Here is a 72089-nt window from a genome sequence, read left to right on the forward strand (position 1 = left end):
TGGAAACAGGACTATCTAGTAACACTCTGGCCCAGGAGAATCCAGTTAGCCGTGTGGACCCTCTCTCCAAACCTAGCTTGTCTACAAAATGCTCAGACCTGCCTATGCGCTGCACCACCCACACAGGGAAGAACAGAAAATCACACAGGGGCACGTAGAAGCCCTTCTTTGTGACCAGTAACTGTGAGCCCACCTGTTCCAGTATCAATACTTATTAATAACAATGAAGATAAAGTGACTTTCAAGTCTGAAAGACCCTTCTGATCATTGCTTTTTGCTACATTCTAAATATTTTCACCAAAAGCCTTTCTGTAGAAGGACCTCAGGTGAATTTGGAAATTGGTTTCACACTCCAGGAGAGTTGGTGCAGCTCACAGCAAACTGTGAGGCAGCGCCGGGCTTTCATGTGGGCCGGCCTCGGGGCAGGCAGGGGGACTCCTGTAGGTGGTTTTCCTGCACCAAGCAAACAGATCTTTGGTCCAATCTTGTTAGTCCAGAGCTGACTGAAGGCGGAGATTGTTCACAAAAAGGTGAGAAAAAAATAAAACTGAAATGAGGCAAGACTTTAACATGAAAAGGAAAAGTGCCACTGGAAATTAAATCTAAAATGAATGTAAGGCAATTGCTTTAACAATTTGTCAACAGGCAGGACAATGAAGCGTAGACAGCCCTGCTTTGGAGAAATGACAGTGGAGAAAATGAAAGAAAAATAGAAAGTAAGAGTGGAATGGGGCCAGCCCCTCTTAGGTTCACGCACCTATCTGCGGACCCAGTGCGTATAGTTTTACACTTTTTGCCGGTGCAGTTTCATGGTTTCTGTCTAAAACCATGCAGCAGCCCAAGGCTGTGGCTTCTGTCACTGATGCGATTGAAGTTAATGGGACTTCAGCCGCTGTCGTGAGGTGCTGGATGAAATTTAACCAATAAGCCTTGGATCTGTGGAATTACTTGAACTTCAAAAATTCCTGGAGAGAATGCCCTTGAGATGCGGAAGCCAGATTTCGTGGACTGTGAGCATCCTGGCCGGGGCAGCGTGGGTCCCACTGGAGTGGCCATGTTTCACCTTCCAGAAACTCATGCATTTCAGGTGCACTGCCAGTGGAGAACATGAGATGTGGTTGGGCACAAGAAAACCAAACACCTGTCCACTGTGGAAATGCCTCCTTCAAAATCAAACTTTGGGCTCTTAGTCGAACTATATTGGAAGGCACTTTTGATGGTTCTCTAAATACTTAGGATTATCTTATTGATACTTCTGTATGGCCAAATAAAGTGTAGGCATAGATCTGCCTTTCAGAGACAGAATGGTTCTGCTCTTACCTGTTTGGGAACTGCTCTGAAAGTCTGAGAGGAGATTGCTGGTATTTTTGCTGTAAAGTGAAGCTTTGCGCTTTCTGCGAGGTGGGGGCAGTTGCCGTCAGAGCAGCTCCTCTGCGTCTTGGTCTCCACTCACCTGTCTTCGTGGAGAGCATGTGGCCTCACACACAGAGAGATGACACATGGATAATTGTGTTCGCAGATGTGCTAGTATGAGAAAATTTGAGGTTTCTTAAGTGTTTTGGGCCAGATTATTCACCATAATCAGGGACAATAATCTATCGGTCCTGTGTGATACACTAATCCAGGACCAGCAGAAGCCCCTGAAACTTGCTAGAAGTGCACATTTCCAGGCCCACTCCAGACCTACTGAACCAGAAACTCTGGGGCTAGGGCCCAGCAGTCTGCTTTTTAACAAGCTCTCAGGGTTATTCCGACGCAGCCTGAAGTTTGAGCACTTCAGGCACTAGTCCAGCTCAGGGGGTTAAATATCAGGATTTCATTAATCACCAGGAGCTCCCCCTTTGGATCTGCTAATGGTAGGCTGCCTGACTTTAAGTAATTCACATGAGGGCTTGTTTCTAAAAGCAATCCTTCTTCATGTTGCACAGCAGCCTGGGCGGCCCCTCCTAGACCCTCTGGTTGCCCTCCCCTTCCCGTGTCCTCGATGCCGTGGACGGCAGAACACCCCTGCCAGTCAGCTGCGGGGTTGGGGGGAGGGACTGGCTTTGAGATGCTTGTTCACCAGTGGAAAATGATTTGACCTGTCCAGGCACTGAGTGACCAATGGCCACTGAAAAATTCATCTGAAATTAAGCTGCTCTACCTGCACTAGGGCTGACCCTGGCTACCTCGGCATCAACTCTAAGCCTGTGGGCTACGGGGTGAAACTGCTCAGGAGCGTCTCTTATGGATCCAGTGTGGGGAGGATGAGGGAGGGGACTCATCTTTACGGGTGTGTGAATCACCCTCTCAGCTCTTCCGTGTAATAGAGGCCCCTGGGTTCCTGAGTCCTCTATAGGTCTTTTCAGTCTTAAATTCCTTTATTAGTAACAACAGTGGCTAATGTTTGGAGGACACTTGGACACCTTGCGGAGGACTTCTCTGGCCTTCTCTGCAGATGTTGTGCTCTACTCCCAATCAGCTGAGACACCTCTTCTCACTCTTTGCAGCATGTGCTTCAGAATTGGCACCAGACACGCGCAGTATGAACACTGCTGCCGGAGAGCAAAGGACAGTGAGGAGAGGAGAAAGAGAAAGGTGGGCAGGAGGGGAGGAAGGAGGATTGGAAAGGAAAATAAAGTACTTTAAAATTTCTTTTCTTTTTTTGAGACAGAGTCTCACTCTGTTGCCCAGGCTGGAGTGCAGTGGCACAGTCTCGGCTCACTGCAACCTCTGCCTCTTGGCTCAAGCCATTCTCCTGCCTCGGCCTCCTGAGTAGCTGGGATTACAGGTGCCCGCCACCACACCCAGCTAATTTTCGTAATTTTAGTAGAGACAGGGTTTCGGCATGTTAGCCAGGCTGGTCTTGAACTCCAGACCTCAAGTGATCCACCCCCCTCAGCCTCCTAAAGTGCTGGGATTACAGGCACAAGCCACGGCACCCAGCTAAAAATCATTTTATAAATCATAGAAGAGAAGAAACGTCTTAAAAGGGAGGTTATGAGAGGCTCAGGGACCTCTCAGGGTGGTTTTGGGATGAACACAGCATGCTGGATAATTTTACAGACTTGCTCATGTGATAGCCAGGGTTTGACTGCAGTTTTCCAACTCTTCATACAGACAAACTCTTTTCAGATATTGAGTGAGCAGAGCATTGCTGGGCACGTAGGAGGCGCTCAATAAAGATTCCTTGAATGAAAGAAGGATTCGGGGTGAATGACCGATGCTCCCCCAGAGAGGCAGCTGGAGTTCCCTGGAAGTGTGCACTGTGGTTCTGGGGCCCCAGAGTTTGACCAAGAGATGTGAGGAGGGGGGCAGCAGGGGCTTGCTGGGAAAAGTCTCTCTTCTTCTGACAGCTCCCTCTGACGTGAGCAAACCTGGCCACCTGCCCGAGCAGGAGCAGGAGCCATCCCAGTAGGAGAGCCCAGGACAGTCAGGAGTGGGTCTGGGATTTGGCAGCTGTTCACAGATTGAAGTTCCTAACACACCCACCTAAGGGCCCCTCCCTTCTCGTGCTAAGGCTTCTCTGTGGGCAGAAGGAGCAAGCCCATAGAACTTGTCTCTTGAGCATGGGAGGAAGAAACTGAACCCACTACCAGTTTTGTAAAAAGAAACTGAGACCAGCATTCATTTCCAAGAGACTGCTGGATGACTCTGGCAGTGTCGAGAAGAATGGCCTTTCCTTTCTGCCATGGGGAACCTCCTTCCTGCCTGCCCTAGGATTTCAGGCCCTGTGCATGGGGTCGTAAGGAATTCCTAATTACCTGTGAGCTCTCAGGTGACAGGTGACACCTCACAGTTCCCAAGAGAACAAGTCTCCTGCTGACTCTGAGTGCTGTGCACCTGCTGACAGTCTGGTCTGAGCCACATTTGTGCCGCTTCTTTCGAGGAAGTCAAGTTGAGCCGTCAAGTTGTAGGGCTGGCTTTGTCCCTGGCTCGTCTTCTTTTGTCAGGCCATTTGTCAGCAACTCATGTGGGCCCTCCTTGCAGAGACACCCAGGGAAAGCCATGGATTGGCTCTGCACATTTCTTTATGGACATGAACCACACCGCCATACCTGCCTGCACCTCTCTCCCACTCTCCTCCCACTTCTCACCACATCTATGCCTACCCAGGCCCAGGCCAGGCTCGCCTCTTGTGGGATTCATTGTCTCTGCCGCCCCTTCTCCCCAACGCACACCAAGTAGTCTTGTCCTAGGACAAGGGCTGGAGCAATTGCAGGCTTCAGCTGTCTCCTGCTGTGTAACAACAGGCCCGGAAGCCTGGTGGCCACAGACAGCAGCGCTGTGTATTGAAGGGGAGGCTGGGGCTCAAGGGGAGGGTCTTTTCTCCAAGGGCTCAATCATAGGGCACACTTTGCTGTGAGCTGGGTGGACTCAACTATGTCAAGATGGCTTCTGAAGGCCTCCGGCCGCTTCCCTCCCTCCCTCCTTGCCTTTCACCTTCCTCTCCTTCTCTTTCTCTCTCTCTCCCTCTCTCCACCTCCCCACTCTGTCTCTCTCTTTCAGTCTGTGCATCTCTCTCCCTTTCCTTCTGTCTTTCTCCATCTCTCCCTGTCTCTGATCGTCCGTCTGTCTGTCCCTCCCCATCCCTCTCTGACTTTCTCCAGTAACAAGGTCCTTAATTTGGAGGGAGGAGTCCTTCCTCTTTCCTATGGAAGGGATATCTACGAATGTTTTCAGTAAGGATGGGAGGAAAAAAACAAGCTATGGTAACACCGGGTCTAGGATGCCAGGAATAAGAATTTCTGCCTGCTTTCAAAACATCCCTCCCATGGTAGGAATGTGAGAATGCTCTCCATTGTCCGGCCCCTATGACCCACGGCTCAGCAACCCACGAATCGGCCCAGCCGTCACGTGCACCGTGTCCACTTTCTCGGGTGTCGCCGCTATAAAGAAAGTGGTTCAACAGCTCCGGCTGGATGCTGGGTTCAACCAAGTAAAAGCTTCCCAGGCAGCTGCAGACCTTAAAGAATTCTGTCTGAAGAATGCTCAACATGACCCTCTGCTGACTGGAACATCTCCAAATACAAATCCCTTCAGACCTCAGAAATTCTGTTCCTTTTTGTAGTAAAATGAAAGGTTTCCCAAACCACTTCTTAGGATCCAGTGAATATTCGAAAGAGAGCTAAATTTGAAGCCTGTACAAAAGCTGACCCCTGTAACACCTGTGCCATAATACACAAAATTCTCTTTTGGTCAGTCCTTAACACCTACCTCTCTGAATTTCCATGAACTTCTATTTCACAAGGGTAATTGTTTTATATACACTGGCAGCAGCATACAATAAAACTTAGTCTAAATAAAAAGAAATGGTAGGAAGATTCTTTTGGAAGATTCTTTTATCTGGCCATTCGTCACTTCTTTTTATTTTTCACATCTTTAAAATTTTCATTTTTATTTATTTTTCACAGTTTTGAAGCCTTTAGAGTTTAGCAGTGAAGTTTTGGTCATTCAACTCAGTTACACCACACATTTGTTTTTGGTGGATAGTTAATGCTGAAATCTTCATTTTCCTTAAATGTAAGTGGAAATAATAAGTTATTAATCTACTGGGAATCAGAACTTTTTGAACTTCAAAAATGAAAAGACAAAACAATTACAGTTGTATTAAATATAGACTAATTTGGCTTTGCCTAGTTTTGAATGCAACTGAAATTGCACATATTAGTTCAACTTTTCCAGTACGTTTCTAATCTATTGACAGCCTGTCCCTTCCTATTTTGACAAGTCAGCTGTTCTGAAGCACACCTAGATATTAAGAAGCAATAAATAATATGGTTTTTGTTTACTTAACCATTTGTTTTACAAATATTGTCAATCACTAATATCCATGTATAAGGAACTTTTCAAGAACCTAAGATAACTTTTCTCTAAAATCGATACAAAATAACAGCACCTTTTGGGTATCTATTATTTGTAGGCATTTGTTATATGCTGAGACTCTGTATTTATTCAATTGGCAAAAAGTTGTATCAATTACCAAATATATATGTAAAAATACCTTTTTAATTCCAGACATGTTGAAATACATAATAGTACCTCCAAATAAGAGGTGTTTTATGTTTGTGAATTGCAGTGAGGTGCATCCCAGCCAGGATCTGGAAGCTCGTCTATCCTCAGAATGGAGCATTTGATCTTGTTGTTTACAGGCGCAGGGGTCCTGTCCAGAACCAATCTTCTGTCCGCCTCCAACAAGAAGAACCTTTGCAGCCACTGCTCAGGGGCAGGGACGCAGACTCTGCACTGTGGCTTTGAGTTCCTAAGGGTATTTATCAACTCGATGATTCAACTGGGACTGAATGTGGTGAAAAATAGCTTCTTCTCCTAAGACGTTAATTGTACATTTGTGTACAATTAACTTACACCACGTATATTAGCCTCTGTGATACTGAGTTTGTGTATGGGAATATCTTTTCTCTATGAAGATGAAACCACTTGTGTATTATTGATGTCTTTTCCATTAGGAGGGGATATTGTTCTATATGTGAGAGTACGTGTCTCTAAAATCCAGGTGCTTACTTCTAAACTTATTCACACATCACCCATCCACCCATCCTCCCATCCATCCATCCATCCATTAAAAAACACTCCTTTGTGTTTTTTACAACAGACACCTAAAGAGATTCTGTGAGAGAGAAACAGATAAGGCAGCTTCTCAAGTGACTAAATGTTGGTAATTTTTCAGCGTCTATTGTATGAAAACTTGATTTGAATTTCAGAAGGAGCGGTGGATCAGTTTTTAAATGTGATAACGTGTGGGCGTTTGATTTCACTGTTTTTCAACAACACATTCCAATATGAGAAAGTATCTAAAGGGATCAGAAATAAGAGCTAATGAGAACATTTCCATCAAAATACGTTCTCTCTGTTTATTTCCTCTCTGGCTGACTACCAGCAATTCTGTTTCTATTTTCCTTCATTTCACTGTAGGCGTCCTTCAACCTGTACTAACACTTTTCACTAAATGTATGAGAAAGGTTAGAACTATTTCTGCGAAGATGTCCTGCAAGGTAAACAACGCAGCACTCTGTCTGGGGCTCCTACAATTGGATCTTTAAAGAAATTTGTGTAGCCACAAGGTCCCTGACGGTTTAGGTAAACTCCCGGGAAGAGAGAGGAGAGAGGCGGCCCTCTTCACATTTTCCTTGTGATTTCAGCAGGCGAACCATCAGTTGTTTATAGCTTCCTCTCTTTCTCATTCTATTTTAAAAAGGTGGAAAGGGTCTGACTGGTGTAAAAGATAGAGGTGAGGTCTTCATGAAAAATAGGATTCCCTGGGGAGAGGACGTAACATCATCCCTTCCAGTCTGCAGTGACCATACTTCAAGCAAGTTTCTTCTGTCCCTGGAGCTTAAGGGGGTAGATTCCTGGGTGCTCAGGCCATAAACAGCCTTCAAGGCACTTACAAAATCTGCATTTTGTGGGTGTTGGCAAAATGCACTCTTCTCCGGCTTTCTCATCCGCCATCTGTTCTTTGTGTCTGAGCTTCCCTTTGAACATTTGCCTTGGCTTGTAAATACTTCGAGTTACTTCACTTCGGGTTTCCAGTTGATTCCATTTTGCCAAATGCACTTGCGGTTGGTTAGGCAATTCCTAAGACATTTTCATTTCTGTTAACCAGACTTGGCTTTTCTAGGTAAAAGCCAAAATGCAGGTTTTTTTTTTTTTTTTTGGAGACAGAGTCTCACTCTGTTGCCCAGGCTGGAGTGCAGTGGCACCATCTCAGCTCACTGCAACCTCCGCCTCCCAGGTTCAAGCGATTCTTCTGTCTCAGCCTCCTGAGTAGCCAAAATGCAGATTTTAGGGGACTTAAGGACACCCCCAACACCTGGCGATTCTGATGACGACAAGAACAGAGGCCACCTTTTCTGGCTCCTTTTATGATCTCCTCCAAGCCACGCTGCTCTTAGCTCCGACTCTCAAATCTCAGAGAGCCCATAAGAGCCACGTTGGGCCTCCCTTGGCTGAGAGAAGTGCTGTTAAGTGGCCTCCAATTCTGTTTTCCTCCTTCACCTCATCAGGGCCCAGCCAAGGCGCAGGAACTTGAGGGGTGTCTCCCGTCCCTACCCAGCATTTTCAGGGCCGGCTGCCCTGGGTACTGGTACCTGAGAAAATTCATTGTTTCAGAGTCTGTGTTTGGAGAAACCCCGCACCCTAGGCCGGCTAGGGCTGCTTGGGGGGACCCCCTCATGTGCTCCCGTCAGTGGTGGGGACCCCGGGGTCTCACTGTCCCTGTGGAATCCCCGCCCACACATTTCCTTCAGGAGTCTTCCCCCAGGGATGGAGGGCCTCAAGAGGGTTTCCCCACGTCTGTGACTTCCAAAACAAACTTGTTAAGTTCCTTTGTGACAAGGAAGGAACCCGATTTCCTTATTGCATAAGACAAGCAGAAGTAAGTCGACAGTGGTGCCGAGTTGCAGTTAGAAACACGGCGTTCGCCCCTCCTCAGGTGACCTGGCAACTCTCTCTGTGCCGGGACCCCAGCTTCTCATTTCCAGGCCGCACAGCCTTGTCCCCCTTAGCTCTCTTTCCTTGTTCTCTCTGCCCTGCCACAGCAGCCCCCTCGCACCTCGGAGTCCTGGGTGTGCTTCCAACCTGAGGCCTTTGCACCTGCGCCCCTTAGCTGGAGCCCCTTCCCCGGATGCCCCCTGCTAACCTCTCAATGCCTGGGGTCTTTGCAGACAAGGCTCAGCCTGCAGCTCCTCCATGCCACCTCCACACTCTCCCCAGCCTGCGGTGCCTTCTGCTGCCTCACTTTCCTTTCTTAGCACTTACCACTATCTAATGTAATTCACATTTTATTTATTTATCTTCTTTAGTGTTTATTTCTACCCATATATCCCCAGTCTAGACAAGGTCCTGACATTCAAGAAACATTCGACGAAGAAATGAAAAGATTAGGGAGTTTTCTGAGGAATCTTAATTTCCTTGGCAATGCTTCTCATTTTATTTTATTACATGCAGTTTCTGAATGACGAAGGTGACCTTACCCTGTTGTCATCTTCAGAATCATAAGCATCAGATAAATTAAGGCTGTTTAAGGACATAGTCAAACCTAGCATTCAAGACCTTCTGTCCTGTGGCCATGGAACAACTCTCCCAGCTCCACTGCGGTGGGGGGTGGGGGGGGTGGGGGGGCAGGGGCAGTGCTCCTCTAGCCACCCTGAGGAGTTCCTGCATTTCCCATGCAGTCTCTGCCTCTACTGTCCCCATTCCCATCGCTACCTGCCCAGGTCTCCCCTTCAGCTGGGCTCTGACCCCACCGCTTCCACACACCCTCCCGGGTGGATCCAGCAGTGAGATCCTTGCTCTTCTCTGAATTTCTCTCAGACACAACTGAGTCTTTGAACAGGACATGAGAACTGGCCCTATGGACTTCACCGATCTCCTTCCACAGCCACCCAGGCTGGTCGTCTGCAGCCAGGCACGCGCCCCTGGGTTCAGCCTGGCAGCTGGGACTCCTCTGCCCTAAGCACCCGTACTTCTTATGGTTGGCCCGGTGAAGGCCCCTCTCACCTGTCAATCCACATTATTTTACGTTCGTTCAGCTTTCCCTAAGCAGTGTCCTCCCTCTTTCTACCCACACACACTCTTCATCGTCAGCCCTGATCATCAGCTTCTAGATTTAAAACTTCTCAGGGACAAGGATTCTTCAGACTGGATCCCACTCCCGAGACACGTCACGGTGATCACCTGGGTGGAAAGGGGATTACTGGGACCCTCACCACTGGTTCCAACGTATGCACTGATCAGCTCCAAGGAGGGAGATGACCTCCTCCCCAACCCCAGCCTGATGCTTCTGTTCACATGACACGTTTTCTGAGCAGAGCTCGTGCCCAAAGAAAGAGCATGGGGTCACCCTACTGTGCTGGAGACACGGCGCATTTTCTGACTGTGGTCATTGCATACTAAAGATAATGCTCAATACAGCACCATCTACAGGTGTGTTTATCCCGGTTCTCTCGATTATTTGTTGCAAACCTCGGGGAAGTCTATCTCTCCACGTTTCAGTTTTCTCATCCTTAAAATGGGAGCAATAATTCCCGCCCCACAGGGTTACTGAAGAGTTCAGCTCATCAGACTAAGTTACATAGGCCGGGTGAGGTTCACGCCTGTAATCTCAGCACTTTGGGAGGCCGAGGCAGGTGGATCACAAGGTCAGGAGATCGAGACCATCCTGGCTAACACGGTGAAACCCCGTCTCTACTAAAAATACAAAAAATTAGCCAGCCGTGGTGGCGGGCGCCTGTAGTCCCAGCTACTCGGGAGGCTGAGGCAGGAGAATGGCATGAACCTGGGAGGCGGAGCTTGCAGTGAGCCGAGATCGCGCCACTGCACTCCAGCCTGGGCGACAGAGCGAGACTCCGTCACACACACGCACACACACACATATACACACACACACAAATAGTTACATGAAGCTCCTCTCACAAACTTCACACTCATTACATAGGATCTCTTCCTTTCTTATATCTCCAAATTATTTCAATTTAAAAAATGATAGTGATGTTCAATTTGGAATTTCTGGTAGGAATATGAAGTAAAGAAGTGGAAATAATAGAGAACATGACGCTGTGCCTCTGCTTATAATTTTGTCGTTCTTCAGAATAAACGCAGTATTCAGATGACACAGCCACTTTCTGTGAGGGTTCCATAATTTGAAAGATAGCTTCATATCCCCTGGATCCTGACGCAGTTTTATTCTTTCCTATGGGAGATGGATGAGAGCTTGGCTGGTGAGCCACAGAGAGATGCCATCAAGTCAGATCTCACGCAGAGCTTCAGCGTCTCAGCGTCTTCTTCCTGGAGCGGCTCGCAGCCCAGGCTCCACGGACAGAAAGCCCTTGCCGAGAGGGAGGTCAGCTGCTTGGCCCGTCAAGGTAGAAGGCACCATTCTCAAGCCCTTTTATTTTTAATGAAGGAAAGTTACATTCACGCACCTCAATATTTCTTTTTCCCAAATGGCTAGGAACACTGAAGGAAACCTGTAAACCTCCGTTGTCCTCAAATATTCCACTAATCTGTGAACGATTACCTATATCTATTTTGAAGCATGTCTGCCCCGGAATGTTGCAACTGGGCAGAATCCGCTGGGCTGTAGGGATTTGTCTTACTAAGTTCTATGCTGAGGGATTGGAAGACATATACTTTGGGAAATGTATAGTTGTAGCTGACAAAATTGCCTGCAGTTATGCAGATTTAGAAACAACAAGGGTTGTTATTGTTGTTGTGTAACTTGAGTTGGGGGTTTTACGTGCAGTTGCCTAATTGTAGCAGGAAAAATGCACTTAGTCAGATCCTACTGCTCCTGGAGGTAAGTTGTAATATACATCTCCTGCTTGTCTCTGTTGGATCCAGCCAGCTGGGAGATGAGGCTGCGGCCCTGTGTAGTACAAATGGCATTAATGACCTCAAATGGGCACAAGCCAAATGGAGTCATTGGTTTTAGGAACTAACTGTATCCTTTACTTAGATCAAGGATCAAACTTTTATTTTGCTTGGTTCCAAGAAAACATCTTTTTGTTATGTTTACGTTGAGCAAACATATCATCAATCAATAAAATGAGGAAAATACAAAATAAATTTTCTGGTGTGATTTTCTTTTTTTAGATTCTCTTGTATGCATTAAATAAATCCAGGCTGATTTGTTTTGCCTGAATTTCTCATGATATATACATTTCCATTCATTCTAAATATGCTTAAAAGTAATGTAGGATATATGAAATAAAAATTCTGAAAATTCCAATTTCAGCATATGAGTAGTTTACTGTATCCAAATAAGTGATCAAAAGACGAGTACGTAGATTGATCTGTGGACATCAAAGTGGCTGCATTGTTTATTCCTTCTAGAAATGGACATAATATGAAATTTTGCTTAACCATATATTTTATTAGAGTGCACAGGCATAATTTTATGGGCCAGGATTACAGTTTTGCTGATTACAGCTCTGTCTTCAATTGCACCAGAAAACTAGTCTTGTCTCCAATTGAAGCAATCATACTGACTTGACTGCAATTAGAAACCTTGATTCTTAAGAATGTGGATTACCCAATATATGTTATTTTAACCATGTAAAAATATTTGGCTAAGGAAGAGGTTAGCATTGGAACATGGTCACAGAGAGGTTTCAGAAATCAATAGAGTTTGAATACTGTTGAAATGTGTAATATACTGATTTCTTCATTAAGAAATACACTCCATAATAAATACTAAGCCAGGAATTCTGAAATAAGCTTAAAATTAATTTAAATTAAATAGAGAACCCCTAAATATCTGACACTCTGAAAACTTGGAGAATAAGAAGAGAAGAATGTGCTGAAGTGTCGCTTGGTTCTAGTTGTTCTCATAATCTAGGCAAACATTTCCCAGAAAGGGCTAGAGAACCATCGCTGTAGACTTTGAAGGCCACATTCGGTCTCTGTTGTTGATCCTCTTGATATATAAAGTCACAGATTTGGCCACTAGAATGTAGCTTTCATCCTCTAAGCTTTGTGGATACTAGCTTTGTGATTCTCTTTTCTGGACTTAAATTACAGGAAAATGAATTGAAACAAGTCATGTGTCTTTTGGAATCTTGAAATACCAAAGTCATCTTCTTTATAATCGTACATCCTTCTGTTTAAACTACATTCTATTTTGTGTTTAATCCTTATATGTCACAATCCTAGCCAATGCCTGACATATGGTGGATTCTCAGAAAATGTTTACCAAATGATAACATTTTAAAGTTTCATCTAATTCTACAGTATTGAAAGGGTTACTTCAATTCTGGATGGAGGGTTGTGTGTGTGTGTGTGTGTGTTTTTTTTTTCTATCAATCTTAATAGAAATGTTCTCAGGGGTCACTAAACCCCAACCCTCATCAGTTTTCCACAGATTTTCAAGTATGGAACCCAATAGAAACAATGATCAAAACCATGACCTCAATAAGCAGTATTATGTATCATGCACACATAATAGTAAAGAGTGTAAATAATTGAAGGCTATAAAATAAGTTATTGGCTGCAGATTTTTAAAATGTATTTAAGTCCATTTTGTGTTTATTTGTTGGGCATCTCCATTATAAAGTAATACCCTTGAGGGAAAAAACAAAACAAAACAGGACTTTTAATATTTCCTTCATGTTTTTTTTCCTTCACTGCTCTCACTCCTACCTCCCCTCCTGCCCCAATGCTGTGAAGCACCCACTGCTTGGCACACAGTGGGGCTTCATAAATGTTGCAGGCCTGATTCTCTTGCTCTCCAGACCTGGATGGTCCTTTCCTTCTTCCCTCTTTCTGGCTTTTGCAAAAAGGCCATTTCTGCTTGCTCTTCCATTTCTTTAAAGAAGTGTGTGTATTCCTCAATGAATGTAATTAAAAAAATTTTTTTTTCTAAGATTGCTTTAAGTAAATTGATTTTCTGTTTTTTCCCTTCTAAAATACTGACACAAAACAAGAAGCCATAATGAGCTGTGATTTGTAACTTTTCATTACAATCTACTAATAGGCATTCTACAACTATTGATTTGTTCTATCGCGTGAAGAAAAGCAAAAGGGCAAATGTATCGCATTCTTACTATTAAATGCCAGTTGATACCTGACATCTTTGAAAACACGTCTGATTTTGTATTTCTTTCTCTCAGTTTGAGCAGGAAAAGAATCCAGACTTGTAGATTGTAGAGGTGTTTTGTTCTAGTACTTGCTGCTGTTTCAGGCTTATAAAACAAACAACAAAACGCCAAAAATGTGAATTACCAAGTGTCTGAGTTCATTTGGCTTCTCTGGGGTCCTCTTTTGGGGGTCCAAGTCTTGGTGGGCTTGTGCTGAGGAGGCCTCAGCTCCCTCAGCAACTGGGTGGGCAACTACCCCAACACCCTGGAAAGGGAGGACCCCACAGGGAAGCCCCCACAAGCCTCCCTCCCCCCACCCACACAGCGTGGGGTGTCAGAGAGACCCTGAAGGGCGTCCTGCCCGCCCCACCCACACCTGCTCCGGTTCCCGCTGCAGTTTTATGGGCCCTGAGGAGGCAGGTTTGACGCCCAGAACAGCCTCTGCCAACAGCTGCAGACCCGTCAGCTCCCAGACAGTAAAATGTAAAGAGGGGGAGGGAGGGATCACCTTTGAAGTCTGCAAAAAGCATGACTTTGACCACTTCCTTTTTCCTTTTTAAATTGGTGTCCCAGGTATGTTGACAGCAGCTATGGGCCAACTTTACAAGGAAAGACGCACCTCCTCGGGACACTCAGGTCTGCCGGGTCCTCAGCATTTTAATACCATCTCTCGAAGGCTTTCCTGGTGTCAGCGTAACTCTGTGATGAGAAATGGGTTACTTTAACTGAGGGTGCTACGCTTAAGGCCAGTACAGATGTGTATCTGTAAATAACACGCACATACACAGAGTGCCCTCCATTCAAGTTGAAGGTAAAACTGTACAAAGCCATCACTGTGCGTCCTTCCTGCATCTTCCCCACACATTTTCTCCACGTTTGTCCTTCTTGCTTTTCTCTTAAAGACATCATAAGGACGTGAAGGGAAACTGTGGTGTTAACATTTTCCTCTCGATTTCACATCCGAATTTTAATCTCCAATGAATGCTTTTTCTTTCCACTTTGCTTTCAGGGTTTTTCTCTTTTAGTTTAAAAGAAGACTCCAAGATTTTTAGTTATTCTGCCACTTTTATGTAGTTTAGCATGCAATGTCCTGGAGGACTGCGTGTGCATCTGATACCGTTCATTCTCTAGGAGATCTTGCTGGATTATGGGGTTTGAGTCTTCAGTTTGAACTACGCACATGATCAAAGTTTGAAAGATTTCCTTCAAACTACTCGCACAAACTACACTGTCCTCATATTTGACAGCTTTGTGATTTCCAAACTTATTTTAACAATGGTCTTGACTTTCTGTTTAGTGAAATATAGACAATATGAATCAAATTTAAAATCTCTGATGCCCAATTCTAACACGGGAACTCAGAGCATTCTGAAAGGCCATTTCCAGGCTAGCATAAAGTTTAGAAAGAATCTTATAATCGTCTCATTTTTTTCTTCAAATGTATTAAAAGAAGCGTAAATACTTTGCATCTTTCCTTGTAGGGTACAAATTAACCCCATTAACCAACCCACAGATCCTCATAATATCATTATTGGAGTGTTTGATGGTCCCTGACTACTTAGTTGTAAAACTAAACCAATCATCTAACTGCCTGGGACCCAGTTTTCCCACTTGGAAAACAAAGCAATTAGTCTAGATCCCTTCTGCCCAAGGCTGTGGCCTCTAGTCACACGTGACTCTTTAAGTTTAAATTCAATACAGTTAGGTAAAATTAAATTTAATTCCTCAGTTGCACTAGCCACATTTCAAATGCTCCATAGCCACGTGCAGCTAGTGGCCACTGCATTGGAGAGAGTGGGTAAAGAAAGTCTGGATCCCTGCAGGAATTCCTACCGGATGGCACCAGCAGGTAAAACATGGATTATCCTTCCTGACTGTAAAACAGAACACGAGGGAACTCCAGGCTGCTGGACTCTAGTCCCAAGTTATTCTTATGATACTCCTCACAATAGTTATTCATAGTAATAGCTATGAATGGCAGGGCCATTCCTTACTTAAACATGTAATGAACACTGGCCTTGTGAAAGCAATTGTATGATAGGCTGGGAATAGCACAAAACATCGTGCCTGTGGGCTAGGTGCTTACTGCCTGACTGAGGAGGAGACTAGCAAACTCAGAACACAGGACCAGATAAGGAAAAGCCATGCAAGGGGTGCTGGGGATCCTAGGATGGGGTGGGGTGCAGAGATGGCCTCCCAGTGGAATGCTGATTCTTGTGCCAGGTAAAACCTTATGGAAATTATTCTGTCAGAGCGTAATGAGATGAAAATTTAGAACTAGAACTGTCGATATACCTGCCAATATACGCTTGTAACTGCCGAGTTGAAGAGTAGGGTGTCTTCTAAAGGTTTTAAGGATGTAAGAAAACCCACAAAACTCTAATCAGCAGACCCAAACTCAGTGGAAAAATCTTGGCCCTTCATGAAAAGCTTGTTGGATGAATGCCTGATCATAGAGTTAGCTTTAAACATGTTTACATGAAAGGCTTCCAGAATCAATCAATTTCTAATACTAACTGCCTCCTAACCAAGCCAGATGGCTCTATAGATTGTCCTGTTATAATTTGGACCATGAATCTATAGGTTCCCTCTACTTAATCAACCAAAATCGAAGAGTGCTATTTAAGATGTGAATTCCACATCTAGAAGAGCAACCAGGATGGATTTGCCCTATCAGATACTGTGGTACTACCACGGGATCGTGTGAACCAAACAGAAAGCACAAAACAAGACCCAAATGGACTTGGGAATGTAGAGTGCGATCCAGAGGAGCTGGGAAAGAGCAGACCCCAAGTGGACTGTCTGCAGTAGATTCTATGACATGATTACCTCCACTCCCCCACAACCCGGGCTGAGCAGAGAGTCCTTCTCAGGCTTTTTCAGTTCTCTCACCTCCACTCAATTTGTTGGTGGTCTGTTAGGTAACTTACCTTTATCACTTTTTCCCAAAACAGCATTTTTTTTGGTTTATTTTTTTAGAAATAACCCCCTTCCACAGTCATATTTTACCAGATTATAACATTGTATTACATTCCGAAATTACGATTATAAATATACTGGGCTTTAGCTGGGATCAGCACAGACGACCCCCAGTGAGTATCAGTTTGGAGGATGCTGAGCCGCAGAGTCACACGCAAAGCACAGGTCCTGCGGCTTAGCCTGCCTGGGCACTCATCTGTGTATTTCAAGGGCAGCCCTGCGGGTCCTGAGGGCCAGTGTGTCTTAGGTGAGAAACACAGCCTGCAGAGCGAGAGGAGCCCCTGGGGGCTGGGAGGTGGTCAGGGAGCATAGTGCCCCTTACTGTTTTGGCACGTGCTCCTCAAAGCTCAGAGGACAGGTTGGGGAGGATTAGACATGGTGCTACAAAGCGAATATCATGCAGGCGGTCACCTGGGAATGATCCCTTCCTTCATACTCTCCTCACTCCCTGATCCACTCCCGCACTTGCTGCTAATCTCCCCAACAGGCAATAGCTTTGGGTGCATGGGCGTCTGTCCCTCCCCACCCTCACTAGGTGGGGGGCAGCCCTCATCCTTCACCATGCGGACCTCTCCTGGCCTCACTGCCTCTGCTCTTTGTCTTCATACATTAGTTTTTTGTTAGGGTAATAATTTCTTTTTAAATCATTGTTATTATACTTTAAGTTCTAGGGTACATGTGCACAATGTGCAGGTTTGTTACATATGCATACATGTGTCATGTTGGTGTGCCGCACCCATTAGCTCGTCATTTACATTGGGTATATCTCCTAATGCTATCCCTCCCACCTCCCCCCATCCCATGACAGGCCCCGGTGTGTGATGTTCCCCTTTCTGTGTCCAAGTATTCTTATTGTTCAATTCCCACCTATAAGTAAGAACATGCAGTATTTGGTTTTCTGTCCTTGTGATAGTTTGCTCAGAATGATGGTTTCCAGCTTATCCATGTCCCTATAAAGTGCATGAACTCATCCTTTTTTATGGCTGCATAGTATTCCATGGTGTATATGTGTCACATTTTCTTAATCCAGTCTGTCACTGATGGACATTTGGGTTGGTTCCAAGTCTTTGCTATTGTGAATAGTGCTGCAATAAGCATACGTGTGCATGCGTCTTTAGAGCAGTATGATTTATAATCCTTTGGGCATATACCCAGTAATGGGATGTCTGGGTCAAATGGTATTTCTAGTTCTAGATCCGTGAGGAATCGCCACACTGTCTTCCACAATGATTGGACTAGCTAACAGCCCTACCAACAGTGTAAAAGTGTTCCTGTTTCTCCACATCCTCTCCAGCACCTGTTGTTTCCTGACTTTTTCATGATTGCCATTCTAACTGGTGTGAGATGGTATCTCATTGTGGTTTTGATTTGCGTTTCTCTGATGGCCAGTGATGATGAACGTTTTTTTCATGTGTCTGTTGGCTGCATAAATGTCTTCTTTTGAGAATTGTCTGTTCATATCCTTTGCCCACTTTTTGATGGGGTTGTTTGATTTTTTTCTTGTAAATTTGTTTAAGTTCTTTGTAGATTCTGGATATTAGCCCTTTGTCAGAGGGTAGATTGTAAACATTTTCTCCCATTCTGTAAGTGGCCTGTTCACTCTGATGGTAGTTTCTTTTGCTGTGCAGAAGCTCTTTAGTTTAATTAGATCCCGTTTGTCAGTTTTGGCTTTTGTTGCCATTGCTTTTGGTGTTTTAGTCAAGAAGTCCTTGCCCATGCCTATGTCCTGAATGGTATTGCCAAAGTTTTCTTCTAGGGTTTTTATGGTATTAGGTCTAACATTTAAGTCTTTAATCCATCTTGAATTAATTTTTGTATAAGGTGTAAGGAAGGGATCCAGCTTTAGCTTTCTACATATGGCTAGCCAGTTTTCCCAGCACCATTAATTAAATAGGGAATCCTTTCCCCATTTCTTGTTTTTGTCAGGTTTGTCAAAGATCAGATGGTTGTAGATGTATGGTATTATTTCTGAGGGCTCTGTTCTGTTCCATTGGTCTATATATCTGTTTTGGTACCAGTATCATGCTGTTTTGGTTACTGTAGCCTTGTAGTATAGTTTGAAGTCAGGTAGTATGATGCCTCCAGCTTTGTTCTTTTGGCTTAGGATTGTCTTGGCAAGGTGGGCTCTTTTTTGGTTCCATATGAACTTTAAAGTAGTTTTTTCCAATTCTGTCTAGAAAGTCATTGGTAGCTCGATGGGGATGGCATTGAATCTATAAATTACCTTGGACAGTATGGCCGTTTTCACGATATTGATTCTTTCTATCCATGAGCATGGACTGTTTTTCCATTTGTTTGTGTCCTCTTTTACTTTGTTGAGCAGTAGTTTGTAGTTCTCCTTGAAGAGGTCTTTCACATCTGTTAGGGTAATAATTTCAAAGCACATCTATGCTCATGTCAGTGTCCTTCTCAAGATATTTAGTGGCTTCTGAGTGCTCTTAAGACAAAAACCAAAACCCTGAGTGTGACAGACAGTCTACCCAGTGTGGTCTGCCTCTGCCGTGTCCCAGCTCTTATCCCACAGGCCCTGCCCCCTCTCATAAAGAGCCCCCTGCACCTCCCTGCCTGGACTCTTTCCAGACTCCCTCCTCTGTCTTCTACTCAGCAAACCCCTCCTCATCCTGCAGAGGTTGGCTCAAGCCTTATACTCCTGGAGAAGCATTTTCTACCTCCTGGTAAATGTTGAATCCTCCTCATATTATAGGTTCTCAGGGATGAGGTAAGTCCCTTTCCCCTGTAGCACTTGCCCAGTTGTAGCTACAGATGTATTTCTGTGGTCACTGGATCAACATCTGTCTCCCCGGTGGTGAATTGTGGGCTCTGCCAAGGTGGGAATCCTGCCCGGCAGTGCTCCCCACAGGTCCATCGTGGCTGGCACAGTCAGAGCCGAGGCTCAAGAAATAGTTTATGGAATGAATAAATGTGATCGAGGCATCTAACACATAGCCTGACACATAAGATTGGCCATCAATATGCATGTTTCCATATTTCTTTCCTTTTTCCTATTCTTTTCATTGATCAAATGGGATCACACTCTTTGTTGAGTGAAATTTTTCAGCGTTGGGCCAACGACATCTCATGTGGAAAGGAAATGCCTTGTCTTCCACCTTCAAAGTGGTTTCTGCATGCGGAAGTGAGTAGATCTGAGAAAATATTCCAGCAGACACCAGATAGTGAGTTCTCTACAGAGAAGTTTCAACATTCAGGATCTTCTAAATTGGTGGTGAGTCAACTGCTCTCCGTAAGCCTTAATCCTTGGTAACAAAATGTCACAACTTCAGATCATACCAAATTGCAGGGTATTTTTAATTACATTAGGCGTTTTTCTCCCCTGTGGAGAGCGTGCAGGAGAGCCAGGCTCTCTTTGATCCCTGGGGGGGTGGGGGGTGGGGAGGTGTGTTCCTGCTGGAACAGCAGGAGGCCCTGGGCTGGGGCTGCTTTCTTCACCTCCGCTCCTCCCCACTTATCTGTTTGGTTTGATTAAGGAAACCGACTTGAAAGGGCCCAGGCACTAGGTCACCAAGTCAGCTGTGTCCACTAGGAGGAAAAACATGCTTTAAAGAAATAAAATGTTTAAGTGATTCACTGGTTAATTTGAATCAGCTGTTACTATCAGATCTGGGACTTTGTACAGGTATTCTCCAGGGCGTTGCAAACATTTTCTGAAAAAGGCCAGATTGTATACATGTGAGGCTTGGATGGGGTTGGGGGTAGGGACATATCTTGCTTATTCTTTATGGTCTTCCTGACCCTGACGCCCATCCGCCTCGTAGATGTCACTAGAATCACTCCTAGCTCATCACCTTTCCCCCACAGCACCTTCACGCCACTAGGAGACGGATCTTCCTGTAACATTACCTGACAGTCTACACCTACTCAAAGGCCACCCAGTTTCCTGTTGGGCAAGGTCAAGTCCTGGGATGAGACATTCACTTTCGCCCCCTCTGCTCAGCCTTTCCAGTTGGTGGTCTCTTCCCCATCTTCGGACTAGGGCACTTGTACTTTAGGCTTTCATGATTTCTTCCCCCATCGTGTATCCCTTCTTTTTTTTTTTCCCCCTCAACTATTCAAAACATTTCTTCAAAGACCACCCAAAGTGTCTACCACCGTGTTCTGCTTTCCCTTAATCCCCAGAGGCCCTTCCTCTCTACTCCACGCCACTCTAGTTGGCTTTTGCTGCAGACGGCCTCCTGGTGCCTCGACCTGGGGCTTCATCTTCCTAGCCAACTGCAAACTGCTACAGGACAGATCATTGGTGTTCCTTTCATATCCCCCTCAAAACAGCCAGGTCCCACTTTGGGAGGTCGAGGCAGGCGGATCACGAGGTCAGGAGATTGAGACCATCCTAGCTAACACGGTGAAATCCCATCTCCACTAAAAATACAAAAATTAGCCGGGCGTGGTGGCACGTGCCTGTAATCCCAGCTACTGGGGAGACTGAGGCAGGAGAATCGCTGGAGCCCCGGAGGTGGAAGTTGCAGTGAGCCGAGATTGCACCATTGCACTCCAGCCTGGGTGACAGAGCGAGACTCTGTCTCAAACAACAAACAAAAAAACAAAACAAAACAAAAACCAAGCAGGTCCACCGAGACACCTGTCTGATGGCACCTCATCTGCAGGTGTTTATTGCTGCAGGAGTTACCTCGTTTCAGGGTTCAGAGCGGTCTGGCTGCCTGTTGTGATTGAGGTTTACATAGAACTTCTTCCCCTACCAAGGGCAATAAAATCCTGAAATTCAAGTCAGTGTCCTCCAAGATAGGGTGCACAAAATCACCCATGTGGGGAGAGAGAAAACCTCTCTTCCTTTTGTTTTCTAAGAATGAAAAAGAAGTTAAGCCTAACTAATATTTCATATGCAGGCCCACCTGGCAGCTCACCGTCCCATGCGTCAGGCAAAGCTGGGCTCTGTGGGGCCTGCGGCTTATACAACTTTGGGGATTCTCTTTAACAAAAATAATCCCAAATAAGTTATGAACGTGAATATTCACTAAGAGTATGAGAAAAGCTTATTTTGTAATTTTTTAAAACGGACATTCAGCACACACTGCTGCGACACTGTACATGTTGGCAGGGCCTCCTCAAGGCTGTCTGAAGCCCAGGCCTTATAGGCAAGTCGCGGTAAAGGGGGTACCCTGAGGGCGCTTGTGGGGCAATGGGTGCTCACATCTCTCACTTTAGCTTCCTGAGCCAAACCGCAGTTTACTGTAGATAACGTCTACCCATGGGCTGCTCATGATGCGAAAACAGCAGGCGACCTCGGCGAAATGGCAGAGGCGGATCCTGGAGGACCCCAAATGAGGTCTTGGAGAGCTGGCCTGAAATGCCCATCCCGTCAAGGCTAAGCCAGGAGGAAAAAGGAAATGGCAAAATTGCTGACTCCAAAAATGAATTTACATCCTGCTCTCCAAACTGGACAAAGCTTTCCAAGTATACCAGAGCCTGGAGAAACTAGCTCATGAGTGTGTGGCATGGCAAGGCATGCACAAATGAAGCGGCGATGCTCACTGCACCCAGCGTTCAGCTCCTACTTATAAGCAAGAGCCTGGGAACAATAGACACTGGGGTCCCCAACAGGGAGAAGGGCTGAACACCTTCCTATCTGGGTGATGGGATCAACAGGCGCCCAAACCTCAGCATCATACAATATACCCTTGTAACTAACCTGCACGCAGGCCCCCTGAACCTAAAACAAAAATAACAAAGAAAACAAAAGAAAAATGAAGCATTGGAAACTCAAACTAACGCCTACGCTTCTCAGTGACATTTCAGATCACGTGTTGCTGCATTGGATAATTTACAAAAATTTACTAAACTTAATAAGGATCATTTGGAGGCCTCTTTTGTGAAGTTTCTGTCTTAATAGAGAAAGGTTAAAAATCATATATCATTTGGAAAACATTGTCCTTCTGCTGAGACGAAAACTACCACATTCCTATGCAGAACATAACAAAGCAATAAGCTTAAATGTATTCCTGAAGCATATGTTGTTAGGTGACAATTAGGAAACCTTGCTGAAGGTTTGAAGAAATGAGTACTTCAACAAAATTTACGATGTGAGAATATTGTTTTATAATACACAAAAAGTTTAGATATTCGAATAGGTCTTGGTTCATGTATTCACCAGAATCAGTTTCAATATTGAAATCTGTATTTACCTAAGAGTGACCATTAGTCTGTGCGTGTGGGTGCCACTATGGCTGTGGCCCACACTTGAACAGGCTTCTGTGCAGGTCAGTGAGCAGCCGCTGCTCTGAGAAAGCCTCTTCCACCTCGACCACCCAACCCACTCCAAACCCACCTGTGAAGGGTGGCTCTTGCACCCCAGGGCTGCCAGCTTCTGGGCACTCAGGTGCCTGTGCAATGCCAGCTTTCAAGTATTTTGAATAGCACCCAGATGTGTATTCACTAAAGGTATATTCTCAAAAGTAAGTAACTTCTTTATTTTAAAAGCAATTTAAAGAAAATCAGTAAAAATTAATCATTAATGTAGCAACGGCTTTGGCAAAAATGAAAAACTGATGGTGGCTAAGGTTCTAGACACGACATCACATGTGACATTAATGCACCATGTCCTTCAAAGGTAAACTTGGCAAAATAAGTTGAACAGAGGAGTGGAGAAATGCTGTAGAATGCAGTTGATATGGGTAATTGAACAAAGAAAAGTCCTTTTAAATAGAGCAGCACTGGCCTAATGGCATGCTTCATAAAATGGACTGTGGCCGTGACAGTCTTGTACCATACAGAGGTGACCAGTTACCTCTACACAGACTTCTCAGAAGATTTCAAATTACACATGAATTCCACACTCTAGTATGAGAGCTGCTTCAAATATGCTGACCTTTTCTATGATAACAGATGACTACTGGTCTGCTACTTTGCAGGTAGTTTAAAATAAAATCCTAATTCAGACCCTTCAAGGTAAAGATAAAATGATCGCACTTTATTTTTACACACTTTTCATTTATTTATTTACTTTTTAAAGATGGGGTCTCACTATGTTGCCCAGGCTGGAGTGCAGCCTGGAGTGCAGTGATGTGATTTTAGCTTACTGCAGCCTCGAACTGCTGGCCTCAAATAATCCTCCCACCTCTGCTTCTCAGAAGTGAATCCTAGTGACAAGCTGGGATACCAAGTGTGAGTCACCACACCTGGCCTTGACACTTTATTATTAACTAAAGTCCGTAGTTTACATTAGGGTTCACTGTATTGTACATTCTGTGCGTTTTAAAAATACATAATGTAAGGTATCCAGTTTCCACTCCCCTAAAAATTATCTGTGCTCAATTAATTCCTCTCTCCCCATAAGCCCCCGGCAACCATAGTTTTACCTTTTCCAGAATGTCATATAGTTGCAGTCATACTGTATGTATGTAGCTTTTTTGGACTGGCTTTCTTCACTTAGTAATATGCATTTCAGTTTCCTCCACGTCTTTCTGAGACTTGATACCTCCTTTCTTTTACTGCTGCATAATATTCCATTGCACGGACGTTCCACAGTTTGCTTATTCATTTACCATTTGAAAGACATTATTCCAGTTTTTGGCAATTATGAAGAAAGCTGTTACAAACATTTGCATGCAGGTTTTTTGCGGGCATAAGGTTTCAACTCATTTGGCTAAATATCTAGAAGAGCAATTGCTGGATTTTATAGTAATACTATGTTTAACTTTATATGAAACCGTAAACTCCTCCAAAGTGTCTGAACCATTTTGCATTCCCATCATCAATGAATGAGAGTTCCTATTGCTCCACATCCTCACCAGCATTTGGTATTTTTAGGGTTTTTTGGGTTTGTTTTTGATTTTTGTTTTGGCCTTTCAATAGATGTGTAGTGGCATCTTGTTGATTTACTTTGAAATTCTCTAGTGACATATGATGTTGAACATCTTTTCATATGCTTATTTTCCATCTACATACCTTCTTTGGTGAGGTGTCTGTTCCTATCCTTTGCCCATTTCTTAGGTGGGTTGTTTGTTTTCTTATTGTTGAGTTTTAAGAGTTGAGTATATATTTTGTATATATGTTCTTTTATCAGATATGTGTTTTGCTAAGACTTTCCCCCAATCTGTGGCCTGTCTCTTCATTCTCTTAACAATGTCTTTCTCAGAGAAAAGGTTAATTTTAATGAAGTCAAACTTAACATTTTTTTTTCTCTCATGCTTCATGTGTTTGATGTAGTATCTAACAATTCATTGCCAAACCCAAACCCAAGGTCACCTAGAGTTTTCTGCTGTTATATTCTAGAAGTTTCATAATTTTGCATTTTACAGTGAGGTCTACAGTCAATTTGCAGTTACTCTTTTAAAAGATGTAAGGCCTAGATTACTCTGTGTGTGTGTGTGTGTGTGTGTGTGTGTGTGTGTGTGTGTGTTTAGCAGGTATTCAGTTGTTCTAGCACCATTTTTTGAAAAATCTGCTCTTTTCCCATTGAATTGTCTTCGCTCCTTTGTCAGAGATCAGTTGCCTGCTTTGTGTGGGTCTATTTGTGGGCTCATTATTCTGTGCCATTGATCTATTTGTCTATTCCTTCACAAATACCACATTACCTTAATTATTCTAGCTCTACTGTACACCTTCATATCAGGTGGTGTTGGTTCTTTCACTTTTGTTCTTCAGCATTGTGTTGGCTGTTCTGGGTCTTTTGCCTTTCTGTATACACTTTAGATTCAGTGTGTTGATATTCACAAAATAACTTGCTGGAGCTTTGATTGGGATTACATTGACTGTAGATATACTTGGGAAGAAATCACATCTTTGCAATGTTGAGTCTTCCTATCAATGAGTGTGGAATATCTTTCCATTTATTCAAATCTTCTTTGGTTTAATCAGAGTTTTGTAGTTTTCCTCATATAAATCTTGCACATATTTTGTAAGATTTATTTCTAAGTTGTTGCCGTCCTTCTCCTCCTATTCCCCCTCCCCTTTATCTTCCCACTTCCCCTCTTACTCCTCCTCCTTTTTTTGTGGGTGCTACTGTAAATGGCATCATCTTATAATTAATTATTATTACATTTTTAACTTCAAACTTCAATTGTTCATTGCTGGTACATAAAAAAGCAATTGACTTTTCTATATTAATCTTATATTCAGAAATCCTAATATAATCACTTATTATAGCAGTTCCAGGAATATTTTTGTCAGTTCTTTGGGATTTTCTACATAGACAATCATATCGTCTGTGAACAAAGACAGTTTTGTCTCTTCTTTCCCTATCTGTATAGCTTTTATTTCCTTTTCTTGCTTTGTTGCATCAGTTAGAATTTCTGTTACAATGCTGGTGAAGGGTGGTATGAGGGGACCTCCTTGTCTTTGGGGGGAAAGCATCTAGCTTCTCATCATTAAGTATGATATTAGCTGTAGCTCTTTTGTAGATATTCTTCATCAAGTTGAGGGAGTTCTCTTTTATTTGTAGTTTGCTGAGAGTGTTTTAAATGATCATAAATGGGTTTTGTATTTTGTCAGAATTATTTTTTCATCTATTTTTGTCTATGTTTACAAAAATTTGACTAGAATTTTGATATGGATCACATCATACATACGGATTAATGTGTGGAGAATTGACATCTTTAATAAGTTGACTATTATAATCCATGAATATAGTTAAGTCTTTCCAACTATTTAGGCCTTCTTTGATTTCTTGTATCAGCATTTGGTAATTTTCAGCATACAGAATCTGCATGTGTGTTTCTAGATTTATACATAAAGTTTCATTTTCTTTGGAACAATTGTAAATGATTTGTTTATATTTCTACCTGTTCATTTTTAGAATAGAAATGCAGTATATTTTTATGTGTTGATCTTGTGTCCGGCAATCTTACTGAGCTCTTTTGTTAGTTCTGAAAGGTTTTTATGTAGGTTGCTTGAGTTCTTCTATATAGACAATCATTTCATCTGTGGTGGAAACAGTCATATTTTCCTTTCCAGTCTCTAGGGGCTTTCTTTCCTCTTCTTCCTCTTCCTCCTCCTCCTCTACTTCTAAGTTGTCAAATTTATGATTTAAAAGTTGTAGTATTCCCTTACTATCATTTTCGTTTTTTCTGGCTTTATGAGGTACACTTGACAAGTAAAAGTTGCATATCTTTAAGGTGTACAACATGTTTTGATTTATGTATAATTGTGAAATGATGACGTTTAAGTTAACTTATTCATCACCTTAGTTATGATTTGTGTGTGAGTGCATGTGGTGAGAACACTTAAGATCAACTCTTTTTTTTCTTTTTTTTTTTTTGAGACAGAGTTTTGCTCTTGTTGTCCAGGCTGGAGTGCAGTGGTGCCATCTCAGCTCACTGCAACCTCCGCCTCCTGGGTTCAAGCAATTCTCCTGCCTCAGCCTCCTGAGTAGCTGGGATTACAGGCACCTGCCACCACACCCACCTAATTTTTTGTATTTTTAGTAGAGATGGGTTTTCCAGGCTAGTCTTGAACTCCTGACTTCAGGTGATCCACCTGCCTCAGCCTCCCAAAGTATTGGGATTACAGGCATGAGCCACTGCACCTGGCCAAGATCAACTCTTTTAGTAAATTTCAAGTATACAATACAGTATTGTTAACTGTAGTCACCATCCTGTACACTGGATCTTCAGAATATATTCATCCTGCATAACTGAACCTTTGAACCCTTTGACCAACATTTCCCCAGCCTTCCCCTCCAGCCTCTGTCAACCACCATCTTATTCTGTGCTTTCATGAGTTCCAATATTTCAGATTGCACATGTGAGATGATGCAGCATTTGTTTTTCTGTGTCTGACTTATTTTACTTAGCATAATGCCCTCCGGTTTCATGCACGTTGTCACAAATGGCAAGATTTCCTCCCTCTTTAAAGCTGAATAATATTCCACTGTACATTAATATACCCATGCTTTCTTTATGTATTCATTTATCAGTGGACAAATGATAAGATTTAAGATTTTTTCCATATTTTGGCTATTGAGAATAATGCTGTGATAAACATGGGAGTGCAATATCTCTTTGAGACACTGATTTCATTTCTTTTGGATAAATACCTAGTAATGTAATTGCTGGATCATATGCTAGTTCTTATTTATAATTTTTCTTTTTTTTGAGACGGAGTTTCGCTCTAATCACCCAGGCTGGAGTGCAGTGGCACGATCTCAGCTCACTGCAACCTCAGCCTCCAGGGTTCAAGTGATTCTCCTGCCTCAGCCTCCTGAGTAGCTGGGATTACAGGTGCTCACCACCATGCCTGGATAATTTTTTTTTGTAATTTTAGTAGAGACTTGGTTTCGCCATGTTGGCCAGGCTGGTCTTGAGCTCCTGACCTCAGGTGATCTGCCCATCTCGGCCTCCCAAAGTGCTGGGATTACAGGTGTGAGCCACCGCGCCTGGCCTTATTTATAATTTTTTAAGGAACTTCACACTGTTTTTCGTAGTGGCTATACCAATTTACATTACAAACTGTGCATAATGGTTCCCTTTCTTCCACATCCTTACCAACACATTATCTTTTGTGAGGTGTAAGGTGATATCTTTTTGTGATTTTGATGTGCATTTCCCTGAAAATTAGTGATGTTGAGCACACTTTCATATACCTGTTGGCCACTTGTATGTCGCCTTTTGAGAAACATCTATTCAGTGCCTCATCCCATTGTTTAATTGAGTTATTTGTTTTGCTTGTTCATTTATTTGCTATTGGGTTGTTTGAGTTTCTTATATATTTTGAATATTATCCCCTTATTAGATATATGGTTTGCAAATATTTTCTCCCACTCTGTAGGTTGTTTTTTGTTCTGTGGATTGTTTCCTTTGTTGTGCAGAAGCTTTTCATTTGACACAATCCCATTGGCTTATTTTTGCTTTTATTGCCTGTGCTTTTGGTGTCATATCCACAAAACAATTGCTCAGACCAATGTCAAGAATCTTTTCCCTTACATTTTCTCTTTTAGTAGTTTTATGGTTTCAGGACTTATGTTTAAGTCTTTAATCTATTTTGAGTTGATTTTTGCATATGGTATGAGAAAAAGTCCACTTTCATTCTTCTGCATATGGATATCCAGTTTTCCCAACAGTATTTATTGAAGAGACTATTATTTCCCCATTGTGTGTTTTTGGCACTCTCGTTAAATATCAATTGACCCACAGATGCATAGATTTGTTTCTGGGCTCTCTATTCTGTTCCATTGGTCTAGGTATCTGTTTTTATGTCAGTGCCATGCTGTTTTGATTACGATAGCTGTGTTATATATTTTGAAGTCAGGTAGCGTAATGCCTCCAGCTTTATCTTACTTGCTTAAGATACATTTACCTCCTTAGAGTCTTTTGTGGTTCCTTACACATTTTAGGTTTGTTCTTCTGTATCTATTAAAAAAATGCCATTGGAGTTTTAATAGGGATTGCATTGAATCTTAGATCTCTTTGGGTAGTATGAACATTTTGACAATATTAATTTTTTTCAGTTTTCAATACATGAACACAGGATGTCTTTCCATTTATCTGTATCTTCTTTAATTTTCTTCGTCATTGTTTTATAATTTTCAGTGTCAAGTTTTTCATGTCTTTGGTTAAGTGTATTCCTACTTTATTCTTTTTGTTGCTGTTGTGAATGGAATTGCTTTTCTAATTTCTTTTTCAGATAGTTCATTCTTTGCATGTAGAAGCACAATTGATTTTTGTTGATTTTGTATTCTGCAGCTTTACTGAATTTATTTATAAGGTTTAACTATCTTTTGTTAATATTATTCTTTAATATTATTTTAATGATTGAAGGATTTATCTGTACTGATATTCCCTGTTTTATTAGTGATTTTTTTGTGGTGATTTATGTTTTTTTTGTTTATTTTTTTAAGTCTTGCTAGAGACTTACAGATATTTTGAGATATTTTTTAAAGAACTGCTTTTTGTTTCACTGATTTTTTTCTATTCCTTTCCTGTTTTCAATTTTATTGAGTTAGTCTATCTTCATTATTTCTTTCCTTCTGCTTGCTTTGTGTTTAGTTTGCTCTTCTTTTTCTAGTTTTATGAGGTAGAAACTTAGAGAAATTATTTCAGACTTTTCCTCTTTTCATATATATATAAGTATATATATGACATTTATATATATATGTCATAAATTTTCCTCTTAACACTGCTTTAGCTGCATCTCACAAATGTTGACACATTTTGCTTTCATTATCATTCAGTTCAATATATTTTCGGATTTCTTCTGAGATTTACTTTTTGATGTTTAATTATTTAGGAGTGTGTTGGTTACTTTTCACATATTTAAAGATTCTCCTTTGTCTTTCTGTATTGATTTCTAGTATGATTCTCTTATGACCAGAAAACATACTTCGTATAATTTCAATTCTTTCAAATTTGTTGATTTTTAAAAATCATCTAGGATATGGTCTATCTTGGCAAACATTCATGGATGTTTGAAAAGAATGTGTATTCTGTTATCTTGGGGTGGAATGCTCTACAAATCATGCTGACTGATGGTATTGTTCAGTTCTTTATCCTTGCCAATTTTCTGTTTAATAGTTCTATCAGTTGCTGAGAGAGAAGTGATGAAGTCTCCAATTATAATTACGAGTTCGTCTGTTTTTCCTTGCAGTTATTTCTTTCTTTCTTTCTTTTTTTTTTTTTTTTTTCTGAGACAGAGTCTCACTCTGCCACCCAGGCTGGAGTGCAGTGGCATGATCTCAGCTCACTGCAACCTCTGCCTCCCAGATTCGTGCGATTCTCCTGCCTCAATCTCCCGAGTAGCTGGGACTACAGGTGCATACTCCCATGCCTGGCTAATTTTTGTATTTTTGGTAGAGATGGGGTTTCACCATGTTGGCCAGGCTGGTCTCGAACTCCTGACCTCAAGTGATCTGCTTGCCTTGGTTCCCAAAGTGCTGGGATTACAGGTGTGAGCCACCAACATGTGTAGATGGCATGTAGTTGGGTAGTGTATTTCTATCTATTTTTGCCGATCTCTGTCATTGAATTGATGGATTTAGATTAGAATTGATACTTAGGGTTTAAGTCTGTCACTGTATTACTTATTTTCTGTTTCTCATTTCCTTTTCCTTTCCTTCCTGTAGATTACCTCAGCATTTTCTAGAATTCCATTCTACTTTATTCATGTATTTAAAAATCACATCACCTTGTATTGTCCTTGTGTACATATATATGCACACACACATATACATATATATAGATGTAACTTATCATAGCCTCCTCATATAAAAATTGTACCACTTTGAGTGAAGTATTGAATGTTTACTTCCATTCAGGCACCTTGACACTTTCTACTTTTTAAATAAAAAGTTCCTAAGTATTTTACATTGAGCACTGCACCATATGGTGTTAGGTTTGCTTCAGCCATCAAATATGATTTAAGAAACTCTTGAGAAGGCGAGTCTATTGCTTTTACCTCTATTTTCACCCAATGTGTCAGTCTAAGACTGCCATAACAACATACCACAGGCTGGCAGCTTAAACAACAGAAATGGATTTTCGCACAGTTCTGTGGGTCAGAAGTCCAAGATTAAGGTGCCAACAGGAGCGTTTCTTGCGAGTCTCTCTTCTCAGGGTGCAGATGGCTGCCTTCTTGCTGTGTCCTCACATGGCCTTTTCTCTATGCAAGTGTGTCACTGGTATCTCTTCCTTTTCTTATAAGAACGACAGTATTCCCGGATTAGGGCTCCACCCTCATGACCCCATTTTACCTAACAACCCGTTTACAGGCCCTATCAAGAAATATAGTCACATCGGGGGTTGGAGTTTCAATATATGAATTTTAGAGGAATTCAGTTCAGTCCAGATTGCTTTTTTCCTTTCAGAAAAAAAAAATTAAACAATTCACGAATTTCTGTGCCATCCTTGTGCAGGGGCCATGTTAATTTTCTCTGCATCATTTCAATTTTAGTCTAAATGTTGCCAAAGTCATCCTGCCAATAGCTTTTGAATACTTAAATGAACTGTTATTGACTGAGTCTCTTTCTCACCATAGAACTTGGAATTTAGAAATTTTTAATGATATAGACTCATTTTCAAAAGCAAGTTTTAACGTCTCTTCATCTCAGTTGACAGGACCTCAACATACCCCTAAAGTATTATATGTTTACCAGTGTATTGGGGCAATTGGTGACATTTGAATTAGTCTGTAAATTAGATAATAGTATTATAGCAACATTCAACTTCCTGAATTTAGTCATTTTACTTAAGTTATATAAGAAAACAACCTTTTTATTGGGAGATATATGAGGAAATTATTTAGGGGTGGGTCAATATATCTGTAAATTACCCTCAAATGATGAAATCCTAATGTAATTAAATGCCTATGCATGTATCTACACATATATGTAAAGAGAGAAAGAGAGACATGAAACATGTTTTATGAGACAATGTGACAAAATATTCATGATTGATACATCTAACTGAAGGAGGTATGTGAGTTCATTTTATTATACCTGCATGTGTAAGTTTGAAATGTTTTCAAAATTAACAGTTTGAAATGTACACATTAAAGAACGAAAAACCCCACTTTACCTGGAGGTATCATGCATTCCAAGATAAAAATAGAATGAGTTCTACTTTTTCTTCTGTAAATACTATTACTAGTAAAGACAGATTTACTAGAAAACAAAATTACAATGTGAACCTCCACTGTATTCAGTAGTCAGTGACTGTTTCCAAGCATGGATAAGAGTGTCAGGGAATTAATAATAATCAATTATTATTGATTTCCTTGGGACATCTTGGGAGACCCAATGGTGTTGTCTGAGATGGGGGATGCAGGGAATGTGGGCTCACCCTAAGCAAATGGACGAGATTACTTGGAGTTAGAAATAGTTTGAAACAAAACCTGGAAGCAAATAAGCTTTCTGCAGTTGAAGACTGGAAGAAAACCAACTAGATTCCTGTACTCAGACAGTCAATTGGATAGTGTTCTGATTAAAGTGGGTAGTTACTTATGTACAAACATTGAAAACAAGTATATGTATTTGAAAACTAAGGTAGCTAATTTGACAGGCCATTTCAGAGCAGTGAGACATTCAAAATGTGTTGGGAAAATGAAAACATATAAAAGAAACAGAGGCTGTGCACTGAGGCTCATGCCTGTAATCCTAGCACTTTGGGAGGCCGAGGCAGGAGGATCACTTGAGGCCCTGGTTTGAGGCCAGCCTGGGCAAGATAACAGGAACCTGTCTACACACACACACACACACACACACACACACACACACACACACACGTAGGCAGGCTTGGTGGTGTGCCTGTAGTTTCAGCTACTTGGGAGGCTGAAGTGGGAGAGTTGCTTGAACTCCTGGGTATGGGAGCCATTATTATACCTCTGCACCCTTGCCTAAGCTACAGAGCAAGACCCTGTCTCTGAAACAAACAAACAAAAAAAAGATAACAGATGCTTTGAGATCTAGACTTGAGTCTCTAGAAGCAGCATTTGAGAATGTTCATAAGCTGTGAGATAAAGGCAGTTCTAGGCTAAAACAAGAAAATATTTAAACATTTTTTAGGCAAATATGACTCTTTTGGACAAGAATAGGAAATATTAAAAGATTTCTTAACTGACAATGAATTGTTTGAAACACACACTCAGACTTACGATTTGAAAATAATTACTTCAAATCGTAAAACTCAAGCACATAGAGCATGAGAATATGTAAAATCTTCATTATAATTCCAAAATTGGCACGAGATCACTGCATGCCACTTCACTAGCAACACGTTAGGTGTCCCTTTGCAGAGGTTGATACACGAGGACCATAACCCATCTTTCAGTCCTCAGACGTCCTGGAGAGCATCAGGGAGAACTTGAGGAAGACATGACCACTTCTGAGCTCACGTGGAGACTGACCACCCGGGCTACTCATTAGAAAAGAAGAGCAGGAAGAAGAGAGGAAGAGAAGACCCAGGAAGAGTAGAAGGAGGATGAGAGGGGAGAGAAGAAGGAAGAGCAAGAGGAATAAGAGGAGGGAGCAATGATGGATAAGACGGAGGCCTGCAAGCACAAAGAGGGTGCCTCCATCAACACTTGGCCGAGTGAAATCTCTGCCAGCACCTGTCACTGGCAGGCAAATGTTCCCAACAGACATAGCAGTGACCCACTGCTAGACCTTCACAGAGAGCACCACTGCTCCCAGCTTCAAATCCTAAATCCAACACTCCCACATGGGAAGAGACTATACTGATGGGAGTGACTGTGTTTATCCCCCAAAGGGACCCCCAAAGGAAAAGTTTCTCACTAAGATTTTGTCATTTTGGCAAAGTGAAAGCAGCTTGACCCGATAGGGTATCCTTTGTGGCTTAAACTCCTGGCACATTTTTGGGCATGCATGGAAAAAAATATAACTCACAAAATAGAGTGAAGAGTCAGGCCCCTGGGAGGCAGGTGATGCCAGCCCCATTCAAACCAGAGTGGGCATTTGGCTGCGTGTGGACCTGCCCACAGGGATGAAGTGGGCTGGCCTTGGCCACGTCTGGTCTGCCACGGTGTCTTCCTCAGCAACCTCTCCCCTCTCCACGCCACTTCATTTTCTGCATCATTATCGCCTCCTGTGGTTCAACCCCATCCGGCCTGGGCAGGAACCATAATCCTGGCCACTGACATCCCAGAGGAAGTCCAGGCCTTCCCTTCTCTTTACCTGGCATCACCTCTGCAACCTGGAGAGGGAGAAGAGGGACAATTCCCCAAAGGCTTTGGAGCTATTGCCAGCCAGGGGAAGAAATGGGCAGCACTTAAGAGGTAACAACACTTGGCAGGGCCAACATGGCCAGATCAGAGGCTCCCATAAAAAAAAAAAACCATAATAAGCATGTGAATCCTTTACTGGCAACTAAGGTATACAGGTTCTCTCATTAAAATCGACAAGAAGGCTGGCATGACCCACAGAGAGAAGGAATAGCAAAGAAGACCCTGTATAGCCAAGACAATCCTTAGCAAAAAGAACAAAGCTGGAGGCATCATGCTACCTGACTTCAAACTATATTACAAGGCTATAGTAGCCAAAACAGCATGGTACTGACATCAAAACAGGCATATAGACCAATGGAGCAGAACAGAGACCTTAGAAATAACACCACACATCTACAACCATCTGATATTCAATGAACCTGACAAAAACAAGCAATGGGGGAAAGGATCGCCTACCCAGTAAATGATGCTGGGAAAACTGGCTAGCCATATGCGGAAAACTGAAACTGAACCCCTTCTTTACACCTTACATAAAAATTAACTCAAGATTGATTAATGACTTAAATGTAAAACCCAAAACCATCAAAACCCTAGAAGAAAACTTAGGCAATACCATTCAGGACATGGGCATGGGCAAAGACTTCATGACAAAAATGCCGAAAGCAATTGTAACAAAAGCCAAAATTGACAAATGGGATTTAATTAAACTAAAGAGCTTCTGCACAGCTAAAGAAACTATCATCAGAGTGAACAGGGATCCTACAGAATGGGAGAAAAATTTTGCAATCTATCCATCTGACAAAGGTCTAATATCCAGAATCTACAAGGAACTTAAATTTATAAGAAAAAAACAAACAACTCCATCAAAAAGCAGGCAAAAGATATGAACAGACACTTCTCAAAAGAAGATATTTATGTGGCCAAAAACATATGAAATAAAACTCAACATCACTGATTATTAGAGAAATGCAAATCAAAATCACAATGAGATACCACCTCATGCCAGTCAGAATGGCGATTATTAAAAAGTCAGGAAACAATAGATGCTGGTGAGGCTGTGGAGAAATAGGAACGCTTTTAGACTGTTGGTAGGAATATAAATTAGTTCAACTATTGTGGAAGACAATATGGCTATTCCTCAAGGATCTAGAACCAGAAATACCATTTGACCCAGCAATCCCATTCTGGGTATATACCCCCAAAAATGTAAGTCATTCTACTACAAAGACCCGTGCACACTTATGTTTACTGCAGCGCTATTCACGATAGCAAGGACATACAATCAACCCAAATGCCCATCAATGATAGACTGCATAAATAAAATGTGGCACATAAACACCATGGAATACTATGCAGCCATAGAATGGAAAGAGATCATGTCCTTTGCAGGGACATGAATGAAGTTGGAAGCCATCATCCTCAGCAAACTAACACAGGAACAGGAAACCAAACACCGCATGTTCTCACTCATAAGTGGGAGTTGAACATTGAGAACACATGGACACAGAGGGTGGAACAACACATATAAGGAGCTGTTGAGGGTGGGGAGTGAGGGGAGGGAACTTAGAGGACAGGTCAACTGGTGCAGCAAACCACCATGGCACCCATATACCTATATAACAAACCTTCACATTCTGCACATGTATCCCAGTTTTGTTTTGTTTTGTTTTGTTTTGTATTTTTAGAAGAAATAAAGAAAAAAAAGCAGTACAAAACTTAACTTAAAAATTTGCATAAATTGGTGATTACAATTATGATACATGATTACAACAGAGTATTATGAGGGCCATAGTAGAGGCAAACAGAAAGTTAGAAACATGAAAGTAAAAGATTCAAGATTTTTCAGAATATCACTTTTTTTTTTTTTTTTTTTTTTGAGACAGGGTCTCACTTTGTCACCCAGGCTGGAGTGCAATGGTGCGATCTCATCTCACTGCAGCCTCGACCTCCAGGGCTCAAGTGATTCTTCTGCCTCAGCCCTCCAAGTAACTGGGACTACAGGCACACACCACCACGCCTGGCTAATTTTTTTTGTACTTTTTATCAAGAAAGGGTTTTGCTATGTTGCCCAGGCTGGTGTCAGACTCCTGAGCTCAAGTGATCTACCTGCCTCAGCCTCCAAAGTGCTGAGATTAAAGGTGTGAGCCACTGTGCCAGGCCCAGAATATAACTTTTTAAGTTCTGATTGGAGACTGTGGTTCTTAGCCAAGATGGCTAATCCCATACTCAGTGTACATAGCCATTGAAAAAATTTGACTGTTAAAATAGCTTCAGTTTGGAATGTGTTCTGCAGCCCTATAATAACACATCTTTTTATTCCCTGAACCAAAGACTTACCCTCGATTGAGCTTACTTCTGCTAGCAGCAAAAGAATCAGACATCTGTGGTCCGTGGGTCCAAGTATCACAGGCATCTTTGTCAGTGGGGAGTAGCTATTAGGAGAGCCCTTGGCAAGATCATCAGGACGAGGGTAACTCTGCCTTTAGTCTCAGCTCCAATTATCTTCCATACCTCCCTTCTGTAGCCCCTCTGCTTTGCTTAGCATCTACAGGATGAGAACAGCAGCATCTACACCCTGGGGTAGGGGAAATCACACACCTTTCTCTACGTTCTCACACACAACACCCGTAACACCACATGTGAGGGTTCTTTCCACACTGATGAATTCTCCAAAGCCAGGTGGCTGCCACAATTCTATTCAATTCTGACACTCTCTACCTGAAGTTAGCAGCAGACCTATAAGCTAAGGGCTTAGACCCTAGGTCTGCCCCCTTTACGGATGCCAATCATCCACTGTACTTCTGACCAACAGACTGTAAATTGGGGGTTCCCATGACCTTTTAGGGTTCCATAATTTGCTAGAATGGCTGAAAAACCCAGGGAAACACTCTTCTTATGTTTACAGGTTTACCATAAAGAATATTATAAAGCAGCAGTCCCCAACCTTTTTGGCCACCAGGAACCAGTTTCATGGGAAACAATTTTTCCACAGACTAGGGTGGTGGGGGGGTGGTTTTGGGACGATTCAAGTATATTACATTTCTTGTGCACTTTATTTCTATTGTCATTACATTGTAATATATAACAAAATAATGATACAACTCACCGTAATGTAGAGTCAGTGGGAGCCCTGAGCTTGTTTTCCTGCAACTAGACGGTCCTATCTGGGGGTGATGGGAGACAGTGACAGATCATCAGGCATTAGATTTTCATGAGGAGCGGGTAACCTGGATCCCTCGCGTGCGCGGTTCACAGTAGGGCTCACGCTCCTATGAGAATCTAATGCTGCCACTGATCTGAAGGAGGCGGAGCTCAGGGGGTAATGCAAGTGATAGGGAGTGGCTGCAAATACACACGAAGCTTTGCCAGCCACTCACCTCCTGCTGTGCAGCCTGGTTCCCAACAGGCCACAGACTGGTACAGGTCTGTGGCCAGGGGGTTGGGACCCCTGTTATAAAGGATGCAAATGAACAGTCAGGTGGGGAATATGCAGGTTGAGGTCTGAAGGGTCCTGAGTGCAGTAGTGGGGGTGTGCCACGCTCCTGGCACCTGAAGACATTCACTAACGTGGAAGCTCAGCAAACACAGTTATTAAGAGATTTTATAGAGGTTGATTACCAGCGCTCCCACCTCCTTTCACAGAGGCAGGTGGGTAAGGCTGAAAGTTCCCACCCTCTACTGGCATGGTCTTTCTGTGCCCACCCCATCCTGTGGCTGTCTCAGGACCCAGCCTAGCTTTCTTTGTTAGCAGGCACTCAGGTGTGATGGGAAGAGGCTCTTGACCAACACCAAAGACAGCCCTGACACTCAGGAAAGGCATTTGGGGGCTGTGTGCTAGGAATGGGGGACAAAACCCAATTTATTTAAAAATAAATGTTTTTAATTTAAAAACTGTTTCAGAATTTTTTTTTTTTTAACTTTTAAAAGCTGTTTAACTTTTTTTTTTTTTTTAAATGAAATAGATTTCTTATCATTCCACAGGGTGGTAGAGAGCAAATCCAGGAAGGCACATGAGGGCTTAACCCTAACCCTAACCCCTAACAGGAAAGACCTGTGCTTCTCAAGGGGCAGGGACTGAGGAGAGAAAGGGGCCCTTCAAGATGGGGTAGTGCACAATTTCTGGGCATTGACTGCACCTGAAGATGTGCTCAGAAAACCACTCTTCCAACAAGGAAGCAAACACAAGTACTTTAAGCAGTAAAAGGAAAGTTAACAAGATTTTTGAGTTAAAAAAAGAGATTTTTACCCTTGAAGTGAGCTGAGTCCCAGATGTGCTGGGCTGTGAGCTCGCCTGCCTCTGACACTGGTGGGTCTTCAGGGAAGCCGAGGAGAAACTGTATTAGTCCGTTTTCACCCCGTTGGTAAAGACATACCCGAGACTGGGTAATTTATAAAGAAAAAGAGGTTTAGTGGACTCACAGTTCCACGTGGCTGGGGAGGCCTCATAATCACAGTGGAAGGCAAAAGGCATGCCTTAAATAGCGGCAGACAAGAGAGAATGAGAATGAGGACCCAACAAAAGGGTTTTCCTCATAGAAAACCATCAGATCTTGTGAGACTTACTTTCTACCACGAGAACAGTATGGGGGAACTGCCCCCGCGATTCAGTTATGTCCTACTAGGTCCCTCCCACAACATGTGGGAGTGATGGGAGTTACAATTCAACATGAGATATGGGTGGGAACACAGCCAAACCATACCAGAAAACCAACTTTTTTTTTTTTTTTTTTTTTTTTTTTTGAGACGGAGTCTCGCTCTGTCGCCCAGGCTGGAGTGCAGTGGCCGGATCTCAGCTCACTGCAAGCTCCGCCTCCCGGGTTCCCGCCATTCTCCTGCCTCAGCCTCCCCGAGTAGCTGGGACTACAGGCGCCCGCCACCTCGCCTGGCTAGTTTTTTAGTAGAGACGGGGTTTCACCGTGTTAGCCAGGATGGTCTCGATCTCCTGACCTCGTGATCCGCCCGTCTCGGCCTCCCAAAGTGCTGGGATTACAGGCTTGAGCCACCGCGCCCGGCCTTTTTTTTCTTTAAAGATCTATAAATATAAATGGAGTGTAGAAACCTCAGGGAGCCCGGACTTGGCACAGCCTAGAACTAACACAGTTCAGATTTGCTTTGTCTGGAGGACTGGAAGGATGGGCCTGCCTGCGGCATAAGAGACCAGAGCTTTCTGGCAAAAATCGTCAGCCCAAGGTTAGGCACAGTGCAAATTTGGCCCCAGGACATCAGGCCAGTTTGAGAGGCCCAAAGAGCTATGCCTGAGTCCCAGAGGCCGGTGGATTCGTTCAAGAACATTAAACTAAGGTGTGTGTTGCAAGAAATTTTGCTAAGGTGTTTGTTGCAAAAGATACATGAAAATCCTAAGCCCTGGGGCCTGTGAAGTGGCCTTCTTTGGAAACAGGATTTTTGCAGATGACATCGAGATGTGAGCTAGGATGAGGTCATTAGGGTGGGTTCTAATCCAACATGACTGATGTCCTTACTGAAGGACATCTGAAGAAGAGGAGAGACACACGAGGTCATGGCTGTGTGAAGGCAGAGGTGGAGACTGGGCTGATGCATCAGCAATGCCAGAAGAGGGAAGGAGGGGAGGGAAGCTTCCCAGGAGCCATCAGAGGGAGCACGGCCCTGCGGATACTGTGAGGTCAGACTTCTGGGATCCAGAACTGTAAGGGAACAAATTTCTGTCGTTTAAAGGCACTCAGTTTGTGGTGCTTTACAACACACCACAAATGATGGATGACGAATACAGCATCCATCACAACACAGAAGCCCAGTGACTCAGAAGCCGCGGTGGCACGCTCTGGCAGTTTCCAAAGAGACCCTTGCTAGCATCCCAGCCGTTATACCCACACTGAGTTAGACACTAATGGGATTCAGGACATGAGATCCTGAAATCTGGCACCTGGCATATTCCCGCAGTTCACTGCCATCAGGTGACACGCTTTTCCACCACTGTCTGCTCTCCATCACGCTTAGCCTAAACATACACAGGCCTCCCTGTGCCTTTTGGCCTTCATATCTAAAGGTGCCTATGTCATGTAAAAACTACATACAATAAAATAAATTTGCATGCTTTTCTCTTGTTTATCTGTCTTTTATGACAGGTGTCTCAGGCATAAACCTAGCAACGGGTGAGGAAATACCTTTTTCTTCCCTTACGGAACTGGATTCAGCACCGCAAAACTAAAACCACCAACAGAAAAAAGAGTCTCCTGTGAGAACGCAGAGGTCTGCCTTTCTCTCCCATCCCTGAGAGTCCCTGACTGGCTTGGGGACCCCACAGTGCTGCTCGCTCTTGCCTGGTGCTGATCGGGGCTTCCTGCTCCTGACCTCATACTACCTCTGCAGCAGAGGGCCTGGGACAAAGGGGATCCCTGCCCATCCTGCCAATCCTCTTCTCAGGAAGCTTCTGTAATCTCCACCCAAAAACTTCACTGACATTCTGCTGACCAGAGCATGGTCATATGGCCACTCCGTCTCACAAGGGGGCTGGAAAAATGCATTTTCTTCAGCTGCGCACCTTATACCCCACAGCAGTACTGGGGGCCTGGTAGTGAGGAAGAGGATGGGTAATGGAGGTTAGGTCAGCAGCTAGCAATGGTGGCCACCAGGGGAGAGTCACAGCCACTTGCTGGGCCTGGTGGTGACCTCACATCGGTTGCCAGGAGGATGATTTTGAGGATCCTGTAAGTGTTAGCAATAGTAATGCTGCTACAGAGTCCTAGGAACAATGGCAGCTGGGGCTGGAGCTCCTGCTGGGCTGGGGAGAGAGAGCCTTGGCTACGCTTTCCAGAATGCCCCTGTTGACGTTTATTCTCTTGTTTCAGTTTGTTTTGCTTTGTTTGTTTTACCTGCAGGCCTGTTGAGCCCTCTCGTAAATAATTCTCCAGTGTCTGCTGTTGAAGGTATCCAGTCGCTAACTTCAGGATTCTGTCATCCTCTCCTCATTTGGGGGAATTTCATCTACTTATCTGAAACATTCAGATTTTCCACTGTCAGTTTTGGGTGAATGAATTATGCTTATTCCTTTTAATAAAAGTCTTCAAAATCTCACAGGTGCCATGTCTTTTTCTTAGGCCTTGAAAATCATTCTTCGTTTATTTTTGAGAAATATTTAGGCCAGGTATTGTGGCTCATGCCTGTAATCCCAGCACTTTGGGAGGTTGAGGCAGGAGGATTACTTGAGGCCAGCCTGGGCCACATATCGAGATTCTGTCTCCACAAAAACTAAAAAATTAGCCAGATGTCATGGTGCATACCTGTAGTCCCAGCTACTTGGGAAACTGAGGTGGAAGGATCACTTGAGCCCAGGAGTTTGAGGCTGCAGTGAGCTACAATAACACCACTTCACTGCAGCCTGGGCAACACAGTGAGACCCTGTCTCAAAGAAACCACCAAAATTAATTTTTAAAAATTCAAATAGTTGTGAAAATCATTCTTGATTTTAGTTTTAGAGTGCTGCTTATTATTTTGAAAGACTTAATCTTAGTTAAATTGTATGTTCTCTTTCCAAATTTCTCCTTACTTATAACTTAAAATTGATGCCTCCTTTAAATATTGAAATGTTATTTCTGAGATATTTCAGTCATGAGATTTTTTGCAGTTTGGTGCTATTCTGGTGTCTAATAATAATCACTTAGGAAAAAACACAAAGATAATTTCCCAGGCTTAAGTGTTTTTTTCTTTAGTAGATTCAATGTACTTTAATTTCACTAAATTCATATTGAGAGATTCACTTCTCATTTTTACACAGAGCCCATCATAATATCCTAATTAATAAGTGTGCTCCATATACCTGGGACTAAAAGAACAGAAAATTTTCCTGTTTGGATAAAAATCCTGATGTTCATATTTGACAGTGATACACGCTATTTTGGAGAATTTAACAGGATGAAGCGATGCCTAGCGACCAGGAGCTGCATTTTTTCCTGCCTTGTTTGATGCACACGCCCCCTCTTGTTCCCATACCAGCCCTGGCCCCCAGCAGCCGCATGCCCGCTGTGCATTTCGTGTTTGTCGTGTGCCTGTGCAAAGCCCATGTTGTTCCGTCTGCATGTTCTTGTCTCCTCTGTTCCTTTTTTCCATTCGGTGCCTCCAGGTCTCTATGTCTGTCTCGCATCTGATGCTTATCAGCGCTGCACCGTCATCGGTGGTGAGGCTTCCACACCATTTTCCGTATCTGTTGTCCCTGCGTGGCTTAGATTTGCCAAAGGGGCATTAAGGAGAGGTCAGAGTAACCAACTGTGGTGATGTCAGATGGAAGAGTGGCCCGGGCCAGGGAGATCCTGTGCAAAACCCCAGGTGGGAGTAAACCTGCTGCTTGCAGAGAACAGAAGTCAGGCTGGGTTAACTTGCACCGAGGGCATGGCTATAGGAGGGGGCATGGAGGTAGAAGGGGCCAAATTAGACAGCCGGCTCCCTGCAAAGGGACTCCTGAGAGGTTGAACGTCAGAAATGGTCAATTCTCTTGAACCAGCTAAAGCGCATGAAATTCCCACTATGTGCCATGTTTTCTGCAGACTGTTTTCTACAGACTTTCACCCTTACAATGGATTAGGTGTCGTGGTCTTTACTGGACCGATGAGGCTTAGGAGGCTCTGAGCTGAGTCACTAATCACAGTCACAGGAAAAGAGCTGGCCTGGGATTTCCACCCAGAACAACTCCACTCGCCTGAACAGGCGTCCCTGCATCTCCACCGTGCGACAGACTGCAAGGTCCTGCGGTCCTGAGTGATGGCGAGCTGAGTCAGCCGCAAAGGACTTCTGGGTTTTCTCTCAGAGACGACTGAAGGAGAAGAGTATGGGCAAATCTGAAAGGAGATTAAGAACTGAAATCCCCAGGCTGGGCACGGTGGCTCACGCCTGTAATCCCAGGCATTTTGGGAGGCCGAGGTGGGTGGATCACTTGAAGTCAGGAGTTCAAGGCCAGCCTGGCCAACACGATGAAACCCCGTCTCTACTAAAAATACAAAAAAGTTAGCCAGGTGTGGTGGCACACACCTGTAATCCCAGCTACTCGGTAGGCTGAGGCAGGAGAATAGCTTGAACCCGGGAGGTGGAGATTGCAGTGAGCAGAGATTGTGCCATCGCACTCCAGCCTGGGCAACAGAGCAACACTCTGTCTCAAAACAAACAAACAAAACGAAAAAACAAAAAAACCCACAAAACTGAAATACCCAAAACTTGTGAAACCAGCCCCAAGAATAACAGAAACAAATGAGGAGAAAACTGTTGATATTGCAATATATCTGATACATTTGTATAAACTTAACCAGAAAACAAAGGAGCAAATGCAGTAGCTGGCATCTGTGTAAGATGAAACGCTGTCATGATACAGAAGAGCAGCCTCTGGAGCCATGTGAGCAGACGCCCGGTAGGGAAGCAGTGGGTCCACGCCTCACAGCTGGGGCTGGAAGCTCCCACTGACATTTGGTTTTAGAGCCACTGGGGCTGCACTCGGAATCTTAGCCTTGAAGTCCAGTAGGGACTTTGCGACTTCTCTCTGAATGGGCCCCAACAGAGCGAAACAATAGGGTACATTTTCTACTTTTAAAATTGTAGTGAAAAATTAGAGGAACGCACTTGGCTCATAGAATGAATAAAGCGTGGTATTGAAGAATATTTGCAAAAAGATCTGTCTCATTTCCCTCTAAAGGCCTTCTTTCTTGACTCATGGAGGAAAAAAAGTGTCAACAGTGAGAAACGGCAGAAAAACTACCCAAAGGACAGGGGAGGGTGAGCCGCTTGGGGCTCCCGAATCATTTCTGCAGGGTCTCTGCGGCTCCATTCCTTCTTCCCCCACCCACGGGGTCTTTAGACACTTTGGTTGATGGAGCCGCTGTGAGCCTGAGAGAAGGCCCAAGGTGTTGGAATTTCAGAGTGAAACTCCGAAGAATCAATAGTGGAGAAGAAAAGAAAGGAAGCAGACTCAGCTTTCCTCATCGTGATAACAGTCGTGCAGCCGTGCAGCCTGGATGAGGCACTGGGCGAATGTTAGTAAAGACCAGGAGTTACCTTTATTAACCTGAGAAAAAAGTCACAAGGTCAGCTGTGCCTGGCTTCATCTTCCAAAGGCATGTCAGGGATCAGCGTGTCACCTTATCAATACTGGAGTATCTTAGGGTCTGTGCGGATTCCTGAAACTCATGGAATTTAATGGACAGATCTTCCTCCATGGATTTAATGTCCTGGATTATGAAAGCTACAACTGCACTTTGCTTAATTTATTCATCGGGCTCTAGGTGACCCATGGAGGCTGCAGAATTCTCCCACTGTTAAATGTGTTCTCATAAACACAGGGATATACAAACTTAAACAGCTCTTCACTGGACAAGGAGGGAGTTTGACAAGATGCTCTTGGTAGGGACTCATTTTGACCATAAAATTCTATAAATGTAAGTGTTTAGAAATCTAGGGACCAGGTTACAACCACCACTCTAACTGGATTAACTGGAAACACACACACACACACACACACACAGACACACACACACACACACACTAAGGCATTTCATTGATGAAACAAGTCCTGCCATATAACTAATACAGTCTAGCTTTAAATCCTATTCATCAAGCAAAGAATCCAATGGTAAATTGGGTGCATGTTTTGGGGCTGTCTGTAAGATATCCTAGTCTCTGTTTATTTCCAGTTGTTCTTCCCAATCCATACTCGACTATAGAGCGTCCCCCATACACCATAGCAATCACCTGCGCACTTGATAAAAACACACAGCTCCCAGGGCTTTCCCCTAAGATTCTGATTTGGGGGGTCTGGTTGGGACGCAGAAGCCTGTATTTTTATCACGCTTCTCGTGTCATTCCTTTGATTCTGATGATTAGGTACGTCTGGGAAATCCTGACTTAATAACCTTCCCATGACTATTGGTGGCCCAGGTACATCTCGTTTAAGTGAAATTACATCTGGCTTAAATGAAATGATGGTTTATGATCATAGCCCTGATCCTTTGGAGCACCCAATGAGAATGCATTTGCGTTGATCTATAACGGTTTCCTCAGCACAGACCTTGAGGTGGGGGGGGGGTCTCAGAATTTTCTGCTACACAATAATTCTCTTAACCCTTTCACTTTTTTTGTTTTTTTATTGAGACGGGGTCTCACTCTGTCACTGAGGCCAGAGTGCAGTAGCGTGATCTCAGCTCACTGCAACCTTTGCCTCCCAGGCTCAAGTGATCCTCCCACCTCAGCCTCTAGAGTAGCTGGGACTGCAGGAGTGTGCCACAATGCCTAGCTAATTTTTAAATATTTGTTGTAGAGACAGGGTTTTGCCATGTTGCCCAGGCTTGTCTTGAACTCCAGGGCTCAAGCAATCCTCCTGCCTCAGCCTCCCAAAGTGCTGGGATCACAGGTGTGAGCCACCGCTCCAGTTTGCCCTTTCATTTTCCCTTAGTCTTATATTCCTAGTTGTTTCTTGGTTAACTTTCATCTGTTTGAAATTTTCTCTAACCTAACACTCTATTACTTGGGATGCAATTGGGTTTTATTTTAGCTTTTAAACTACTTTTATATATTTTAAAATTATTTTCTCCTCATTTTAAAAATTTAGAGTGGCACAATTTATGGCACTATTTTTGGATCTTTAAAATATTATTTTAAATAATGTACATAATACCATCTTTCATTATGTTATGCTAAGATAACATCCATCTGTTTTTTACCAGTCTTAGCTTAGGTATCTAGTGGTCTATCCGACATCATTGATCTCCAGTGGTGGGAGCCTTACCTTCTTGACCCATTGACACTGGAAGGTCAAGGCAGAGATAAGTTAAAGCATCATAAATGTCAGCTGGGGAGAATACGTGCTCAATGTCATCATCATGAAAAAGCTTACAGTATGCACCTACTGTACAATTATAATACATTGATTTGCACATTGGCATTAGAAAGAGGTTTAAATTCTCATCCTTGACAATCTTAAATTCTAGCTGCAGAGGTTAAGATATGAACATAAAACGTTTTTTAAAATTAAATATTTCTTTCAGTACAAGCTTATTTGTAAATCAGATGAGAAGGATTCCCAAAGCAAAATCAATCTTTGTTGCTTGTATCAGATGTGTTCTATCTCCCTTGTAATATGGAATTCTTCAGAAGGTAAGTTCCTTTAAAAAACATATCTTAATCTATTTTATATTGTTATTATCATTTTTTTAAGATGGAGTTTCACTCTTGTTGCCCAAATGGGAGTGCAATGGCATCATCTCAGCTCACTGCAACCTCCACCTCCCAGGGTCAAGTGATTCTCCTGCCTCAGCCTCCTGAGTAGTTGGGATTACAGGTGCCTGCCACCACTCTGGCTAATTTTTTTTATTTTTAGTAGAGACAGGGTTTTGCCACGTTGACCAGGCTGGTCTTGAACTCCTGACCTCAGGAGGCCTGCCTCAGCTTCCCAAAGTGTTGGGATTACAGGTGTAAGCTACCATGCCTGGCTCTTAATCTATTTTAAATATAACTTTGCACAGTCGTATTCACAGTCTTTCATATTAGATATATTAAGGAATTGCTATTCTACAAAATGGTATTAAAACTATTTCCCAGTAAAGGCAGGATATATGTCTAATCAATAGGAAAAAACCAGGCATAATGTAAATGTAAAAAGTAAACAACAGTAGCCCCTGGCCTTTGAGACTGTCAAGGAATTTAGGAAGCAGAAGGTAGAGGTGAGAGAAAAGGGGACATCATCTTTGAGGATCAAGAACAATTCTCTCAGGACTAGAAACTGACAAATTATATTACTCATATCAACTGAAAATTAACATTGCCCCTACCAAATACACATGTACTGACAGAGTAGAATAACTCTCAGGAATGCACCTGCCAACACAGCATGGACTGTATCACTCCCTGAGCAATGACATTACATTTCCAGTACCACATTGGGCTTGGCTGCAGGTGCAGCATCAATAGCGAGCACAATTGCATAATTGGTAGATGAGGCAAATCCAAAACTTAACATTAGAAAGACATACTGTAATAATTTCAAAAGAGAGGAACAGAGATTGAGGAGAGACATTTCAAAACCTCTCCATTGTCTACCCTAACTGCACGTCTACGGGAGCTCCATCCTCTAACCTTAAGCTCACCAGGCACAGTCCCTGTTGCCTTATACATAGTATACTCGTATACCATCTAACGCTCAGCAAAACCTCACAGGATAGGTACTGTTACCTTTGCAATGTTACAGAGAAGGAAGTTCAAGTTCTGCATGGGATGTAGCCTGGTCAGTCAGGATGGGGGAGGAGGCCTGCTGACTCCAAATCCCGTATAGTCTGTGTGTGCCTTTACTGCAGCTGTGTGAAGACTGGCCTCCCTACTCCCCTGATACTGGACAGGTCCACAGTGTACGCAGGTGAACACAGTCCAGTACCTGCCCCGAGGTCACTCCCTACATGGGAGAGTTCGAACTCGAACTTCCTTCATCTGGCCCCAAGCCCACTTTCCTGAGCTGGGCGTTGGTGAAGCAAGCCAGGGAGTGGGCATCTGGTCAGTGGCGGGCAGTGCCTGCCCACCAGGCAGAAGGCCTGTGGAGTGCAAAGGGAGTGTGGAGATGGGGTGGTAAGGAGCTGAGAAATCACATTCTGTCTTTAGAGCCATTTTGAAATTAGGATGAGTTGAGATGGTAGCAACCAGCTGTAAAAGTGGGGCCTTTTTCCTCAACAAAGAATTTGAAAGCTGTGCCAGATCTGCTGGAGTGTCCTCTTGGCTCTGCCACAAGGGAGATGGGTGGTTCCTAGCTCCTCCAGAGTCAGCCCTGGCCAGATAGAAGGCATTCTTCTCCAGAAACCAACCAGCCCACCGCGAGGATGCTTCCCATGGAGCAATTTAACAGAACGTCCAACTGGGAGAATCCTGCAGCTTCTTGCTGCAAAGGAGTGGTTTTGTGGTCATTTGCAGGGAGAGGTGTCTCTCTCATTTAGTGACCAATTCAGGCCCCGGCTATTTGCATTTGAATCAGGCAGCCGAGCTATTTTGGTTGAAAAGAGAAAGCAAGCCTTTGTTGTGGCAATTTACGGGCTTAAGTAATTTTCTAGAATCCTTTAATCAGCTTGAATAGTTGGGGAAATGGCAACATATAGGAAAAGTGTGTTCTGGCCTCGGAAATGCAAATGCCGCCCCTGGTCCTGAGGCTTTCCCACGGGAGTCTGGATCCTGCGCGTGGCAGTTCCTGGGGATCGGAGAGTCTCTCTTGGCCAGCCATCCCTTCCATTGGAATTTCATTGAGCATCTTCAAAATATTATCTTTGTTTGGATTAAACCAATCCAAGTAATTACAGAAACACAGCAGGGCTGGATCGAAATGCTGGTGGCCTAGGTCTTCTTTTCCTTCAGCCAATCCATATGTATTTCTCACACACAAAAGAAGCGGAAAGGTGGAAGGCATGTGGCCGGTCCAAGGATAATATCCAAGTAGCTTGGTGCTTAACCTTCAGTGAAGGTAAGCTTCCTTCCAGGTGGCATGGAGCTATTTGAAGTAGTTTATGGCATTTAATTTACATGATTAGGAAACATCCAATTTACTTTTGTAGCTAATAAAAATGACAAATTTTCAGTTTAAAAAATGGAAGAACAAGTTTTCAAAAATCCTGTTTGCTTTTTTCCTTTTAGTTTGCATTGCATTTTTTAAATTGTACTTTTTGTTAATATTTGACAAATAATAATGATACATATTCATGGGGTACACGGCGATGTTTCGATCCATATCTAGTGATCAGTGCTCTCTGCGGCTGTAGGATGGCTATAGTTAACAGTAATATAGTATAGAGTATCAAACAGCTAAACAGAGGATATTGAATGTCTCCAACACAAAGAGATGACAAATGTTTGAGATGATGGATGTGCATTGCATTTTCTTCTTTATAAATTATATTTTGTAATTGACAAATAATAATTGTACATATTCATGGGGTACATGGTGATGTTTCAACACATATGATGTGTAGTGATCAGTGCTCTCTGCTGCTGTAGGTTGACTATAGTTAATGATAATATATTGTATAGTGTCAAACAGCTAAACAGAGGATATCGAATGTCTCCAAAGCAAGGAAATGATAAATGTGTGGGATGATGGATACGCATTAGATTTTCTTACAGTGCGTATATAGAGACGTGAAGATCTAGGATTCTCAGACCTGGAGATGACCTAGAAACACCCTTCTGGAAAACAGTGTCTTCGGAACAGTTGACATGTCTGCAGCCAACCTCAGAATTTATCCAAGTTTGTTTATTTTGCACATGGAGGGTTGAGCAGAAGCCTTGGAACCTGTGGATGCTCCTCTCCGCACAGCGAGGGACTTCAATTCCTGGACCAAACAGACCATGACCGGGCTGACCCTGAACCTCCTTGCTGAGTGTTCGAGGACTGGGGTCTGCAAAGCTCCCGGAGGTGGCTGCAAGCCCACCAGGCCCAGCCAGTGGGGAGGTGCCAGGGCCCCTTGCCTTTGGAAGAGCCTGGCCTTGGGGCTCCCTGCTAGGGAGGACCTGAGATGGCAGCCACTCTGAGAGGTTCAGAGATAGCAAACGGGGAAAGGTCCTCCTTACTGCTGGGCTGGACCAGGCTCCCAACCATGCCAAAGCACTCCTGGCTTGAAGGCACCGTTTCAGAAGGCCTCCCTGCACACCAGACCGCATTCCCTCTACTATTCCAGCTAAAATCTGTGCTTGCTTCCTTTCCCCACTTCACTTCCTCTCAAATAAGACAGGCAACTTCGCTCAACTAGGTCTGGCCTACTCCCTTTACTTCCTCCTCTTCTTTTCTGCTACCCCATCACTTCCTCCAGGAAGCCTTCCTGGATCTCTGGTCTTCACTCACCAACTCCTGCAGAAACTGGGGCTGAAATTACCTTCCTTGAATTACATTCTTTAGCTGTTTGAGAACTAGAAGTGCCTCGGAGGCAGGTACCATTTCCTCTGATTACTGTGTCTCCTGCTGTAGGCCTGAGTACTTTCCCAAGAAAAGCAATTTGTCAGCAGCTGTTCCCAAGAGCTGATAAGAGGCTGTGTTTGTTTCTGCCTCGGTGCTTGCTGTGTGGTGTGTACAGAGACAAATGGCCTGCGGGGCCGTGGGGCACCTGTCTTGTCCCCGCATGAAGGGGAATCAGCCCCGACCTGCTGCTCTGTGGCCTTTGGGGCACCTCCCAAGCCCTCCTAGGAGTCCCTGATGGCTCTGCTGTCAGCTCAGCTGGGGAGCATCAGACATTCATTTATTGGCTCTAGAGCCTGTAGCCTCAAAAGTGAACCAGTAAGGACAAGAATGACTTCATGTCCTCACAGAGCTGTGGTGAGAACCAAGTGAGGGTGTGCAGGGAAGCTGTCACTGAAGTGTTAGCAGAGAGACCTCCTTGTGACTGTCACCAGAGGGCAACAATTCGACCTGGGACTGGGCCCACCGGTAACCTGCACTCCCCTGGCCTCCAGGGCTGGACGAGGTCTGAAGGGAATTCCCCGTGAGGCACAGCCTCCTGGCCTCTGCCCCCCCCTCCCCTGATGTAGGTGGGGGAGGGGAGGGGACACTGTGCACTGAAGTTGTATGTTTTATTAGCATCAGGAGAACTAGGCATTATTGAGTGTCTGTGTGTTCCAGGCAAGCTGCAAACTTCTTCATAAAAGTGATATCACTTCACCTTTAGCCCTGTGAGTAACTAATCACTGTCCTATTGCAGATCAGAAAACTGAGGCTCAGAGAGGTGAGGGAGGCACATTCACGCTCACAGCCCGCGAGCAGCGGAGTGGGTACCGAAACCCTAACCTGTTCCGGAAGGCATCCGCTTCCACAGTGGGTGCTCCTTCTGCTCCCAGCTTCTTGGGTTTAGACCCGTTAGATGCTAGGCTTTATTTGTGATTCTCTTCCAGAGTAAAAGGAAAATACAGTTTTTGTGGCTCTAATAATAGGTGGGTTTTAATGTGCCTCATACACTATCCATACAAGGCAACTGTGCAGGAACGCACGTGGCCTGCGATGCGGGGGGCTTTGTTCACCCTCCTTCCATCGAGATGAATCCCTGCCCAAGGATTCCAGCAAGAAAAAATATTGAGGACATTATAACAACAGCCACTGTGTATTCAAGGAGTGCTGAGCCCGACAGCTTTCTCCTGTGTTTGCTTTTCTCTGTTTGGTGCTACCCCCAGCCAACTGCGGAGGGGAGCGGCTGGTTTGCAGATGTGGATGAAGAGGGCAGAGCTGGTGGTCTGGCCAGAGTCTGGTGGGTCAGGAGTAGCACAAGTGAGGCCTTGTCTTTCCTTAGATCTAGATTTGGGGCGGCGGGGACATGGGGTTGGAGAGCTGGAATTGTGAGTGTCTGGCGTTTCCCCACCAGGTAGCACTGGACTTCGTAATCTGAGTTTCTATGGATACAGAAAAGCCATCAGTAGACAGCGGCTACCACACAGGATTCAGAAAGGTCCAGTCCATTTACACTCAACTGGATCTTGGTGTGGAGGTGATTTAATTCTGGACCTTGATATGGAGGTGGCCAGAGGACAGAGAGGTCAGTTTTGGTTTTAGAGAAATAAAGATCTAACATTGAATCTGTCTTAAAGACAGAACAAAACCAGAACCACCACCACCACCTTTCTGTGCTGGGATTCCCTCCCGCTTTCCTCCGTCTCCAGGGTGGGCGTCACCTGGCAAAGCTGTCCCATGATCAGCATCCAAGTGCGGGGATGAACTTGCAGAAGATCACAGGGGTCTAATTGGTGTTTCTTGGAAATAAGATACTAGTTTCCAAAATAGCAAAGAATTTTCTGTATAAATACACATTTTAATAATCATCACTAGTCCAACTTTACCACATTTTGTTTTAAAAATTAATTTTCATATTCTGAATGTAACAAAAACAACAAATGTGAAAGCAGCCTTCGCTTCCCAAAGCTGGAGTGCGCATCCCAAGCCAGCTCAGGCAGGGTGCAGCCCAGCCCAGGAAGACAGGGACAGAAGCCCGGCTGCCCACAGCCTCCAGCACTGCTTCCCTCAACTTCTTCTTCTTTTTTTTTTTTTTTTTTGAGATAGAGTCTTTCTCTGTCACCCAAGCTGGAGTCCAGTGGCATGATCTTGGCTCACTGCAACCTCTGCCTTCTGGGTTCAAGTGATTCTCCTGCCTCAACCTCCCAAGAAGCTGGGATTACAGGCACGCACTGCCATGTCTGGCTAATTTTTGTATTTTTAGTAAGGTGGGGTTTCACTATGTTGGCCAAGCTGATGAACTCCTGACCTCAAGTGATCTGCCCACCTTGGCTTCCCAAAGTGCTGGGATTGTATACAGGCATGAGCCACCATGCCCAGCCCCCTCTAATTTTTACAATTCAAGAGCCTGGCCAGGAAAACAGAGATTCTCATCAGAAAACAAGAAGATACCAAGTGACCCTATGTGGCATGTGAGTAGTAAAAAAAAATAATAATAAAAAAAAGAAAAAGAAATGAGAAATACTTGCAAACAGCAACAACAACAACAACAACAAGCCCTCACACTACACTGTTTGAGAAGAATTTAGCAGGGGAAAGGTAGAAAGAATTGGGAACTAAGAAACCTGAATTCCAGATTTGGCCTGGCAGTTTCTGTCTGCAGGTCAGCCAGCCCCATACCACCTTCTGTAGCCCTTTCTGGATTCCCCTAGGGGAAGGGATGCCAGCTCTGGGCTCCCCCAGGCCGTTCATGTCCCTATCACATTTTCCTTCCCTGGTGGCACTGAATATGGCTGCTCATCTACTCTGTCTCCACCACCCTCTGCCCATGTTGGGAGCCCTGGGAGGGCCAAGGGCTGTGTTGCTCACCACAGCATCACCTGCTTCTAGCTCAGGTTTTCTCCCACAAGATAAATCCCGCTCCTCCTCTTCTCACAGTGAGGCAGAGGAGCATCCTAGCTGCTGCGGTCAGCGTGTCTGGCCTGCAGCATCCACTTTCCTGACGGCCTGCGTGCCTCAGCCCAGCTTGGCCTCGGTTTTCTCCGTTGTGTGGTGGATACAGTGATACCCACTCCTGGGCTTGCTGGGAGGATCTGGGAGGATTACATTCAGCAATGTGAGTAAAGTGCTTGACAGAACACCCGGCCTGGTACGGGCTCTTGGAACGTTGAGTGCTTTGCGTAAGGTAAGTTACATCCATTCAGGTAGCAGTTGTAAGTCATATACTTACACAGAGCACCTGTGCCAGGCACCTCACATTCGTGACCAATAACCCCATAGAGAAGGGGAGATGGAGGCTGCACGCCCCAGTGGGTCCTCGACTGAGTTGGGCATCACACAGGCTTGGCACTGAATCCCACTCTCCCTCTGTGACCACCACGGCCTCCCTGTGTTCTGGACGCAAAATCACACGGCGTATCCAGCTTAGGGTTTGCAAGCTTACATTCAAGAAGTAGATGTCGCTTGTCATCTACTGCTAAAATTGACCCAAAGCTGCATCATTTGGTGTGCCTGCCTCCAGCTAGGGGGAAATCCAGATGCAGCCTGTCCTCCGGTCACATGCAAAGTGAGTTTGTGGATAGTCATGTTTAGCATTAGCCGAATTTGATGTGGCATAGTAAAGACACTGAGGGTCAGGCTTGTCGTCACCTGCTTTTCTATTTGGAGTCCTTTCCAGGTTGAGTGAAATGAACAGAGTTAATGTTTCCTCTCCTCTCCTCTTTCTTCTTTTCTTTCTTTCTTTCTTTCTTTCTTTCTTTCTTTCTTTCTTTCTTTCTTTCTTTCTTTCTTTCTCTCTTTCTTTCTCTTTCTTTCTCTTTCTTTCTTTCTTTCTTTCTTTCTTTCTTTCTTTCTTTCTTTCTTTCTTTCTTTCTTTCTTTCTTTCTTTCTTTCTTTCCTCTCTTTCTCTCCCTCCCTCCCTCCTTCCCTCCCTCCCTCCCTCCCTCCCTCCCTCCCTCCCTTCCTTCCTTCCTTCCTTCTTTCCTTCCTTCCTTCCTTCCTTCCTTCCTTCCTTCTTTCCTTCCTTCCTTCTTCTCTTTCTCTCTCTCTTTCTTTCTTTCACAGAGTCTCACTCTGTCCCCTAGGCTGGAGTGCAGTGGTACGACCTCAGGTCACTGTAACCTTTGCCTCCTGGCTTCAAGGGATTCTCCTACCTCAGTCCTCCAAGTAGCTAGGATTACAGGTGCGCACAACCACACCTGGCTAATTTTTGTATTTTTAGTGGCGATGGGGTTTCACCATATTGGCCAGGCTGGTCTCGAACTCCTGACCTCAAGTGATCTGCCCGTCTCGGCCTCCCAAAGTGCTGGGATTACAGGACTAAGCCAGCGGAGTTAATATGTTACTTAAAGTATCTTGCATCTTAACATGTACCTCTCATAGTCTCTTATAAAGATGCAGCACACGGCAGGTGATTTTTACAAAACCCAGGAAAACTGGGTTCTGGAGAAGCCTGCAGAGACCCCATGTTCACTGCTGGCCATGACTGGTTAGGGGTTGGAAGCTTCTCTCCATCCCAGGGCAATGCTGACTTCTGCCCTCTGGAAATGGGATGGATGCTATTCCTCCGGGCGCGCTGGTGTGGTTCCAAAGCTGAAGGCAGAACTCTGCCTGAATTTTGTCCAGGGAATTTCCACATAGTTCCTGTTTCCAGGATAGCCCCCAATTCTATCAATTTATAATGTTTTGTAGACATTAACTTTAAGCCAACCCATACAGCGTATGTAAATGCATCAGTCACTATTCTGGATTGTCGTGCAAGTTGCAGGATAAGAGTTTTTATCCCACCTGCACACACATACAGACACACAACATCTTTGTTAACAGGGATTTGTTTTCATTTATCTAATCATTAGTTTTGGTGTAGATTAGTGTCTCTTGCCAGAAGCAGAGGCTCTTCTCTGTAGCCAATATCTGTGGTCTCAAGACATCCTCCAGAACAGAATTAATAAGTATAAAATGCTAATCAAAATTGTACATGCTCTATTTCCAAAATCTCAAAAAATGTTTCCATAATTTCCCCAGTGGTCACAAGTTCCATTTTGAGTTAAAATAGCCTTGTGGGCCGGGTGCCATGGCTCATGCCTGTAATCCCAGCACTTCGGGAGGCAGAGGTGGGCAGATCACCTGAGGTTAGGAGTTCGAGACCAGCCTGACCAACCTGAAGAAACCCTATCTCTACTAAAAATACAAAATTAGCCAGGTATGGTGGTGCATGCCTGTAATCCCAGCTACTCAGGAGGCTGCAGCGGGAGAATCACTTGAACCCGGGAGGAGGAGGTTGCAGTGAGCTGAGATTGCACCATTGTACTCCAGCCTGGGTGACAGAGCGAGACTCTGTCTCAAAAATAAAATAAAATAAAAAAAACAAAACAAAACAAAACAAAACAAAAAAAACACCAGGGAGCTTCTTTCCAAGAAAATCACATGTGCCTAATTGTAGACAATATATGTTAAGGGGTTTACCTCTCAACTTCATGATTCTTAACTTAAGCACCCCAATCTATTATGACTTTGCCAACAGATTCCTCATTCAGTGGGCTCTCTGAAGACTCTTTTACTTGTAAATCAGTAAAACTCTTTTGCTTGTAAATCAGATGCAGAAATGATTTATGTCAGATTTGTTGCTGATCTTTGGTAAAGCAATGGATGATTCAATGAACGATGCAGAGATGACTGGTTTTCTACACTGAAATTGGATCTGTATCTCATCTTAGGCACGGAAGTCAATGCTAGGTGGACTAGAGTCTGAAATGTAAAAATGTAGAACTATACAATGTTAAGAATATGGAAGACTATCCTGGGGGTGGAAATGGCTTTTTCAGATAAAGCCACAAAGAGCATAAAATGGAAAGGAAAAGTGTGATAAATGTGATTATATTACACTGGGAATCTCTGGTCACAAAGAACATTATTAAGGAAGTGAAAAGACCAGTCACAAAGTAGGAGAATGTTTTTCTACTTATAAAGCTGACAAATGATTAGTATCGGCATTGTAGAACTCCTGTAATTGATTTTTAAAAAAATATTCCATGGTGTACTCAAAAAGATTTTGTTGGAAAATTGGAAAAATGTGATTTAAAACCATGACATCCTTTTTTATATGCCTCACACTGGAAAACCTCTTAAAATCTGACAATATAGAGTATTGACTAGGATGCAAAGGCAGGGGAACCCTTCCTCAATGTCACTGGAATACACAATTAGTGCAACCTCTTTGGCAAACAATTCAGCATATTCTAAAATTACTGAAAATACTGAAGACAGTCACTACCTAGAAATGTCCCTTCTAGGCTTATATTCACCTACAGGAAATTTTGCACATGGACATCAAAAGATATAATTTTCTCAAGAATCTATGAGACAAATAGGAAAATTTGGACACTGGCTGGTTTTCGATGACATTAAGGAGGTCTTGTTTATTATTTTTAGATGTGATAACGCTATTATGGTTATGTTTAACCAAAAATAATCTTAGGTTTTAGAGATACATACTGCAGTGCTTCCTTTATGGATGGAAAGATGTCCAGGAGTCCCTCTAAAATCATCTGGGGGTGGGGATGATTAGGGTTGGGGGACAGATGGAGCTATATTGTCCATGTGTTCATTACACTATTCTCTCACCATCACCCTCCGGTCTGGTCTGCATGCCCATGCCGTTAGCAGGGAAAGCCAGTGCAGCAGACAGCCAGAAAGTGTGGATGGTGCAGAAATGAGGAAGTGAGGACCTTCCACGCAAGTGTGCTGACCGGCCCTGCCTCTGTTCTTTTGCTGCTCACCGTGTGGTTTAAATGAATACATTAAACTTTGTGATTTGAGGATCTTAATTTGGCTGGTGAGCTATTCTGCTTTGTGAGCTCTGTGACAGCTTTCCTGGGGGTGAACTGGAAGGCTACCTTTGCATCAAAGTTCACTTCCCAGGAGCCTGTCACAGCCCCGCTTTCAGTAACCGTGTCCTCAGTCACAGTGCCATGTGCACTCCCTTCTAGCATGGGAAGAGAATGGTGAGGCCAGTTACTCATTTGCCTTATTTCTTAAACAAACTCCTTTAAGAGCATATAAATATGTTTTTAGTTTTCAAATAACATGTCTAATATGTTACATGTATGACAATCAGTTGAGGGGGGACCCACATAATGACGCCATCACACAGTGTGGGAAGAGGTGCCGTGGGTGGGATGAGGAGGACGGACATTAGTTTTGGGTAAGGGAGATTGGATGAGTAGGCACTAATAAGTAGTCAGTTAATTAAAGACTAATTTAATTTTATGAGGACTTCGACTTCCCTACACAATGTTGATCTCAGATAAAGACTTAGGTGGCAAGACCCCCTTGACTGTCCAATTAGAATCAACAGATTGGGGTGAAAGTCATTTTGGTTAAGAAAGGGGGAACAAAGGATTTCTGAAAAGACAAGATGCCTCTAATAATTGTTAACTGTTAATAACTGGTAAATATCTATTAATTTCAATCTAATCTCTAAATTTGAGTAATCTCCACCAAGAAAACGTGAGACTATTGTCCAAAAATAATGGCTTATTACAGTAATAAGGGCCAAAGAGCTCTAACTCAGGTGAATTCAACTATAAATGTTTAGCCAAAACCAAAACAAAAATATATAAACTTCGTACCAAAATGCAAGTCAATAACTTCATCTAGTGCAATGTAAAAGCTAGAGGAAAGCTTGGCTGTGTTGGGTTTATTACAAAATGCTATGCACAAAAAATGTATTTTCTTTGTAAGCAAATAAAGTTTTAACGATATTTGAGCCACAAACTTCAACTTTAAAACCTGCCCCTTTTAGATAAGGTTCTGGTCTCTTCTCAATAGATCCAGGTAAGGAAAGAGCAGGCCCCAAGTTTCCAGCTGGCCAGACAGGCTGTGGGTTACATTTCATTCCCTGGTAACATGGGAAGAAGAGAAGCAGCCAGTGCCTTGGTTTCCTCATCTCTAAGCGAGCCATCAGATCACTGCATGAGAAGGCTGTGAAAGTCCTTGATGACTGGGATAATTTTCTTAACGCGCTTGGAACCCAGGCCCTTCCAGCTTTCCCTCCTCCTACTCTGCCTTCCTTGAGGATCTGAGTTACACCCCCCTGGTTTACCTCCAGTGCTATTACCTGGTGATGACCAGTCAAGGCTCTAGATTCCCACAGGAGGAAGTTCTGGCTCCCAGGTTTATGATCCTTATTTCTTTTAATTTAATTTTTTTAATTACTTTTTAAAAAATATATAAACTTCGTACCAAAATGCAAGTCAATAACTTCATCTAGTGCAATGTAAAAGCTAGAGGAAAGCTTGGCTGTGTTGGGTTTATTACAAAATGCTATGCACAAAAAACGTATTTTCTTTGTAAGCAAATAAAGTTTTAACGATATTTGAGCCACAAACTTCAACTTTAAAACCTGCCCCTTTTAGATAAGGTTTTTGAGTCTTGCTCTGTTGCCCAGGCTGGAGTGCAGTAGCATGATCTCGGCTCACTGCAACCTCCACCTCCCGGGTTCAAGTGATTCTCCTGCCTCAGCTTCCTGAGTAGCTGAGATTACAGGTGCACACCACCACATCTGGCTAATTTTTGTATTTTTAGTAGAAACGGGGTTTCACCGTGTTGACCACCGTCAAACGCCTTACCTCGTGATCCACCTGCCTTGGCCTCCCAAAGTGCTAGGATTATAGGCATGAACCACCGCATCCGGCCCTATGATCCTTGTTTCTAAAGAAGGCCAACGTGTGCTTTTTGGACAACCTTGAAAGCTCTGTAGGCTCACATGAGACCTGTGACTGGAAATGCAGGCGTGAGCCCTCTGCTGGTGAGCTCACCCAGTTCCATGACTCCATACCATCCGTGTCCTGCCAACTCCTGGATGTATCACCAGCTCGGACCTCAACCCTGAGTGCCAGGAGATCCCACGGCCTAATGGGCCCCTCCATGTGGGTATGTCTCTCAACCTTCCACATTCAACCTGTCCAACAAACCCTCTGGGCTCTACCTTCAAAGTTTACCCAGGGTTCAACCGCTTCTCCCTGCCTACCTCACTGGGCCAAGGAGATGATGTGTCTTACTCTAATCGCTGCTGTGGCTCAATTAAGTTTCCTACCTCCAATCATGTCCCTGTCGTTCTCAACACAGCAGCCAGAATAAATCCCCTCCTGCATCAAATCACATCAAAAATCCAATTGTAATCTTCAATATTACATATTCCTGTGGACTGAATTGCAAGGGCACTTGAGAGAATTAAAAAGTTAATGAGCTATGGGGACGGAGCTAGGAGTCGCTAAAAATTTAGTCGTGTATTCTTCCATTCCATTGGCAATGAGTAAATGTCTACTGTGATACCTGGTGGATTACTGCTGTCATAGGCATGCATTTTTTAAAAAAGAAAAGGTTGCCACTTTTCCTCTTCCCCATCTGACCAGAAGACAAGAAAAGACTTAAGAAAAGAAAATAGCGTAAGTAGAATATAATCCTTAAACAATATTTTGAACTCCCAGAGAGATATACATACATTACTGTTTCCAAAAGAACACAGAAAATTTGTCAAACCTATTTATAGTGAAAGAACAAATGAGGCCGGGCGCGGTGGCTCAAGCCTGTAATCCCAGCACTTTGGGAGGCCGAGACGGGCGGATCACGAGGTCAGGAGATCGAGACCATCCTGGCTAACACGGTGAAACCCCGTCTCTACTAAAAATACAAAAAACTAGCCGGGCGAGGTGGCGGGCGCCTGTAGTCCCAGCTACTCGGGAGGCTGAGGCAGGAGAATGGCGTAAACCCGGGAGGCGGAGCTTGCAGTGAGCGAAGATCCGGCCATTGCACTCCAGCCTGGGCGACAGAGCGAGACTCCGTCTCAAAAAAAAAAAAAAAAAAAAAAAAAAGAACAAATGGAGAGGAAAGCCAAAATGCATATAAAGAATTTCCTTGCTTGGGCAAGGTGGTTCACACCTGTAATCATCCCAGCACTTTGAGAGGCCGAGGCAGGAGGATCACTTGAGCCCATGAGCTCAAGATGAGCCTGGGCAACATAGCGAGAGCCTGTCTCTACAAAAAAATAAAAAATTAGCCAGATATAGTGGCATGCACCTGCGGTCCCAGCAACTTGGGAAGCTGAGTCAGGAGGTTTGCTTGAACCCTGGAGGCTGAGGCTGCAGTGAGCTATGACTGGGCTACTGCACTCCAGCCTCAGCAGCAAAGTGAGATGTGGTCTCAAAAAAAAAAAAAATTATAGATCGGGCATAGCTTTTGAAGCTAAGGATGGGGGAAATAGCTGAGCATTCATCATTCAGTGCACGTATTCTGTCTTTCTCAGGGAAGGTGTTCCCAGAAGCACATTTTGAGGGTGAAGAAGATACTAAAGGCCTCCATCTTCTGCAGGTCTGTTAATTGAAGCACCTTCTTCTAAAAGACTCAAAAAATAAGTCTGTGGTCCTAGGCCAGGCAGGCAGTGAACCAATGTATTTTAGAAGGACCATTCCTCACTTCAGGGTATAGCTGAAAACAATACCCAGAACTAATTTTTTAAACTTCACAAACCTTTGTATGGAGCCAACACTCCCACCTTATAAATTGTGAAAGAAACTTGGGCTAAAGATACCACATGATTTCCACATTTTAAGGCCACGGTTTACCTGATCTTTAGTCCTGTACTCTAGCCAACTAGCCAACTAGCCAACTATTTCACTATATGTATTTCCTGTTGTAATAATAAAATTCTCACATTTTTAGGTTTCAAGGTTTCAATTAGCTTTGGTCATCTTAACACAATTTTGCTTTCCCACAAACATGAGAAATATATGAAAATATGTGCTGTGCATTCAAACCTCTTCAGGCAGCACTGCACAAAGTTCCTGCGGCATCCCCCTGCTTTCCTTTCGTTGCCTCTCATCTTAATCCCTCTAACACTCAAATGAAGCACTGTAGTGATAACCGTGATACAGGTTTCTTTTTAAAGCCAGCTCCTGAAGTCAACCATGTTTGAACGTTATACATGAGCTGACAATCATACAGTCATACAAGGAGTTAATCCTTGTCTTCCTATTCTTGTTTTGGAATTATCACAGTTCATTAGCATAATTTGGAATTCTAGTTACACACTAACTGTAACCTTGGGCAAACTTCTTCACCTCTCTGATGTACATTTCCTTTTATTGTGACCTTTTTTAAGGAGGGGGTTAACAGTACTGACTTCACAGGGTTCTTTGGAAACTCAGGATAATGTGTTTAGGCTTAAGCATGGTTTGGCATCTGTTTTTCTCTCTCATGTCCACATCTGTGGTTATAGTTCAGCATCTCAGCCTGGATCGGAAGTTATTTACATAGTGAGATTTTCTTCCCCAGGCTTCTCTTGTCTTTCGATTACTAAACTTTTTTTAGATTTCAAAAGTAAAGTCAACTAGTTTCCCCACCACTTCTCTTTTCCAAACACACACACTCGAGTGCAAGCACACACATACACTCTCTCACACTCGAGTGCAAGCACACTCACACACTCACACTAGAGTGCAACCACACTCACACTCACATACTCACTCGAGTGCAAGCACACACACACTCTCACACACACACTCGAGTGCAAGCACACTCACTCACACTGGAGTGCAACCACACACACTCACACTCGAGTGCAAGCACACTCACATTCACACACACTCAAGTGCAAGCACACTCATACACACTCACATTCGAGTGCAAGCACACTCACACACACTCACACTAGAGTGCAACCACACTCACACTCACATACTCGAGTGCAAGCGCACACACACTTGAGTGCAAGCACACTCACGCACACTCCCACTGGAGTGCAAGCACACCAGATTCCTTTCATATGTGGTTGTATGAATATGGTGGGTGAAAGAAAAAAACTTGTTTCTACTTTTCACATACTTTGCTTCTACTTCTCATATATTTAACCTAGTCTAATGGAAATGACCTGTGGTTAATAAGACAAATCAGAAATCGAAATGCCACTCAATCTTTTTTACTCTTTTCTCTGAGTTGCCTTATATATACAAGAGGGAATACTGCCTCCCATCAATGTCTAAATGGTAATGTATGCACAATTTCTCGCACACAATAGACGCCAGTGAATGTCAGCTCCTTCTAGGGTTCTGGGGCTGGGACAGGTTGTCACCTTGGAGCTGTGAGTGTCCGACATAGAATGTGCTAATTCTAATTTCCAAATGAGCTTTTCTCCTCCGAGGTGTCTTTTCAGCCGAAGTCTTTGTGGTGGGAACCACTGATTCTGAATCTGTTCTCACAGGTGTGCTAAGTCCTTCCCCTTTGTCCCATTTTTACTATCAGTCTGGTACTTGATCTGTAGGGAGGACAGCCCTTTACTCCCCACCCCCATTGCAGCCTCAGCCCTAGCTTCCCTCCGAGCTTCTGTCTCTCACCCTTGTCCTCCCATTACCTCCCGACTGCAGCCTCCTCCCCTCTCTCCCGCCACTGACAAGTCCTTCTGCAGATTTCAGCTCTGCTCTGACCTGTCTTCCGTTTCTTCCACTAGCCTTCAATAGTCCTTTCAGAGTATTCTTATAATTCAGTCACTTTTTTTTTTTGGTTCATAATCTTTGCCTACAGTATTGATGGGAATTTCTATAGGACCCCTCTAAAAGTGCTCCATTTCCAGAATTATTGCAAGTCTCTTCTAGAGTTCTTCCTGCCGGTTCCGTTGAGGGTATTGCAATCCCATCCATTTCCGCCCCTGTTTGATCTCATCTCCTCCTAGTTTATGTTCCCTCACCACATACTCAGCACTTGGTCTCACCTAACATTTCCTGCCAGGCTTCACCCCTCCTGCCGTGACGTCCCACTTGTTCTTATTAAATAGGCGATTGTGACTTTTGAGTCTCTACTGTTATTCAAATTAGACTGTCTTCTCTCAGTTTGTTGATCTCAAGTTTGCTCCAGATTCGTACACTTTATAAACCTTGTAGGTTCTCCTTCCTCAGGTGCCCAGGGGCTCTGTGGGTCCTGCAGCTCCACTCGGCCTTCCTGAGTATCCCTTGTTCTTCAACAGTAAGAGCTACCTCCCTCCACTCTGGGGCCAAGCCCCACCCCTCTCCTCTCCCCAGTGTCCTCTGGGGAGCTCCTGCTGGTTTCTCCCACCCCTGCTTCCTCCGGCAAGTGTCAGGCCCTGGTGCAGGGCTCAGAGCCTGCCTGCCCTGCGGATCCCTTCTAAACAGTGATCACAGCATGTTCTGATTAGGGACATCATGTCAACCTTTCCTGCTAAATGGTGATTATAGAAGTTGGAGCTGGTCCAGCCGGAGTATGTGTGTGTGTACATCTACCCGCATTTATTTCCAACATTCTTTTCTGCCAGATAATTTGTGGGGCGCTTCGTACTTTATTCAGGGCCAAAGTAGGATTTTTCAAAATTAGTTGTAGAGGAGGGAGAAAGAAAATTTCCAGTAGTATGACATACATAGGTATATAAATATGAATTAAACGATTGCATGGGGTCCCCAGTCATGATTACTGGAGTCATTTTCAGCCTGCAAGCATATTCCTGCCTTCTCATCTTCAAGCTTCCCTTGGAATAGCTCACTCGTAGTAATTCTTAAGGTCTCATTTAATACACAATTTTCACAGGAAACCCTTCCTTTACTCTCTCCAAAACACCTGACTATTTGAATCCATGAGCGGGTTACTAGAGAAAGACCCTTGGAGTTTCAGAGGCATCCTACATTTTAGTAAATGTGAAGGACTGATGTTTTGTTCTTGATGAAAGTGCTCAGTAGCATATGTCCAGTGGATCTGAGTACACTGCTACTGCTTCTTCTTAGATAGACTTGCTACTGCATTTCCATGTTGCCAACACAGCCACTCAGTGACGGCCTGCTGAGTCCCTGTCATGAGTCAGGGGCTGGTTTCACTGTGAATAAGGCAGGCTCCACACCTCTTTCTTCCCAATGTGGCTGTGAAAGAGGCATCCATCCAGGGCGCCTGAGAGTGCAGCCCTGCAGGAGGCATGCTGGGCAGTCACCCCTATATAAGAGGAGGAGGAAGGAAAAGAAAGGACTGTGGAGACTCCCAGAAAGGGCTGAAAGGGAAGCGGGGAAAGCGATTATTCAGAAGACACAGAGGAAAAGCAGCCTTGGGAAAAAATAAACCATGAGTACCAGAAGATGCAGAGAATCACGACCTCTAAGAAACAGAAACAGGACATCAAGAAGCAAAAAGGCTGCTCTAGAAGACAATGGAATAAGACGACAAGGGACGCCGAGGAAATAAGGATTACCAGAAAACTGAGGCTACAACAGAGAAATAAAATCTGCATTGGAGGCAGTAAAAACCAAAAGTGACATGGAGGCGAATTGACAGAGTGGTGTGGAAAAAACATTTCACAAGCCATTTAATATATGCAGAAAGATCTAAGAGCCGAAACAACACCGGGGGAGGAGGCGGGAGAATAGGCAAGGATCCTCAGATTCGGAAGTACAGATAGCCCCTGAAGTGGAAACAGTACTCACCGTGATACCAACCAGAACTAAAGAGACTTGTTGAGTTGGAAAGGGCTTTTCCTGTATGCCAAGCAAAATCAGTAAAGGCAGATTCCCACTGAAACACATCACCAAGAAACTTATCCACAAGGGATTGAAAAGATTAAGTATCTGGGCAGAAAAACTCAAGCTACCCTTCTCTATCGAGGAAGAGATCAAAAGCCAGCAGCCCACAGATTTCTCCTCTGGAACCTTGAATTCCAAAGAGATGGAGCTGAAGCACTAGAGTTTTAAGGAGAAATGTTTGGGATTGTCACATTCCCAAACATTCAACTAGGCAGGTTGGTTTGTTGTTAATGTGTGAACTCCTGTCACTAAAACAACCACACACTGTCATGTGTGACAAAGCCCACTGACTCCAAAAAAATAGCTTGGATGGGATCTGGTTCTGAGATGCAGCCTGAGGCTGACAATCATCCCTGCGTCCACACAGCATGGCCACAGCCTCCCTGCAGATCAGGGAGCACCTCACCAAGCCTTCTCCCCAGAGCAGCAGGGAGGGGCCGGCTGTGCACAGGGTAGGATCCTTGTCCTGAGAGGAAGACTTTAAAAAACCAGGTCTCTGTTCTTTCCCACAAAACTACAACCACCCCAAACAACCCACTGGGCTTTTAAAATTTTTCAGTGGTAAAGGTCTAAAGAATTATGTTACACACCTTTGAAAGCAATAACAAAAGCCATTGGGCTTATTTTAATGGGAAAGACAAATAAACCAATTGGTGGCAGAATTATTGGCCATGAGACACGGCTGTTATCTCTAATGTAGAACTTGTGAATGTTTGTGTTCAGTCCGCTTAGTCAGTGTGGGAGAAGGAGCTCATGAGAAGAACAAAATGAAAAAAAGACGAGGAACACACCCCAAAATATGAACATTGCTTAGTGCTTAAGGTTAGCATTTATATACATAGAGAGATATAAACATACAGCCAGCCCTCCATAGCTACAGGTTCCATATCCGTGGTTGGTTGAATTGATAGAAAACATTCGAAACTCCCTCTCCCAATAATAAAAGAATAAAAATTACACAAAATTTAAAAAACACAGCACGACTACTATTTGCATAGCGTTTACATTGTATTAGGTATCATAAAGAATCCAGAAGTGATTTAAAGTTCATGGAGGAAGTCCATAGGTTATATGCAAATACCACGCCAAGGAACTATGGCATCCCTGGATTCTGCCATCTTTGTAGGTCCTGGAACCAATCCCCCACAGATACTAAGGGTGACTGTTTTACACGTATATGAAGATAGATACATACATAATACTTCTACAAGGAGTACATATATAATCAGGAAAGAAATTCATTTTTTTTCTTGCAGAAGGAAAGGGACTAGAGTATGGCGTAAGAGGCGCGCGAGGCTGTCCTCCACCCCTCCTTGAGCCTGTTATAGCTTCACTGTTGCCTGCTCCTGAAGATAAATGGCTTTGCTTTTTCAGAAGGGATTGGGCCCAGGAAAACTGCTTCTCTGGGAGTCGAGTGGGGGGTGTGTGTGTGTGTTTTCTTATAAAATGTTTCAAGCATGTTTTCGGTGAGACAGTTGTATCCTGAGGCCCAGCCATAACGCTTTGTCCTGTTTTTCTCTGAATGGCTGGGCTTCCCAAGAAGAGATAAACCCTGGGAGCGAAACAGCTGGCGGTGCCTCTGCCCTTCTTTCCTCCCAAGGAAGCGCATTGTTATTAACTGGGAATTCTTTATAGCCGGGCTGGAGGAAGTTTTTGGCTGTAAACTGTCATGCACTGCAGCCTTCGCTGAAAAGGCGGAGGGAGTGGGCCTGGTCCTGGGAACTGAGGAACAAAGATCAGAAAATCAGCCACAGAAAGGGGAGGAAAAAGAATCGTTAGAAAGCGAAGACAGGTGACACTACACAAGTGCTGGCCAAAGTCGGTGACTTCCAACCTCTACCTCCCCCGACTTGGGTGGTTCAACTCCTGGGTCGTACTCTTCAACGCTTCGGACATTCTCTCTGGAAAGAAGAAATTTTATTACGCATGTTAGAAACGGAACATTCTTTCCTGCTGAGGTTGTATTCTTATTTGGCCGTGCCCCTCCTGTTCGGAACAGTTTTAGAGGGATCTGCTAAATCCTCCAGTCTTCTTTGGCGCTTCCCGACTGTGGGAAAAGTGGCCGCGACTCCGTCCGAGCACAGGGAAGGATTTGGCCTTCGGGACACCGCAGAAGAGGTTTCGATCTCGTGCCTGAGGTTCCGAGGCCCTCAATTGCCCGGGACCCACCCTCCTTCCTCCTTCACCTCCCCTCCACTTTTCCCTTTTATCCTATCCTTCGGAGGCCCTGGGCCAAAGCGATTACCTCTTAGACATTTTAATACCCGGAGTAAGGAGAGTGACACGCACCACGCTCTCCGCCAAAGCCCATGGCCCGATGGGCCAATGAAGGCGTGTTAGGAGGGTCCGGCATCAGGAGCAAATGAGGTCCTTTTGGTGCCTCTTTCCAGAAGGAGCGTCCCCCCTTGGGTCAGCCCCTTGGGAATATCCATGCATCCCAGACAACAAAAGACCCTGAGAAATGCGGACCGAGACAAGCCGCCCCGGCTTCCTGGCTCATCGGTCTAAGTTGGAGAAGGGCCTGAAGGAGCCGTGTCCCCCCGGGGCGGCAGGCACCCTCTCCCGGGACTGGCTCCTGGGAACCCTCCGCACACCGCTAGGCGGGTTGATCCCTAGAGTCCCGGGCGGGGATCCCTCGGGCGGCTTCCCCAGTCATTCCCGACCCCGGAACGAGCCGGGCTGGGCGAGGGGCAGGGGGCAGTGGGGACTTAGTGCGGGGCGCAGATACCATATCCGCGGGAAAGCTCCCTTGCTGGGGCTCAAGACTCCTCTGAACCCGCTGCCCCACCGGATGCGCCGACTTTCTCCAGAGGGGCTGGGACTGAGGTGCCCGCCCAGGAGACAGGGAAACTGAGGCTGCTACCCCAGGCCCTCGTCCAGCGAATGGCGAGGTGTGCAGAAGCGCAAAGCCAGGCCTTGGAAGCGGGAGCTTCTGCCTCCTTCCCCCTTCCTGGGCTCCCGTTTTAGGAGGAATGTTACTGTTTAAAGAGACCCCACTGAACTATTTCCTGCTCATTGTCACCTCTCCTTCGCTCTCCTCGCGTAAATTCTCACCGAAAGGTAATAAAACAACCGCTGTTGACACCGCTTGGCGCTGGGCCGGGCGCGGAAAGCGCCCCGAGTCCCGCTCGTCAGGGACCACCCCGCTAGCCCCGACCCTCTCCCACCTTCTGCGAAAGCAATGACACAGCAGAAACCACGCACACGCCTGGGCACACTCGGTGCGCGCGCAGACCTCGGCATCAAGTCCTGTTTTTATAAGGGAGCGAGGAGGACACTTCCCAGAAGGGGTCGTTTTGCTTTTGCTTATTTCCATCCATTTCCCTCTCTGCGCGCGGAGCTTCCTTTTCCAGATGGTGAGAGCCGCGGGGACACCCGACGCCAGGGGGGGCTGATCCACGATCCTGGGTGTTCGTGACGCCGCCTGGGGCTCCGTGAGCGAGGGACGTGTGGGGACAGGTGCACCGGAAACTGCCAGACTGGAGAGTTGAGGCATCGGAGGCGCGAGACCAGCACTACTGGGGCGGGACAAGCGCGGCGCATCCCGAAGCCCGGCCGAGTGCGCTAGTGCCTGGGAGGGGAGGGAGGCGCGCCTGGAGCTGGGACAGGTGAGGCCGCGCGGAAGTTACAGGCTGGAGCGGCTGCGGGATCCGGGCGCGCTGGAAAAGCGAGCAGGATCCCGCGCGCGGGAATCGGGGAGCATCGCAGGCTGCCGGGCCGCCCCTCGCGGAAGTGTGGGCTGGGGCGGGCCGGGGCGTCCAGCTCACCTTCCTCCCGGGCTTGCCCCGCCGCTTTGATGGAGGTGCAAACATTTGGGGAAGGGCGGGGGTGTAGGGGCTGGGCCGGGGCTCGGAGGGCTGGGGCCCAGGATTTACATGAAACAGGCGTGCGGGAGCCCATTGTTGGCCCCCGGCCTCCCAGACCCGCCCGGCCGGGTCTGATATGGCCGCTCTCGGCCAATGGGCGGCTGCCCGGCACTTCAAAGCGTGCGCGGCCCAATCCGCCGAGCCCCCCATCGCTGCCGCCGCGGCTCTATTTATGGGGAGGGCACTGAATTTCGGTCCCCAGAGACCTACTCTAGTAGAGCCTTGGGGAGTTCAAGTGGAATAACCTCTCCCCACCCCTCTGCCCCTGTCCCCTCCCCCCACGTCTTGATCCGCGCCCTCCTCCCGGGTCTGTGCTGGGACCCGGGAGCCGTCACAGGTCTCCGCCCGAGGGGCCCCTTTTCTCGGAAGGGCTGCGGCCAAGAAGGGGGAGGGTGGCTCTCAAGTAGAGAGTCTGGGCTTCGGGGACGGCGGGGAGGGGAGCCGGACAGGAGGATGAGCTCCCCCGGCACCGAGAGCGCGGGAAAGAGCCTGCAGTACCGAGTGGACCACCTGCTGAGCGCCGTGGAGAGCGAGCTGCAGGCGGGCAGCGAGAAGGGCGACCCCACGGAGCGCGAACTGCGCGTGGGCCTGGAGGAGAGCGAGCTGTGGCTGCGCTTCAAGGAGCTCACCAACGAGATGATCGTGACCAAGAATGGCAGGTGGGTGCGCGTCCGGAGCCCGCGTGCACCGCGCTCTTCAGCGCCTGGGCATCCTGGGGGGGCTGGCAAGTTCCTGGAGGTCGAACTCTTTTTCTCCTGGAGGAGGGCTTTGTGTTTGCTCCCGCTCTGGTTAACTCCCTGGAGTGCATTTCTGCAAGCCCCTCTTTTGGGGTTTTCTCCGCGGAAGCTTGGGGAGGAGGAACGCGCACCCCAGGGTCCCGACCTCGAAGGCATCCGCCTGTCTCCTTGGGTTGTGGTCTCCAGCATTGAAACTCTTTGCCAGGTCCTCTCCGCCCTTGCCTCCCGAGGCCGTGGAGATGGTGGGGAGGCCACCCGGACCTGGTAGGGCTCGGGGAAAGGGGAGCTTGGGAGTCACCCTTGGACGTTCCCCAGGGGGCTCCTCCAAGCCCCGAAATAACAGAGGCCTCTGTGCCCAGTTTCTGCCTCTGGCCTACCCGGTCAGTGTCGGGGTCCTCCTGCGCCCGCCCCGTGTTTTCCAGGCGGATGTTCCCGGTGCTGAAGGTGAACGTGTCTGGCCTGGACCCCAACGCCATGTACTCCTTCCTGCTGGACTTCGTGGCGGCCGACAACCACCGCTGGAAGTACGTGAACGGGGAGTGGGTGCCCGGGGGCAAGCCGGAGCCGCAGGCGCCCAGCTGCGTCTACATCCACCCCGACTCGCCCAACTTCGGGGCCCACTGGATGAAGGCTCCCGTCTCCTTCAGCAAAGTCAAGCTCACCAACAAGCTCAACGGAGGGGGCCAGGTAGGTGTGCGGAGCCCACCAGGTCTGGGACGAACGAGGGGGGTCCGCGCTACGCTTCTTCTCCGGAGTTGTGGGAAGGGACGCTGCTTGAACGGGAGGTGACGTCTGCCCTGGAGAAACTGCCACAGCCTTCTCTAATAAGGCCTTTAGTGCTGTTTATACTAAGCTGATAACATCCACGCCTGGCGAATGGGGAGCGGGAGCACTCCCCTTTGAAGGTCTGGAGCTTTGGGGGAACTTCTGTGCCTAGTCCTAAACTCTCCTAGGGGTGGAAAAGGTATCAGCCTTGATGGCAAAGTCGCATTTAAATTTAAACATGCGCCACAGTACTTACTGCGTGGAGTCTGCACAAACTTGTAAAGTCGTGCTTTTCTAAAGAACATTCTTCAGTCGGGATTGTTCCTGGAAGACCCCAGGTTAGGCAAGTTGCAAACAAGCCCAGGCTTTTAAAAATGTCTATAGCCTTCCTGGAAGCCTTAGTACTTTATTCCACCAGGTGAAAGGATTTTGTGACGAGCATTCATTACTTTTAATGGTGTGTAGCATCTCCCATCCCGTTTCCAAACAAGCTGTGGGAATAGCACATATACACCGCGGAGAAGCCTCCCCTGGTAGAACCCCACTTCCCTCAACAGTAGAGACACTTTCCTGGGATCCAGAGGACTTTCTGCATCCTGGAGAAATGGAAGTTTTGCCGTTTTAACGCAGGACTTTCAGTGCCACCAATCCTGTATCTGTCTCCCTCAGATCATGCTGAACTCCTTGCATAAGTATGAGCCTCGAATTCACATAGTGAGAGTCGGGGGTCCACAGCGCATGATCACCAGCCATTGCTTCCCTGAGACCCAGTTCATAGCGGTGACTGCTTATCAGAACGAGGAGGTGAGAAGGACAGAGGGGGATTGCTTTCCCGGTGTGCTGCGCGGTGGAGATTCTGGGGGAGTGGGGAGACGCGCTAACCGCACCCAGAGCTCGGAAGGCTTCCTGCCCCTTCAAATAATTTTCCATAACTTGAAATGGAAGCACAGGGGACAACTGTTTAAAATAAGTCCCTATTCAAAATTTTCCCCTTGAATTCTCCATGAAAGTGTGTAAAACTAGAAACTTCTCAATGCTCAAAATCAAAAGATCCATAAAGCATTCAGATTAAATGGTGTGAGAATTTCTTGAGAACAAGATTTGAGTGAGAGAGGGGCATGTCCTTTCTTGGAAATCTTCCCCAAAAGGTGGGGTGGGGGGGCAGGCCCTCAAATCTCTGCAATGTGAAGACTCAACTAGATACAAGCTACTGCATAGGTGCCTGTAAATTTATCCCTAAGCCCAACCCCAAAGTACTGCAAATTGGGGATTAGTTGGATACCGTTGTTGGTGTTGACCGAAAACTAGAACTTCCAGGTCACTATTTCCTGAGCGGCCCCAGCTTATGTTTTCAGCCATTTTTGATTTATACACATGGAACATTGTTAGTGGTAGGTTGAATTTATTGTGAATCCCACTCAGAACATTGACATTGAAAATTTTTCATAAACGTGCTACTCTTTACAATTACTTTATTTTCAGTTCCAAATAGAAAACTGTATGTGGAAAGAAGTCTGATTATATTTGAGTATTGAAAAGTGGTACTGGCGTCTCTCAATTTCTTGGTGCCAAGTTAAATTCCCTGACTGATAGGGAATATATTAGTAAATGCAATTTCTTGTTTTTCAGATCACAGCTCTTAAAATTAAGTACAATCCATTTGCAAAAGCTTTCCTTGATGCAAAGGAAAGGTGAGAGAATTCTAACTATAAATACCCTTGGGCAAAGAAGTATGCAGAAAGATGATGTTGCTGCACACCCTCTTTTCTGAATTTCCTTCTTTTTGACAATTCGATATACTTTTTTTTGTTTGTTTGTTTCCATAGAAGCGATCACAAAGAGATGATGGAGGAAACCGGAGACAGCCAGCAACCTGGGTACTCCCAATGTACGGTTTGTTGCACTCTGTCATGGCATTCTGTGTCATCCGGACTAGACTTGCTGAGAGCTGGGAAGTGGAGATGGAGAAGACAAGGGGGTTTCTGGGTGCACCTGAAATGTGAGATCACCTTTCTGTCGTTCAAGGCTCTTTGCCCTGTGATGTTGAA

General features: G+C 44.7%; 1 protein-coding gene, 1 long non-coding RNA gene and 1 other non-coding gene across 5 annotated transcripts in view; 2 read left to right on the forward strand and 1 right to left on the reverse strand.

Moving 5' to 3' along the window:
• Positions 1–19144: 19144 nt before the first annotated feature.
• LOC123572849 (uncharacterized) lies at positions 19145–41226 on the forward strand. Its single transcript, XR_006697395.2, has 3 exons — positions 19145–19776; positions 40298–40421; positions 41051–41226. It is a non-coding gene; the product is annotated as an uncharacterized lncRNA (long non-coding RNA).
• Positions 31324–31427, reverse strand: LOC123573146 (U6 spliceosomal RNA). The gene has a single exon (XR_006697895.1). It is a non-coding gene; the product is annotated as a U6 spliceosomal RNA (small nuclear RNA).
• Positions 41227–68099: 26873 nt separating the features above from the next.
• TBXT (T-box transcription factor T) overlaps positions 68100–72089 on the forward strand; it is an 11640-nt gene continuing 7650 nt past the window's right edge. For all 3 annotated transcript variants that reach the window (XR_012433275.1, XM_015448492.3, XM_065543165.1), the window contains exons 1-5: positions 68100–69198; positions 69699–69963; positions 70711–70845; positions 71671–71732; positions 71868–71929. Coding sequence is in view for 2 of the 3 variants with exons in the window: in XM_015448492.3 (XP_015303978.3) it covers positions 68633–69198; positions 69699–69963; positions 70711–70845; positions 71671–71732; positions 71868–71929 (1090 nt within the window). In the remaining variant the exon portion in view is untranslated. The remainder of the gene's footprint in view (positions 69199–69698; positions 69964–70710; positions 70846–71670; positions 71733–71867; positions 71930–72089) is intronic.

The sequence above is a fragment of the Macaca fascicularis genome, chromosome 4 (assembly GCF_037993035.2).
Source record: "Macaca fascicularis isolate 582-1 chromosome 4, T2T-MFA8v1.1".
NCBI lineage: Eukaryota > Metazoa > Chordata > Mammalia > Primates > Cercopithecidae > Macaca > Macaca fascicularis.